This window comes from Anopheles funestus, chromosome 2RL, assembly GCF_943734845.2.
Source record: "Anopheles funestus chromosome 2RL, idAnoFuneDA-416_04, whole genome shotgun sequence".
In the NCBI taxonomy this organism is placed as follows: Eukaryota; Metazoa; Arthropoda; class Insecta; order Diptera; family Culicidae; genus Anopheles; species Anopheles funestus.
The window spans coordinates 26,448,934-26,521,022 of record NC_064598.1 but is presented as its reverse complement, the minus strand read 5'-3'; the positions used below and the strand labels follow the sequence as shown (position 1 = coordinate 26,521,022).

The following is a 72,089-nucleotide window of genomic DNA, read 5'->3' as shown; positions in this document are numbered from 1 at the left end:
CCAAAGGAACACTCTGTTGCCTTTCACACCAACATTGTTTTGTGTGGATGTGTGTGTGTATGTGTGTGTGTGCACAAATGCTTGCATCTTAATGAAATAACACTAAGCTGGTTGTAGCTTCGTTAATGCATCGGTGATCAGACGATGGGAAAATGCTTTTGCTCGTGCGGATGCGCCGTTGTTAATCCACTCACAATCCGAAACGCTGCATAAACTTACGTTCTGCTGGATACACACAATGGCGTCGATAAGATGCCGAACAATGGGCGGTTTTCCGTTGGCTGTGCACCAATACAGACGATATTTACCGGTTAAACCAATAAACAACATTCGGCATCACAAGGCTGAAACCGTTCACAAAGTTATCGTTATTGCAAAGCTCATTACCCCATGCATATAAAATGGACATCAAAGCCATTCCGCAAAGTCGACGAACTGTGTATGTCAGGAACTTGGTATGATTGAATGGAGACATGTGTTCTAATCTTGACGTGATAGCGTTTGTCTTTCACAGATAATATTTACCGAGGGAATGTTATTAAGATGTGGAAAAGTAATGAAAAAGCTTATTTATCACCTTTGATGTCCTTATGATAAGCGATATAATATCTTGAGTCTTTAAGCGACATACTTACTCAGTTTTATCAGCTGAAATATTATAACATTTCCATTAAGATGTCTTTTCTGCCGAAAAAAATATGATTCCACTCAGCTTAATGAAACAATTCTCCAAAAACTCATGCAATTGTTTTGTTGTTAGTTGCGTTGCATTGAAACTCTGTCCATTGTTAGTGCGAAAGTCCAATTTGGCACTGAAAATTAGAGCCCCTTTTCATACTCGAACACTTTTTTTGTTGCTTTGCGATTTTGTGTTTCAATTTTCTTCCAGGAAGGTCCATAATCAGCTTTCAACTCTAACTTCATTCAGTCCTTCCTCATCCGGCAACAATAATAATAGTGTCCGAAACCGTTTCATCAGCTGCGACCATCGATGGTCATCGTCAGTAGTAGTTTTTGGTGGTGCAAGAAACAAACCACGGTGATCATGTGGGCTGAGAAAATGAGGTTAGCCTGGTCAGTGATATTGTTCGGTTGGTGCAGAACCGGAACCGGGGCACAGTGTCCCGGAGGAACTAGGAGGAAAAAGGCTTTAATCGGATTAAAAATTTTCCCAATGCATATGAATGAGTGAATATGATCAAATTAGATTTGGGCTCCGGTCCAAAAACCCATGCCCCGTGTACACTTCATCCTGGTAGATAAAAGTAAATGTTCCAGTGCCACAAGTTTAGGCAACGAAACAGCTGCCCACCCTGTGGTGGGGGGCGGTAGGGGACAGATGGGTTGGAACTATATTTTCAGTTCTATTTATTTAAGCTGCACTACAGTTTTGTGCAGCTCTCCCAAAAAACAAAAGCTACGCATAATGAATTTAATTACGAAGCGAGATTACTTTTCCACAAAACTTTTACTTTGCCTACGGTACACGATTTTGCCTATCCCATGGAAGGGACGCTTCATTGATTGACCTTTCTGTGTGAGGTCAAATGTGTGCGATGGTGAACATGGTTTGACGTCAGTGGGAAAATATTATTGCATGCATATTTCAACTTTTCACCACTTACGCTGACACACATTCAATAGGCTTCATGGGACCTTAAATAAGGTTGCTCCCCTATGAAGGATCTTGTTGCGAGGCTCTACGGACAAACAAACGTGTAATCTACCCCACTAGATAATGGTTCACTGTTGCGCAAAAACGCAAACACGACAACAACGGTGTGAATATCTTTTCCTTCAGTATCGTGCGTTGCCTCCGAAAAGACAATCGACTGGTCCCTCAAAAGATACCTGTGTCGATCCTTCACTGCTGTAATCCGAAACACTCTCAATTTTCTTCATTCCCAAGGTTTGCTACTTGGCGCAAGGTGGCGTGGCGTCTTATTGTTAAAGTCCATCGTTGGATATGGTTGAACGATCATCATCGGTCCCACGCAACGATAGACACAATTGCCTTCCCAACACACAAACACACACACACACACACACACACACACACACACACACACACACACACACACACACTCAATAACAAGCCAGTGCCGATGGTGCGGTCCACTCGAAAAGGGACGACCGGTTTTTGGGTAATTAAATCTGCATAATGCCGACTATAATTTCGTACCCGAAAGGGATTTTACGACGAACGTTCTTCCCCCCTCCACTCCCACCCTTGTTGGGCGGCCACCCAATCCCAAGAGGTTCTATGGTGGCGGATCATATCCGGCAAGGTGTACACGGTGGTTGCGTTCGCTGGGCCAAATGGATCACGCGGCATAGATTACGGGCAAATGCCAGCTAGCGGTTGGGTGACCGAGCAGAAACTCATTACGGCAACGAATTATCTCATATTATGCAGCTTAATTATCGAAAGTTTAGCGATAAAATAATATTAAGTTGACAAATTGCTTGCGAAACGGCATGCGAAACAACCCCAGCGCTATGTCCATCGGCCGGCGTCCGCCATGATGTCTGTCGTCTGGGCAAGGGGAATCACCGATTATCTTTATTGTAAGGGTGAAAACTAGTGAGCTAATGCATCCGTATAAATTCAATCTTAATGGCGAACTTCACGGCATCCGCTGAGCAATTACCTGCGAAGGGACACGGCCAACTGTAATATAATGCCATTCGCTTTGTGGTGTGATTTTGTAAGATTTAAATTATGGTTCAAACATAAACATTTAACATAAATCTCTCGCCACACTGGATTAGGAAAACGGAAAACATTATCTTAAAATCATAATTTCGTTATATCATTTCATTCACAGTATAAGAGGTTTGTAATGAAGTATTATCTTTATACATAATGAAACAGTAAGATAACTTCATTCTCTCCATGTCAAAGATTGAATCAGGAGTTGCTGGAATTAATAAGCATTTAAGTAGCTATAGCTTTAAAGAAAGAAACAAATTGTGTGGGTTCTAAATTCTGTTAAAGAAAATTGTAATATCGTAGACAATAAAGTAGTGATGGAATTATGTGATCTGTTGGATGTTGTTCTGTTGGAAAGAAGCGTTCAAAACAGAAAATAAAAATCGACTTACAAAGATTTATATTCTACAATTCGTGCTATAGAAGATTAGCTACATCCGCTTTAAACTAGAAAATGGAAAGGAAAATAGAATGTAGCTAAATTGCAAGCTACTCATTGGGCAGTTGGAACAAAAGAACTAAGAATGAAGTGCAATAAAATGGCCGAAAATACGTCCAGGAGTAATTTTACCAGAACGAGCCAGATGTATGTGATATAAAAAAAAAATCACCTCATTTGACCAGACAACTGATGTGTATTAAAGTGTGAAAGTGTGGGTGAAGAATCAAAAAGTGATGGTTGAACTTTACCAAGACGTACAAAGTTGTAGTGGGAAGAGAACCTTCCGAAAATCAAAATGTGAACGACCTCAAATCTAAATCGATGTATCTTTTTTCTGTGACGATTTGTTGACGAAGATTTTAAGCCAGGAAAAACACGTCTTTTACGTTACGAGTATCACATGGTGTCCAATGGCACGAAAGGGAAATTTTTGCAATTAATCCATATTAATATTACAAGCAGATTGAGTGAGTTATGGAAACAATCGCGAGTAGAGCGATAGGGAGTAGCGTGCCGCCGGTACAACAGCTACTGCAGAAACTTTAAAGGTTAAAAGGAGTGAGAACGATGGATGGTAAAAGTTTTCAACTTACTTCAAGCAAACGAGCAGAGGAGTAAAACACACACATTCGGGTCGTGATGGTGATGAAAAATGGGATGCATCGGAAAATGAATGTTTGCAATGTAGTGATAAAGGCCAGGTTGGCGTGATGGTGTGGGATAAATACCATACGTCCACACTAGAAGGTCACGTAACAATGTACAGGCGTGATATATGTAGGTTTAAATGGCGTTATTATGTAACGAAAATGTCAAATACGCCAAATCAAAAGCTTTGATTTAAAGCCTACACAGGCATGATTTTTTCTAAGTTATTGAATTATTGCTAACAGTATACGTTCAAATTGTTCGAGCGGATTGTCGGAAATTAAAAGCAGATTCAAAAGACTATGGATTATCCCTTATATATTAGATAAAGATGAATCTTACATATGGAGAATACCAGGAAGATGCTGTCCGTAGGCTAGTCAACAGAGTTGATAAAAATAAGGCATAGACATAAAAATACTAACTTCGCCCTCGGATTCAAAACAATTCACCCGCTGAGTATCCAAATGTGATTGACATTAAACTAATGAGACTGATTAAACAATTCTACTTCATCATACCATTGAGCAAAATTAAAATGAACCGGTGTTTCGGTATTCAGACTTTTATTTAGTAGATATAAATTTAATTTTCCACCTCCATTAAACCCCCACTAATATTGTACGGTAGAATTATTATTGAGAACTTCTTGGAAACCCGTGTGCCCTACCTGGCAATAATTAAAATATGGCTTCCCACACCACTAAAGTACCGCCTACGGGTACTCAGTTGGGAATTGAAAAATTTCATCAACTTTCATTTTTGCCACCCCGAAAAGTGTACATCCAGTGTGCCAATAGAAATTTTAAACCGAAAAATCAAAACCATGACTGGAATAAAAATTACAAAAGTAAAAAAAAACACCCCCAAAAAACCCTCTCACGACAGATACATACTGTGCATCGACAGTGCTTTCATCGGTTTGAAATACGATTCGTTTTTAATGTTCTGGCTTTCCGGGATCGGGAAGGTTCTGATCAAAACTTTTCCTTTATCTTTCGATTAAATATTTTTATCCCTTACAGGCCCCGGCATAGTGAACGCGGTTGCCGGGGTATTTGGCGCAGGGTGGGCAACTTTTAAGAAGTGATGGCAGTCGGCTGCTTTCCACCGCAATCGGTTTGTGGTCGCGGGTGGAAATTGGCTGGCGTAAACTTCTCTTCATGTGCCAATTCGTTGCAAACACGATTTTGCACGGCAGAAACCGTTCGTTTTGGCCGCCGGTAGTTATTTCATTTTTTTTTGTATGCCATCCCTTCCGCAGGTCTTTTATTTTTGCGGTTTGATTCGGTGTGTGTTTGTGTGTGCGTGTTTTTTTTTTTTTGCTTAGTTTTTGCCTCCCTAATGCTTCTTTTCGTCCCGGTAACTTTTTGCTCTTTGAAGATACGAATGCGAAGTTTTGGAATGAAAATTCTAAGAACGCTTCCACCGTCGGGCGTAGGAGAATTATCCTTTTTGTCAGTGTGTGTGTGTGTGTGAGTGTTTTTTTGGTTTTCTCAAGGCAATGGTTTTTGGCGCAGAAAAACATTGATTCGTAGTTCCGTGACACCCGTTCTTCGATTCCGCCGGCCAAAACCCAACCACCGTATATCAGGCAGATAGGATGCTGAAAACCATAATCATCCAAACCAATACGTTACGTGATGAAAATTATGAAACGTCCCGTTCAACACTCAACCAGCTAGAGCAAAAACTGTCTGTATGTGTTAAAAGATAAGAAGAAGAAAAAAACTCGACATCGCACACATAAAATCAGCCTCTTGAAATGACTGAACAATTCCGGTCCGGCCAATTGCTGTTGGTCCGGCAATAAGCGGTGAAAATAATGATGTGTGAGTAGGGATAAAATACGTGTGATATTTTTATGTACGCTTTCCAAAAAAAAACCGAAACAGTGTGGTTGCGTTTCTTTATGGGCATGGGCACCCCGTTAAACGACGGTACCGGTATGTTTATTCTCGCCGGGGTCATCAGAGTCATAATCGAAAATTATCTTCGGTTCATTGTTTATTCTTCCTTCATAATGCTATTGAATAGTAACCATAATGCTCCCATAAGTATTTCATGTACAGAGGTGGTTAATGTGCTATACTTATCCCTGTTTTTATACATTTCAAAATGGCATACCTAAACAGATATTGTTATGAAACACAATAGGAAATAAAATTACGAAATAGTCGTTTGTTTCCCTGTGAATAATAGCTCACAAGATCATTTCGTATATGTAATCCGCTTGTTAGTTTAACCATAATCTTGGATCAGTTTAACCTAATTAGCTCAGCGTGACTCATTTCTAGTTCTAAGTATAGCCTTGAAAATGAAACTTGCATTCTTTACTTAATCACCCTCACTTCCTGATGACCACTTTACAGTTCAGATGAGCATTTCCCGCGAATCACTCACATTCCTACATCTTGACAGGTTGAGCTCAAATAATAATGATACCATTTCACTTTCTTCCAATAATTAGCCACTCAACGTACAAAACGATACGAATGAGGACGCTTTGAAAGCTAATAAGTGTACATTCCTCATGCACCAGTGGATGATGATTTCAATTTATTAGCTCATGTTGCGTCCTGTTGCCGGAATGGAAAATCGATACGCTCGCATTGATTGGGTGGAGGAATTTAATTACACTCATATTCTGCGCAATAATGAGATAAGAGGATTTCTGTACGGCTCATGTCCGGGGCTAATTCGAAGCTAATAGGATACAATATCCTTCGTTTAATTGATTTTAATTTGACTCAAGTAGAGAGTACGACAATTTGCAACACTCATGTATCATTAGGTAGAATTATTTGTCCATTCAACTAATGGCGGAACGGTTACTGTAAAGGAATGCATGAATTGCTTCAACGCGCATCATCTGCAAGGGAGATATAAGTAAATGAAGGGTGTTTTTGTGTTGTTGCACTATGTAGGTCTTGTCTTCGAGCGGAACTTGCTGATTATTTCAAACCTTTGGTTTTCGAATCCGTTTAATGCTTTTCCTATTTTTTTTGACAAATGTTGGGGTAAAAAAGTAATAGCTCTAATCGGTATGGAATATCTTTTTTTCTCCCCTTATCGTGCATGAGAAGAACAAAACTGTTCAACAGTCATTTCTTTCTGCTGGTCTTAGTAAGAAACGCATGCACACGATGATTAATCAAAATGCAAGTACATTGACTTTTTCCCACACACCGAATTTGTGAGATGAATAAATTTTCTGATTCAAGAATAATAAATGAAATAGTTTTCATAACAGTCTACCAACTTATGCTTTGTATCTCTTTTAGCGAAACTTGGTAAATTTACTAACAACTTTTAAACAAAGATCTTAATACTCTTTGTATAAAAAGGTACCAGGTACTGGGCGTCTCCATCGGTTAATATATTTGATGTTGCAGTACTAATCAATCAGTACTTTTTTTTACTTAAACATAATTTTTATTCATTATCACTAATTAGATCATATAACAATAAAAAAAAATGTTAACATTAATAAAATCTTGTGGTGTCTTAAAATAAATAAATATATATATATATATATATATATATATATATATATATATATATATATATATATATATATATATATATATATATATATATATATATATATATATATATATATATATATATATATATATATATATATCTTAATCTTTCTTTGACAACTCGCAACCCGCAGGGAAACCCATTAGGAGAAGCAAAAGATATCGCTACATAATTAGATATACTTTACATGTCATTAATAGCAGCTTACAGCAACACATGAAGGTTTGGAGTGTTTTTGGTAATAGGTTGAATGTGGGCAGTACAGTACATTACCAAGCATGATGACGTCCATCTTGAATATGTTATAAGGTAAACATGCAATAAAATATCAACTACCAATGGAAGAACATAAATACTATTAAGCGATAATGCTCACTACATGTAATTAACAGGAAAACGAGCAAGTCTGCTTATGGCAAACTATTTAAATCATACGATGTTAAAACCCTTTTACGCAATAAAATCATATCTTTCGTTTCATAGAAAAATTCAACCACCATTGAAAACAATAAATGAGCAATCGGAACCTTTTCTTTATCAAATGAAATACAACTTGACAGAATAAAAATATCCTCCCACCCTCCCAAAAAAGAGGTTGCAAAGACAAACGCCCATACATAGTGAACCTGAGAACATCAGCATGTGATACGAGCAAAACCATAACAGCGACCAGTTTTGTTTCTTCTGCTGCTGACGGATACGGGTTAACCGGTTTGTGTCAAGTTGGTTTGACTTTTTTTTGTTCAGCTCACTTGATCGAGCTTTTTGCCCCATCAACTCAACAACAGAAAACAGCATATCCTTCAGCACGGATATGAAATGCTTTTGACTGTGTATGACCATATGGGACTGGGTGGAAAATGTTCCCACCGGTAGAGCGTACATGTCGGTCGCATAACCTGTCAAGAAACGGAAACAAAGCAAATGTACAGCAGGAGCAAGTAGCGCTACCACGCATACGATTAACAAGGGTTTCGATACTAAAGAAAAAAGTGTGTAACCAATGAGAAAACTGGGAAGAATGTTTCATCTTACTAACGATGGTACATTCAAATACAAACATACTTTGAAGAAAAAGAGGGAAACAAAATGACTCCACCATCAGTTCCTTAAAGCTTGAAGCTGGAAAGTATTCTCATACAAGACCAAAACAAAAAATCCATTGCTCTCAACGTTCTGCCTATGGCAATGAATATGAAAACATAGCACAGTTATGCATACCACAATGGCATATCAGTTTTATTTACGCATATTGAGATGCTGAAAGACTCATCAATGTCTGTTGCTTGTGAGTTTTATGGTTTTGCAATAAAAAACTCCGAAACGAATTATTGCATAGGATTCTTCCATTAAATCCACAATAGAATTATTATTTTTAAGGATATTTATTCGTTTCCCTTGAAATAAATGTGTTTTCCAACATTATGAAACCTTCTCAAAATCATCGTCATGCTGCTCGGATCGGACATAATGAAACCCCATTCGTCAGAAGGTGGTAAATGGGTCCATTATCGATTCCATATCAAAAGGATATGTTTTGTTTTTAGTTAATACCCAATGCCCACGCCTTTAACAACACCTGCATTCGAGGTTCACTATTATTATACACACCGAACATATCGCTTGTCATTATCGGTTTGTTCTAGGGCTTCCCTTTTTTCTCGCGTTTGGCCCATTGTTTACGTAGAAAATGTAACCCCCGGAATCAGTTTGATTAATGCTCAATGTGTGGTTTATCACCCGAATGTTCTCAGTACAAATGAAGCATTAGCGCCAGTGCTTCGCCCACGTGTCGTTCAAATGTGAATGATTTGTCATACAGCACTTTAGTGGTTTTCGGTGCATTATTTAATAAGCAACACTCGAATGTTGATGATTTATCATTGCCAGTTACAGTAATGCAGTCGTATTTTTCTGAAAACATTTTTTGGAATGTTGTTTTTTTTCGGATTCGTGTATAATAAGCACAAAAGTATGGAAGTTAGCTTCCCGTTTGGTTTGAATTTGACAAGAGCGTCATTAACTAAAATTTTGATTCTGTTCTTCATTGGTTTCGATGCTTGATTTATTAAGCAGAAAAACATACTAAATGTAAAACAGAAGCTTTTTCCGTAAAAATATCACTTTTGTTGCTAGAAACGTTAACTCCTTTCGGTAGATATAAAATTCTTATGACACAAACATTTAACTACAATTTAACTTTGCGGTAGGATTTTAAAATACAAACAAACACTAAATACAACGCGGCTGTTATCAAGCATTAGAAAAAAAGCCAAATACACTCCACAGCTCACAACTCGGCGCGGATTTTTTCTCCTCCTTTTCTTCTTCAGATGCCTTCGGGTGTATATTCTTTTTTTTGCTCATTTCTTATCTTTACCAAGCGTTTGTTTGTACAACGCCAGCCAGAAACGAATTGTTTGCACGAAAGCCTCATCATTCCTTGCCTGCCCTTTCCGGGAATGATTTATGTCCTGTCATCTGCGTACCGGATTTAAAATCTTACGCTGATATAGGTATTTGTGTGTGTGAGTGTGTATCTGTTTTTTTTTTTTCTTTTTTTTTGTGTCCTCCCATGTACATCACATTTTCTGCCTGAATGCACGCCACAGTGACGGGGTTTTGCGGTCGAACTGCAATGGGTATACGTACGTCTGCCGCTGGCGGTAAGAAGCTGTCGGAAACAGTGATTCCATTTTTTTGTTGTTGGGATTTTTGATTCTCTTTTCTTTCGCTTATCCATTCCCAAAACTGAGAGCTTTTTCTTGTTAGGTTAAGCATTGCAGAGCAGTAAGCAAAGCTGTAATAACATTGATGTCTTTCCGAGGAAAATTCTTATGATAAAAGGGTTTGCTGACGTAGCCCGAAAGCAAAGCCCCGAAATGGGCGGACTAGATAGTTTACCTTTTATATTTGAATTAATTTTCAATTTCTCTTATTAACAGTATCTTTTGTAGTTTCAGGATATGATTTTAATAATCTCCATAAGCAACACTGTACCAACCAATGCTCCATTACGTAAACACGGTAAAAGCTACCATGGCTTCAATTATACCTAAATGGTCCGGTACGCTTGTTTCAGGACACCCGAGACAACCACTTTCCTGGTGGAACAAGGGAACCTTCACCTTCGCTGCAACAAGTCGAATGCAGCGAAGACATACACGGCCAACCTGTAAGCCCATCACCATCATGGTGCGACTTACCGTGCGTAAAATATTGCTCTTTTTCACTAAGCCGCATAAATCATGCTCTTCACCGTTTGCTGCACCGTCCCAAGCCGGGCGGTCCACTGGCTACCGGGTGGGACGACCCTCACACCCATTTTTAGCCCACGGGATCAGGTGTGCTGAAAGCGAGAAACCCTTCTCGCAAATGCGAGTGAAACGCAATGCAGCACACAGCTTCGCAGCGAGAAGCCGGAAATTTATTTATTCCGGTTAAAAATGGAAACCAGCACCGAAACTTGAAGCCCCGGGACTGGTGAATGGAAGACGTGGCGCATTTGCACTTCGCTGTCATGATCTCGATTGAGTAATGGGTTCTCTTTGTGTAGGTACCGTGTCTTGAAGATTAAGATAATGCCGACACGCTGGGCGAAGAATCTCACAAGCTATTCCCGCTACTCGGGATTAAGGATACATGCGAAAGTGTGGTAAAATTTACCCAAGTACGTCCACACACATAGTGCAGTATGCACTTTGAAAATAGCGATGGTTTTGCGTAGCGGAATGGGTAATAGCCTAAAACACATATAAGGATATTATTAATAAGTTTTTCTTTTTGCCTTTTTACAAGTTCTTTGTTCTGGTATATCACAACGAATTATTTTATGTTTCATGCAGTGTAAATTATAAATTTAAATTATTTTTTAAGCTAACATAATTTGACCAATAATGCTATCAGTTAAAAAAAATCGATAGGCTTAAGTTAATAATGCAATTAATATTAGAGACACTAATGGTCTAGAATCTGTAGCAAATCTTCCAAACTTATCTAACATTAGGAATTATGAAAAGAAATTGTTGGAAACCTATAAAGGCAGCGAGATAAGGTCACAACGACCTGTCAGAAGCTAGAAGACAAGAGGGAAAACATCAAAAAAGGATGTAAGAAAAAACATTTAAAAATCCGCAAAATGCAGACTACTCTTAAGACAAAAACGCGATTAAAGACTAATTTAAAAAAAATAATTAAAATATCAAATAATAAATATGTTGAATATGTGTCATTAATTATGTAAGTTGTCTAAGAATAACGTTTAGTAAATTGCAAAACTAAATTTTTGTTATTAGCTAAGGGACGGCCAAGCGGTATATCTAATTGCAAAACTTCAATAAACTGTTGAATTGTTGAAAAAATGTGATATAATACACGTAAGTAATAAAAAGAGAATCCAGACACTCTGACAAAGAGAACACTGCCAAAACAGAAAATCTTCCAAGAACAGAATTCATCGTACCAGTCACCATCGTTTGCTATCGAAAAAAATCATCGATGCACGCCGCTCATGTTTTCGAAGAGCTTGTTTTAATTATACTCTTTTTTCTTTTTTTTTACTCCCATTTTTCTGCACCAGTCTTCAAGCGCCTTCAAGCACAAACTGAGTGGCTCGGTTAAATGAAAGCATGTTTTCTCCTTCCTCACGAAATGTCTACTTTCTCTCGCAACGCACAAGAGATCCATCGCGCAGCTCACCATTTCCACGCTGTGTTATATAACGACCGAACGAGTTGAGCATCCCTTCGCAGCTGGTGCTTACCGGAAAAACCGGATGGCAAATGTGCATCGAAAATTCTAAAGGCAAGTTCTCGTGAGCGTAAGGATCTCATTTCACAACGCTGTTGCTCATGTTGTTCATCATGTTGTTTCGTGAGTGCTACCGTGAGTGCGAATAAACCATTTCCTTAGCATCGTACGCTCAACGACAATTCGTTCCAGGTTAACCCACGAACGGAATGATTGAAAGAAAATTGGGGGAAAAGCGTACTGTAATAAGACAGGAAACCTAACCAAACGTTTCCGTCATCTTTGATCGAAGAAACAAACACATCACAGACAATGCTGCCAGGGTAAGGCCCTCACGCGGATTTTACGAAGGATATTTTCCGAGGAAGTAAACAGTGACGAAGGGCACATTAAAAGGGTATCAGTGTATCGGCAACAAAGAGAATTGTTTAGTCGAACCAGCTGGAGGAAATACCAGACAGATTGTGTACCACCCTGGCTGGCCGGTGGTAGGAATCGAAAGTGATGTTCGAATAATTTATAAGCTTAAAGGTAGGAGAGAATTCATCAATTGATGAGCTTTTTCTTGGGTTCGATATCAGCGTACTATCACGATGAGAAACTAAAGCGACAGTTGCATCAATTCTAACGCCAAGCAGCAATTAAACAGCCATCATTATTAGTTGCATTAACAATGGAACACCATCAATCACTATTAAATATGTCTTTCGAAGGAAGTTGCAGGAAGTTGAGAATTTTTCAATAAAGTGGAGGCGTATGGATACGATTTTAAGTCAACTTTTTTACACACACCGTTAATGTTTTTCTTCTTACGTTAGGATTGGTTTTTAAACTATTTTTTTTTCTCCCAAAAATTAGTACGATTTGAAAGAAATAATTGTTTTCCAAAAGGCATTGTGCTTCACTGCAGCACAAACATTGGCAAAAGCCGGGCTTCGAAACAACCATTTCAAAAACGTTGAAGTGCTTAAAAACTTTTGCCACTTGACAGTCGGATCGAAATCTCGGGGCACACACACACACACACACAGCTCAGCACAAAGCCTTCGAACGCAATCACATGGTTCGCGAGATTCGCAGATGTTTGTGTTCGGAAGTGTAATTTGCTGTGCACGGTATTGAAAACGGTTTCCTCCAAATACTTTGGATGTGGACCAAATGCGGTGTGGCGGGAAAAAAAAGTATTCAACAACAACAAAAAAAGGTAAAAACGCCAACACAGCAGACGCGCGACTCGCGTAACAGAAAAAGTTGGCTAAGTAAATCCTTTTATTATTTAAATTTTCCAAATGCGACAGTTGTGCGCTGTGCCGGTGGTGGTGAACTACCTCCAGACAATTCACCCCCGATCATGGTGTATGGAGTGTGCTTACACGAATGAATGCTTCCGTGCCACTTCAGCTGGATTAGATGAAGATGTGTGCAAGTGGGCGTTATGAGGCACAGATAGTCGCGTCTCGGACGGGGATTATGAGGCGAAGTGCAGAAAAAAGGAGAATGGGAAAGAAAATGTGCTTCACTTTTCCGGCGCACTTTACGCGGGGAAATAGAAAAAACATTCGTATGTTTTTTTTTGCTTTGTGTGTGTGTGTCTTCCTTGTGTATTGCGACAAAACAACAACCAAAACAAAAAAGCAAGTCAACCGCATTACTAAAATCTACCCAGTAGCAGTTTACTATTAAAATTTCTTTATGTTCATTCAGGCGGCAACGAATGGGACGCATCGGTACCGGGAATGTAATAAGCTTTTCAAAAAGGAACCATCACGTCCATCGCCAAACAATTCGTATCGTGACGGTTTTTGAAACTGGTCGCGAGAATTCCTTGATTAGGTTGCCCCACTCGGCTAAAGTTCTTTTTTCAAGTGGGCATCTTCCATCATTCCACTTCCTGAATGGAAAAAGTGTCATGCGAAGTCACTCACAAAACGCCTCCGCGTAGTCAAGGAACTGGTGTTGCTCTGGTGCTATGTTTAGCAAGAAAGGTCTTTATTTTGTTTGTTTTTATTTAGGTTTTTTGTTTCTTTTCTTTTTATTTCATTCTTCCCTCTTTTTTTTTGTACGACATAATGACATGACTTCACTTCAGTAGCGCGTCGGTGCGTCGACCCGTAAGCGAGTACCCGTAAGAAGCTTAATCTTTTGGCCTTTCCCTCGTTTTGTGCGACGTTTCTTCTGATTAGTGACCGTAGTTGACAGAGAATTATTTCCGCGTGCACCGAACCCTCATGGCAGAGCTTGCCATGAATAATAAAAATGAATCCAGCACAAAGAGTTGTGAACAAGGGAAAGGGAAGGAGGGTTAGGGAGGAATGAATCCTGCGGATGGATAAAGGTAGTGGCCAAACGATAGTGGCAATACTTTCCACCTTCTAGAAGAGTTGCCGGGAAAGGAGGGAAACGTTGGTATTTCGTGCTGGAACGCTGAAAAAAAAGGAGAAAGAGTTTTGTACAAGGGAAAGGAGCAAAAAAACATAAATGCCCAAGAATAACACACAAACCGAGAACGAGAGAAAGAGAACGTACGTTTTGGCATGGGAGTGGGAAAAAAGAAAACGCAGACGTAATTAATCGAGGAGCTTTGGGAGTTTCGGAGGGAAGGAAAAGAGAGTACAAGATACGACGAAATTTGGGTGTAGCGTGCGCATAATTATTGCAGCTAGAAACCCCGAGCATGCCTGTTCCTGGTCTGGTGGCATAAGCATTGCAGAAGCGGGAGCAGTTTCAACCCAGCTCCCGGACCGAACAATCACTGAACGATGGTAGAAAATTTGTTTAAAAATGGCTCATTTTCTTTTAAAGCATCTGCACTTTCATCCTCCCCTGGAGTGTGTTGTTTTTCTTTTTTCCAACTGCCAGAAACGCATCATGGCAGAATGGTTGGAATGCACACTAATTCCTTATTTTTGCCAAGGGCAGCCGAGAGCAAAATGCTGTCGCGTCTGACAGCATGTGAGACGTCAGCATTGGCAAGTGGGTTAGTTAGGTCGTCAACGGGACCGTAATGCTCGTGCCAGCCGCCAAGTGGTTTGAAAGTATAGTTGATGTGTGTGTGTGTGTTTTTTTTATTGCTTTTTAAATTTGACTAACATCATGAGTGGTACAATTTATTCATGGCATTTATTCTGAGAGTGATGTTTTTTTTTTGGGATTGTGTTTGGCAATGCTTACGACTAATTTTTTTCATACACAATGATGGAAAAATTGTTTGAACGCATACAAAAACTGTACGGAGCAGTTGTTTTGATGCAACTAAAGTAGTTTTCACAAGAAACCTATTAATTCTGCTTTACTCGAAATGTTTAAATAAATTATGCTACCGCTGTAATTATGCATGATTAAATACGAAATACATTCACAGAACAAGAGAAACAACGTTATCAGGATATTAAGGTTTTGCAGAACCATTTCATCCTTTTCATCTTCTTATTTTTTGGCTTTTCTACCTCAGGAGGGTTCCTGTTTCTGGCTTTATTTGTTTAGATGGGATTTGATACCGGTCCTGCCATGCTAAGGCTTGAGCCACTACCACTAAGACACCTTATCACCTTAGTGTTCCTGGGTAAATTTTTGAAAACTATCTTTTGGAGTTCCTCTTTGAAGCTCATACTGTTCACACATGCTAAGAGAAGAATTATAGTATAATAAAGAGATGTTGAAAAGGTTCATGGTATGATGAATGTAGGTGACTTATAAGCCGACGATTTTGGAGCCTTCAAAATTTGTGGAGAAAAAACTTCAGCTTTCACTTCAACAGGACTTAGTGAGAGTCCATTTGAGGGCATCATCACTATGTGGTTTGGCTAAATTGATTGATCCGAGCATGGCGCTCCGTTCCGTGCAGCAGAATGAATGAAAACATGCGATAGAGTACAAGCAGAAGATGTACATCGTCAAAGTCACTATGTACAATGGTAGTATTTTGATGAAATTACTTGACCTATCCAGGACAGTTCGTTCCGAACGGAAAATTGTTAAAGAAAGGAACAAGCACTGAGAAGCTTACACTGTTAAAGAACGCTTACTAACCGAAGGTTAGCTAACCGGAAACATAGATTGCAGGAGATAGAATTTCTAACAGGAATTTCTAAATGGAATTGAACGGTTATAAAGATAATAAATAACAGACGAGAACGGTCACTGTATTGGGGATGAAAACGAAATACATGATCACATATTCAAGTTCTTCCGAAACACACAATCAGAATCGGGAAATGTTAGTACCGCTACACAAGAAGTGGAGCTTTAAACGTAACAAAAATTATATCTAATGATTCCATGGAGAATAGTCAATATCAAACATGTTGATGGACTGATCGCACTAACGCACTGACGCACATGTTAGCGCAATTAGCCGATCTTTCTCGTAAGTCTTCTACTACCACTCGGAAGACTTATACTACGTCTTCTGGAATATGACACTTTATTTTGACAGTTCTCGTCTAAGGCGATAACAGTTGCTTTGCATTTTTGTCCAGATAGAAGTTAAATCCCAATAATTGAATGATATCATATATATTTATTCAAAAGAGCTATAATACTCTCTATTCTATTAAAGTTTATTAAAAAGCTACCACGTGTGTAACTACTGTTGTCTCTATAAACAACAATTGGAACGAACATTTTATTCAATCAATAGTATCCCATTCGTTGGAAAACGCAACAAATCTCATCAGGTTTAATCGAATTTTCGTCAAACCATTGCTTATAATAGATTTTAAGCTCTGTTCCATATTTCCCGCCCTCATTATGAAGTTTGTTTGTTTTCGTCTTTTTTGTGTTTGTGTTCGTTTTCGACAATAATCCTGCCACCCCTGGTGGAGGAGAAGGGTTTTTGCAAAGTGAAAACGCTTAGCTTTCCACTTCCGGCGAACAAATGGTTTTGCTGATTTTTGCATAAATTACTAGTGCACAATTTAGTGGCTCTAAATATTGTGTGCGACGGTTTCGGTCGAAAATTACGAAAACGCTTGATCGGCGGTTCATTAGGTGCAGAGTTTATGAGCGACACCGCGTACCCGTGTAGATGGTACAGGAAGTTCCACGATCAATTGTGCACTGCTTTCGAGGGTGCATTAACAGTCTAAGCACGTTTCCGCATAAAATGGGGTTCACCGGTGCACCGGTTAATTAGCGGGCGTGAACATGGGGTCACTCGTTGTGATGCTGTAGTACGTACGACTGCATACTGCCACATGCACACCGAAATTCCACCAACGAATAAAGCTGTTTTGTAGGCAAAGTTGCAGTGTACGCTACATTAGTTTAATGCATTTTAATTACGCGTATGGGATAGGTTTTGTTTGTGTTGCGTTTTCCATTAACTTTGTTTAACAAAATGAAAGAAGATGAACCTAAATCGGGCAATAAGTGCAGAGGGGGGTTGGTTATTATGTTTTCATGTAAAGCGATTTTTAGTCGCATAATACAGCTTCCCATTAAAAAAAACGCGAAATGAGCGTTGGCGACGTTTATTGTGCAATATCGCTAGCACTTTGCTACTGTAATAAATGTGCAAACGTTTCATCTACTGGATGAAACCTTGCGCAAATGACGAGTGTATTTCATCCACGAGCAAGGTGTGATTATTCAATTTCAAATGACTCAAATTGTGCAAGCTCCGAAACGATGAAAAAGCAACCGAAGCGTGAATGATGGAAACGAGCTGCTGTTAAAAGGAAACGCGCCACGTTCATCAATGTCGGTGCCCGTGACTAGCGGGTCCAATCTGAGCGTTATTGCGATATTGAAACGAAATTGCTAGAACGGTAACGGAGCAAAAGAAAGGAATACGCAAAACGAGCAACAAATTCGAAATGCAACTAACAAACCCACAGCTCCCACAGCTCCCGGAGAGCTCGCGCAGACACACACACACAATGCAAGTTGTTGCCGTGAGCCGCATCGATTGTTGCAGCTTGTTGCAAACCAGCGAAGAATGTTTTGCAGGTGAGCTGTTTGGAACTGTGCGATTGAACCTTTTGCCACCGGTACACACGGGACAGACATATTGCGGTCTGTGCAACAAACGGTGAGAAATGCAATGTTGGCGATCGTTTTTTTTTCTGGTGGCCTAACCGGAATGGTTGCGGTTGTAGAGGAATGAATTGATTAATCGAGAATGCCGTTCGAACCGTTAGGACGATCACAACAACACTGGTGGACAAAAATGTATCCACTAGAAGGGTTTTGGGAAATTGTGCGTATTTTTTTTGTGATTGCATCCCTTTTTAATACATCTTTCTAAACAAAACAAAAATGTGTATGTGACAAAACAATAAATAACAAGTTCCATCTGAACTCAACGCTTCAACGATTATTACTTTTAACTATCGAAATACACCATCGGCACTAGAAGCGAGGTTGTTTGGCACGCCCTCCGGGTTCGGAAAAACGGATCGAGTTGTCACTTTTTCCCACGTCCGTACACGCCTGTTGGAACGGCACAAGCAAAGACATCCAGTGCATAATTTTGCATCGATTCGAAGGGTAAATAATATATTGCCTAATAGCAGTGCAACGCTGTACCGTACAGCATCGTCGTGCGACACGACATCGTCGCCGTCATCGGTATTGGCTAGCGAAGAGCGTACATTTTGCAACGTGCAAGTGAATGGAACCCGGTCTGCCAAACCCCCCAACCGCTGTGCGTTTGAATTTCCATTATCGATGTGAAAATTGAACTCCGACGCTTTCCACTAATTGAAAGCAAAACATATCGTTTCTCCGATGTGTTGAACCGTTGAAACATTTCTAACGATATCGCGAATGCGATTGTTTCGAGTTTCGATTCGATGCGAGCAAGAATTGTTGCGAAGGTTGAAATTTTTTGGTTTTTTTTTCTTTCTTTGAAGACAGCTATCAAACTATGCACAATTTTCACATAAATTATTTGTACATCACATGGCGAATTTATACCTTTTCTTTGAAACGTTTAATGCTTTCATAGTCTTTACCTTCCTTGAAGGAACACAAGCTTCGATATTATATTCATTTTTCTTTTGTAGAATTTTCTTTTTTTACAACCATCAAAATCAGTAAGTTGAAATCATTTCTGTTGATACTTTTTTTCAATTATCATATTTGCGAAGATTTTAGAGTAAAACTTGATAAAGCTTTGTGCAGATTCAATTTCGAACTTTGCAAAAGTTCAGGAAAATGAGATGAATTCCAGTTACTTGTTTATATTTTCAAGTTCAACGAGCAAAATCGAAGCCGTTTATGCTTTCTGGTTTATGGTTTCTGGTTAAAACATTCTCATATTCGAAGACTTTAAGGACATCCAACGGGCTAACCGTTCTGACAAAGGTAAATTGAAACAAAAAGTAATGAACAGAGTCGATTTTAACTGACAAAAAAAAAGTTCCTGAAAGCTGAAAATGGAAATTTTTCTCAATTTATTCTAGTTCAACTTGCACAGAATCTTGAAATGGCCTCGACGCTTTCACTTGAACTCAAAAACCGTTCAGATATTACGAGTATGAATGGTAGAATGTTTGGTACAAGCCAGACATGATGGATCTCGGACGGTTGCGCATTAGAACCAAACGGAAAACGAAAGAGGTTTTTTTTAAGGCGAATCGTTTCAATTCCTCACTTTTATGTGCGATGTCAGTTGAAAAGTGATTTTCATATTTCTTAGAACTAAACGCTATTTTTAATGTGCAGCTCGTCTTCCGCGACTACATTTAGAATTTTGCTTAGCTTCGCTTATTATCCTTGAAGTTGCTAAGCTTCAAGCTGCTTCGTAGTTGCTGCTATCATCTCCTTCTTTATCGCACCAACAAAAGACGATGTCCTGATTCTAAAGCATAAAAGAAAATATAGAGATTAATGTGTACGCATTGTGATTAGGCACTTTCATGTTCGTTTCAATGCATCTTTATCAGCTCGGCGTTCCTGTTGTTTTCCTTTTTTATACTGCTATTTATTTTTTTTAAGACGTTTTCTGCTTCTTTACATTTTTTTTTCATCATTTACTTTTATTTTCGAATCGGCGTCGGTCAGCTTTTCTTCATCACTGTCAGCTTTTCTTCATTCTTGGACATTAACCTTCTTGGTTTTGAAATGCAAACAAATCAGATGTACAATTTTCTTAATCTACTTTAAAGAGATGTTTTAAAAGCTAAAAATTTTAATTCACCAAAAAATTTACCCCATAACAGAATTATATTAATTTTATGTCTTGCCTCCTGTCTGTTCCATTTTCCACTTGTCTGTTTGTTTAAGCTAAACGAAAAAAAGAGGTTCCCACCAGAACTAATATGTTCTGCGAAAGATGTTCTGGTGCTTTGGTTCATTTACCAACCAACCACCCTACAGTCGGTGAACAAATTCCACAAATCAATTTCAGACTAATTCACGAAGCTGTAACTTAATCAAACGTTCTCTACGCCACACAAATAAGCTAACGCATCTCACATACCTTTCCACCATCCCGAATGCCACATTTATTCCAATTCCATGCACACGGCTATCAAAACGATGCTCAAGGTGTGTAGGTGGGTAAGTGTGTGCCACAAACGCGAAAGTAATGGGACCCCACATTCCGTCTTCAAACCGTCCCATCATTGTATGCTCGGATTCATCTTTTAGATGAATACTCCCGTCCACGCACTCCTGCACCCTGTAATCTTGTGTCGGTACGGTGCGGTTTTCCCCGTTGCCAAAGGGAAAAACCTCTCCGCTTTTCGTGAGCAACAAGCCCACCCTCCCCCCTCTTCCCCTTCCCCGGTCCTTTACAGTCAGTTCCGCTAGCCTTTTCAGCGTGTTTAATCTAATCATTGCTAGCTCGCGGTACTACGCGAGAGTACATTGCGCCACGAGAGTGTTGAATTGAGGGGGTTAGTGTTAGAGGATGGGAAAAGCGGAAGAGATTCGGAATTTGCCAGCAAGTGTTGACGCAGTTAATTTTCATGTGTCAACACCGGCAACATGCGGCGTGGCGCGAGTGACAAGAAATGAATTAATTATTGTAATCTCCATTGTCAACAGGGTTTTCCTTGGGAGGCGGTACGGACGAAAAGGGAAAAGTTGTACATTTTTGGCCCACTGTTGTGTAAAAGTTTTTTAAGAACGTGTGGGCGTGTGTGTGTGAATTACAAGAAGTAGATAAAAAAACGCGCACGAAATATTCGCATAATGATTCAAACGTTCAAGAGGAAACCGTGATTGTTACGTTTATTGTATTGGAATTCTTCTTGGAAAATGGTGAAAAACGTTCTTTTGCTGCTCGCAACTCCCACTGGTGCGATTAAGCTCTATTGAAAAGTAAAATAAAATGATAAGCACTCACTGCGAAAAGGAGAGACGCATTGTGTCGCGATCGTTTTATTTGTCGAAATAGCTGAAAAGCCGTTAAATCGGTACGCTTTAAAAAGGAGGGACAATGCCACACCAACGGTGGCACACGGTTTGGCAGCACAAAAAAAAGGATAATTATTCTGCGACATTCTGCTGCACGCGAGTCGTTTGTTTGGTAGCGTAATTTTACGTTTTTTTTTTTCATCTTTAGCCGTGCTTCATTCGTGCTCAAATGTTAATGGCGAACGAATGTTAAATGTGAAACGTTTTTTTTTCTTCTTCTTCTTTTGGCTACGACGAGTAGCACTCACGCACCTCCCAAAGGAACATTTCGCGTGGTACGCCTTCGAAAAAGGATCCACTTTTCGGACGGTGTATATGAACATGTCGACAGGCCGGACAGGTGATGCGCTACCTAGGCACTATGTGAAAGACGAGTGTGTCGTGTTTTTGTACGGTTTTATTGTAGATATAAATTCCACAGATTTATTGTGCGATCATGCTGCTTTATCGCACTACGGGGGGATGCGATTGCTACAATCTATAAATCTAGGCAACCTTTCTCGATCGGAAGATTCCGCGGGTTCGTTGTGGAAAGCGGGTTTTTTGGTGTGATGTTACTAACACTGTTTGGCATGGAATTAAGGTTTAGGTTTTGTCCTTTTTTACAAAGAATACTAAAAAACTCTTTTTTTACACAACTACTCTACTGTAAACAAATTACAAATGTTCTAAATGGATGTTCATTAAACTTGTTTTTTATTTAACATGTTAATGGCAGATATCATACGAACGTGTAGATGAATGCGCCATTCTGATTAACACCTTATAAATTCTGCATAATGAATGTTTAATGCATTGAGCCGGTAGCAATTCTTGGAGCGTTTAACACAAGTGTGAAAGAGTAAAAATGAAATATATTTACATTATTAGCGGTGTTGAACCGTTAACGAGCCGAAGGTGTGATATGCATGATTAAATGCTATATAAAATATAAATTAAAATAATGTTTAAAAAAATGTGTAACGAATATGAACAACCTAACAATACAAAATATAAGAAAACAATTTCATGATATACTAACTGTCCACAACTGTAAGTAACTGTGTATAATGCAAAGATTTATCACCAACCACCAGATATTTTAGTAGAGAAAATAGATAAATCACTTTTAACACCGTTTACAGCTAAAAGGTTCAAAATATGTTAGTTAAATGTAAATCATCCTAGCGGATCTAAATAAAAAAGTTTTGATAAGAATTAAATAAATAATTTTATTTGGAAACTAACGATAACGACATTGGATTAACAAATGTAATTTTCTAAAATGGCTTTCAAACACGCACACAACGAGTTATATCACGCGGTCCGGCACCGTCCATGATTAATGAAACTTTCCCAAATCGTTCGTTTGCTTCTCAGCAGCCAAACAATAACCATGCCCGTGTGGGAGTACCGTTTGTACCATTTCCTTCCATTGACTAACGGCAACACCACAACACTCGATACTATTCCACGACGATGGTGGTCTTCGGTTGTGGTTGGTGCTGATAACAACCTGTGCAAAATTTAAATTCAATTTCACCATCACTCGCCGGTACAAATCAACGATGGGAAGAGAACCGTCTGCACGCTACGCAACCGATTGCATCTTGTTCGGTGCATCCATTCGCGGTACAAATCGATGCAATCGTCGAACTGCATCGCCACAGCAGGAACCTTCACACTTGCGAATTCCATTACTTCGCACAAACATGCTCTCCGTGACATCGGGGACCGTGGGGAGATTGTTGCTCACGACATCTCGTTTGAACCTTGGCTGAAGTGCGGAACGAAGTTTAAAGACATACGTCTCACTTTGTAGAGCATTTCATTAACGTTTATTAAACTATCCAGTTGTTTCGTATCATGAAAATTCTCCACAATTCGAGATATTCTTCGCATCATAACAACCGCAGTATCATTACATCGGTTTGGGAACTTCCCTTCGGATAGACACCAGGGTCTGCAACATCAACGATCTGACGAACTCGCTCAAACAAAACGTCCTAAACACTTCTTCCCGGATCGACAAAGATATTACACATTACAAAGAATGGTATGAAATCTGATCCAAATTAACTGTCTACAGCTCAGGTGGAGGAATGTGACCCACTGGAGGACTCTTTGCTTTCGCAGTAATAGGTTCGGAATTCGGCTTCAGAAGCCAATATCTGGCCTCTCTTCATTACCAGCTAATCGACCTCCTCTGACTTGATTAAAAGCTCTATGGATACAAAGCCAAGGAACCGGGGCGGCTCGCCCTGTTCCTTGCGTCGACGGCTGGCCGAATGTCGCTTTCTCCGGTCGGTAATTCAATTTCAGCCTCTCGATAAGGAGCGCGGGAGAGAAGAGAACTCTTCACTGGCGGACCGGAAAGGATGGGAAATTAAATTAGCCATTCGCTAGATATGTCGGCATGCGTGTTTGGGTAGCTGTTTTATGTTTTCTCTCCGCATTGAAATCGATTATCGCCCGTTTTGCTTCGGAACGTTTGACACCCGCGCGCTCGAACCGAGGATGGCCGAGAAGTTTCCTTTGAAGCAGATCAAATGTGGGAAATCATGAAGAATCATTCCACTTTCACCATGAATTGCCATGAAGGAGATGAGTTGGTGAGCTGGGCGAATAGATAGTGCTGAGAGTCCCGCAGCGCAACTTTATTGGACAAACGGAGGTTCATTCATTCGTTTTGATCGTATGAACAAAGCTCCCGACAAAAGTTGTAATAGATGTTTTTATGTTCGAACCCTGAGATTTTGAGTCTATTTTACAAAACATTTTCGAGTAGGAAAATAAAGACGAATAATAAGAAAATCTTTTATGTTTGGTTTGGAAGGCATACTTTAAGATAAATCACACCAAACCCTCTATTAAATTTTATACTTTTGCTGTTGAAATTAATACGAGCCTCAGAAATTTTGGTTTCAATAATCAATCTCAGTAAATCTAAAGATATATAATAAAGATATATAATTTTTGAACAGCATACAAGCTTTGTCATAGAAAAGTACACCAAATAAAAAAAATATAATCCATAGAATAGATAATAATACATTTCAACTCATTTTTCAGTTCAGTTTTATTCTAAAAATGTTTCAAAAAGGGTTTTTTTGTTGTACGATATCATACAGTTCATTACATTTTTCCCATGAATTGGAAGCATACTGTGCAAGCAATTGGATGTCTCTTCGTCGTCTGTCCAATGCATTCATACTACAGGGCACTCGGCACTATCTATTCGTCTTGTTCACCGGTTCACCGTTATTATGTGAGTCTTCTTCATCGCAATTCATGGTGAAAGTCGAATGATTCTTCATGATTTCCCACATTTGATCTGCTTCAAAGGAAACCTCTCGGCCATCCAGGTTCGAGCGCGCGGGTGTCAAACGTTCTGAAGCAAAACGGGCGATAATCGATTTCAATGCGGAGAGAAAACATAAAACAGCTACCCAAACACACATGCCGACATAACTAGCGAATGGCTAATTTAATTTCCCATCCTTTCCGGTCCGCCAGTGAAGAGTTCTTTTCTATCCCGCGCTCCTTATCGAGAGGCTGAAATTGAATTACCGACCGGAGAAAGCGACATTCGGCCAGCCGTCGACGCAAGGAACAGAGCGAACCGCCCCGGTTCCTTGGCTTTGTATCCATAGAGCTTTTAATCAAGTCAGAGGTGGTCGATTAGCTGGTAATGAAGAGAGGCCAGATATTGGCTTCTGAAGCCGAATTCCGAACCTATTACTGCGAAAGCAAAGAGTCCTCCAGTGGGTCACATTCCTCCACCTGAGCTGTAGACAGTTAATTTGGATCAGATTTCATACCATTATTTGTAATGTGTAATATCTTTGTCGATCCGGGAAGAAGTGTTTAGGACGTTTTGTTTGAGCGAGTTCGTCAGATCGTTGATGTTGCAGACCCTGGTGTCTATCCGAAGGGAAGTTCCCAAACCGATGTAATGATACTGTGGTTGTTATGATGCGAAGAATATCTCGAATTGTGGAGAATTTTCATGATACGAAACAACTGGATAGTTTAATAAACGTTAATGAAATGCTCTACAAAGTGAGACGTATGTCTTTAAACTTCGTTCCGCACTTCAGCCAAGGTTCAAACGAGATGTCGTGAGCAACAATCTCCCCACGGTCCCCGATGTCACGGAGAGCATGTTTGTGCGAAGTAATGGAATTCGCAAGTGTGAAGGTTCCTGCTGTGGCGATGCAGTTCGACGATTGCATCGATTTGTACCGCGAATGGATGCACCGAACAAGATGCAATCGGTTGCGTAGCGTGCAGACGGTTCTCTTCCCATCGTTGATTTGTACCGGCGAGTGATGGTGAAATTGAATTTAAATTTTGCACAGGTTGTTATCAGCACCAACCACAACCGAAGACCACCATCGTCGTGAAATAGTATCGAGTGTTGTGGTGTTGCCGTTAGTCAATGGAAGGAAATGGTACAAACGATACTCCCACACGGGCATGGTTATTGTCTGGCTGCTGAGAAGCAAACGAACGATTTGGGAAAGTTTCATTAATCATGGACGGTGCCGGACCGCGTGTTACAACTCGTTGTGTACGTGTTTGACAGGAACTGATTCTAGCAGGATTCGATTTCCAGAGCAACACATTTCGAGAGTCTGAATTTAGATGGGATTTTGTAATGTTTTGTGGTTCGAAAGATGCGCCTTTTGGTTATGCTGTAACTTGTTTGCAGTAGCATATTAGTTTTGTTTCAAACTCACCAACATGTGAGTGGTTTTGGATAACAAAAAAAAACAAACTTCACGGTAACGTTTTTGAGATTAAATTCTGTTTTTTTTTTTAATTATCTTGAACTTTTCATGAATAATAATTGAGTTTTGATTAAAAATATTTTGCTATTTTTTATATACAGAGCTATATACAGAGTTAAACAGTACCTCTCTTGTTGTTATCTAACATTTGTGGGATCTTATCTAATAAAACTTCAAATAATTTGCACACTCTTCTCCTCACAAACACTACCAATCCAATCGGTATCTAACGTAAAGCTTTCCGTACAAGACAGCTTTATCTACCCAAAATGTAACGTAAATGTATCATAACTTTAAAGCAAAACGGTAAAATTTTATACGATGCGGTTAATACACATACCCCCTTGATTCAGAACCATCCACTTAAACTCTAACCACATACAACCAGTTCGTTATGCTTTCACACAAACCTCGCGCGCAAATCGTCGAAGGAGTGCTTCGCTCGGATATCCTAGAATGTTACATTTTACGCACTTTTACGAGCGCTCATCTCAAGCTCAACAATCCTTCGCAAATAGTACAGATGCTGGCGCACACACGAGTGGTTGCCAAATTGATTCTCGTTAGCTCTGTATGATCGTTTTTCTTTTTGTTGTTGCTCTCGTCTTACAGCGCGTCTCAAAACAGCCATGAACAGCAGATAAAGGCGCCCAGAAGCAATGTAAGAAAACAAAAAAGGTCAGCAGTTTTGCTATCGCACAACAGTAAAAAACTGGTTACGGTTGTAACGATGGATACGATGCAAATCGTGGACACACAACGTATAAACGAGGTACACCCTAAATCTGTTACCCGATATCTGTGGCAGCAACAATCCTGTTACTACACCCTATTGAACGCTGCGTATGGATACTTTATCGCTAAGCATTTTGTCTAATAGCATATTACGCAGTTGATGAAAAACAGAGGACACACTTTATCCGATTCTGGTATATCTGATATCAATAACATATTTATATCAAACCATTTATATTATTTACGTACTTTGTCATTTTTGAAGTATCATTTTTAATATAAAAAAGACTCCACGGAAACATCCTGCATAATGCAATCTCTTTATCAATCTTGGTAATTTAGATACGTTATTAACAAATTGTTCAAATGTATAATTAAAGCTATTTTGCTACCCTGTAGTTACAACAATAAAAAATCATTCCACACATTTGCACCACCGAAACGGTAAGCAGTTAGCTTAGTAATGTGGCGTTTGCCCGAAATCAACTAGCCAAAGTACAAACAAATGATAAATATCATGAAACCACAAATCTAGCGAACGGTGTGCACGCAACAAGACATGCTGCCCAACAAGACAAGAATCCATTCGGTTGTATCTGGTGGGTATTTAGGTTTCCTGGTCACGATCGGATAATGTTCTCCGGTCAGCCTACGCACATGCGGTCCTCAATTATATTTGTTTCGAACTTCGCTTAGTAACAGGCACCACGACCTAGTTAACTGGACGGTGAAACCAGGGAGGGGGAAAACGATCTAAGGACAGGTCATGTTTCATCATAACGCAAGCTACGTGTGGTCGACAAACGACATGAAGGTCAAATATTCGCGATGGGAGGTCTTGTATCCACAACAGAACTTGTGTGTCCAGAGCGCATCATTTTGTTGCTACCAGAAAATGGTTTAAGACTGAAATAAGCAGGAATTGGGGGATACGTTACTTTTTTTCATTCACTTACTTTGAGGAAGCTTTTGGAAAATTTAAGTTTTGAAAATTTGTTAGGGCTTCATTACATTTCATTTTATTTCATGCAATTTATTGTTGGCCTCAAGGGATTAACAATAAGTATGTAACTTAAAACTAAAAAGGGAAAAAATCTAAGACTAAAGTAAACTGAAACAAAACTAACAATTGTGAAATAGGAAGGATTCTGTATACAGAAAAAGAAGATAGGTAGCGTAAGAAAAGAGAAAGGAAAAAGAGAACTATAAAGAAGTGAACAGTTAGAAGGAAACAGAGCGAAGGAGAGAAGAGCAAAAAGAAAAAGATAAATTGAAGTCAAAATAATTTAAAATTGGAAAATTGTTACAGAAATTGTTTAAAGCCGTGTAAGTGCATCCAGAAAAAAATTCACAGCTTTGACATATTTTTCTATTCTGCTTTTCTTATAATTTAAGCTGAGTGCTTCCCATGCATGATATTCAATGTTTGATGCATAAATTTCGCCTCATTTCCCTTTAACACACAGCCTCATGCCCGTACGGTACAATGTTTGCTTTGCAAAACTATTATATCGGGGCTGAGCTTCCGCTGTTGCATATCGCATCGAATCCATGCAATGGGGCAGTTCGGGTTAAAAAATCGAGCAAACTTAGCAAAACCTCGTTTTCCGGAAATCGCGCCATATTTCATCAATTTTGTGCCATAAAAATCATTCCACTTGATTACGGTTATGCCGGGTACGGGTACTACCTTCTTACCTAAAACGGTCCGCGTACAGAACACGTAGGAAGTATGTAGGTACAGACGATGGTCATGATGATTTTAAGCCATCGTTCCCTAGGGGATAGGTAATCGGAGAAAGGCCATAAGAACCATCACAGTGATGTGAAAGACGGTGGTGCTAAACTAGAAGCTTCTCACAACGAGAATAGCTGTCTCAGCGTAAAAATAAAATTCCCCATTCGTTCGGCCCTCGAAACCGACAAACCTCACCAGGACACCAGGAAGCATGACGCAGTTTCGCTGGGCAGTGCATAACCTGCTCCCCAAAGCCGAAGCATCGGCTTTTACTCCCGACGGTGAGTGTAGAGAAAATAAAAGATAACGCTTATTAGAATTTGGAACACATTAACATGTTTTGCTCGTGTTTAAAATTTGAACCTTGAGCAAAGCGCACTAGCCCTCCGTTGAAGAATGAAACGCTTCCGAAGAACACTTTGATGTGCTTCAGCCTTAAGTGGTTGGCATTGGAAATGAAGGGTTTCGTGGCCGTGGGATGCAGGAACAAAAAAGTAATATTAAAGTGCTTCAACTCACTGCCGGAACCGTAGAACCTGGGGGTACCGACCATCCTTACCTGCCACCGGATACAAACTCCTGGCGGCGAATGCAGTTTCGGTCGTAATTTTTCTAATTTGCATAAAACGCTGTGGCAAGGGGAACCGAGGAGTTGTGTGCTGTGAAAGAAGCGAACCAGAAATTGCATTCCTCGGACAGGACTCGCTCCCGAACAAAACCGACACAGTGTTCCCCCGGGGGGGAGAATGTGGTGTTCTGTTTCTGCTTTTGTGGAAGGTTTCCTCTTAACGGATAGGTGCCGCTTAAGAGGATGCGATGGATGAAGTGAAAGCTTAAAAGTGCCTTCTCCGCTTCGTACTGCAAACGATGACGTTTGATGTATTGCGCGGTACGGGTTTTTTGGGATGGTGCAAAATTCGGTCCAGCTGTGCAGCCGGATGGCTTTGATGTTTGCGTTTGTTTGTTGCACGGAATTAGCACCCGCGTATGCCCACTGGTTGAACAATAGACGCTGCTGGATGTTGGAGTGTGATGAAAGTCATACAAATGCAAAAAGTTTTGTGAGTGTTGTTGGTTATTAAAATCGAGAAAAAAGTTCTTTTATTTTATCGTGCCTTATCGGAATCAAAAACGATAAAAACTATTTCAAATTTAAAAGGAATTATAATAACATCAAATTCTAAATTAGACTATTTTCTTATTCAAACATTTTGTCTAATGTTTCATATTAATAACGCTTGAGATCGCAAACGTTTAATAAGAATAAATTAATCTAATTTTAACGCACAAAAATCAGCAGTGTTAAGTCCTACCAAACAAAATCACTTTATCTCATCTGCTTTAATAACCACGTTCAAAATACGAAAAGCTTTATCTCTTCTTGGCTTTACAGATCACGCCAGCCATTGCTGGCTTACTAAACCCTTTTTTACCGCGTAGTCGGATAATCAGTCCTTGCTACGGGGAGACGGTCCGGATGGGATTTGAACCTGGTCCTGCTGTGTAGACGGGGCCGTTTATCAAATGCACCACCGGACCCCGCCCCATAAAGCTTTATCAATAAATTTGAATAAAATGGTTAATAAATTTGAATAAAGTAGACAAAAGACGCTCCAGCTCGTTCTAAAGCTCTGTATAATAAAAACCACTGATTACTGATGAAATTATTAATAAGATAAAGGCAACTATACATTTCTAGTGCATACAATTTCATTCAATTCTAATTTGATTTGGGATTGCTTTAGAGTTATTCAGTGTTTGAGAGAATGTTGATTCTCAAAACTTTATTTATCACATTTATTTGGATTCATATCTGTGTTCTTTAGTTTACTCAGTGGTTTTGTCCTTCTCAGTACTGTCTAAATCCTTTTATCTAGTCACCACCACTATTTTGCTCATGTTGACTCTAGTCCTTTATTTTAATATTGCACAATATATTGCCTTCTTCCATGAAATGGAATTAAATACATTGTTCAAATATAGGGTTTGATTACCTGAAATAGAAGGTATAATATTCGCTCTTATTATCATTTTAAATGATACGCGAAATTAAATTTATAGCTAAGAACACAAGAACCACTTCACATTCTAAATGGTAATAGTTTATAATTCGAAATCCATCCTCATAAATTCGAAATGATTTTAATCATTTGATTGGTTATGAGCATTCGTCAAGCATTTCCCACTGCCAACGATGTCAACTATACCAAAAAGATGAATTTTTGTTCATTCTACCTTCCGTAACTTCTGATGCACAGGAGCACAAAAATATGGACGACAAAAAATACTCAAGCTTTGCTCAACTTACCATTTTTACAGATACCTCTGTGCCTGAGAGATAGGCTCCCGACAGCCGACAACTGTGACAACGTCACAAGCGGGATCATATCCGGGGACTACACTTTTGCTCGCTGAGTTCTGTGTTTTTGTATACTATCAACAACAACAACAACAAAAAAACACGCCCTTACCATCATCCGGTGCCGCCGGTCATCATCGTTCGGCTAGGTTTTTGGTGCCAGCTTTTCGACGCCATAATTGTGAAGGAGCTGTAAAGCGAAAGAGCTCGATAACGCCTTCCAAGCTTTGGTAAGGAAATACACCAACCACCAACAGCAAAAAAAACCCAAATGATCGAACGAATGCGACATCGAAAAGGGAACAGTGAAAAAAAAGGAATGACGAATAGTTTTTGTCCGCAAATTTCCTTCGTCTTACAGTGACAGTTAGCTGTGGTAGCGAAAAAAAGGACGAGAGAGAGAGAGACGGAGAAAAAAAAACTTTTAACGTTCGAATGCTTCACAGACGATTCTTCGTGCAGCTTTGCTTATCAGGGGTGCAAAACGTTATTACAGACACTTTCTGCCGTTGGGCGGAATGATATTTTCTTTATTCGCTTCAACGGTAACGCGAACGTGCCTTCCGTTGTGGTTTAAGACTCAATTCCACTAACGAGCACAACTGTTGTGCTATTTTGGCCCACATGGCACTGGAAGAGAGTGTTGCTGTTGCATTTTTGGGAGCTTGCATGAGCAACAACAGTCAGAAGAAAGGAAAGAAACTCGAAAAAAAAGGAGAGGAAAAAAACCCTTAACTAAACGTAAAAACATGCAAACCACATTGCATTGTAGAGTCGGAAGTCGAGGCAACGGAGGACATGCTGAACAATCATTCAACATTGGATGTGGGATCTTTTTTTCAAGCCGGCAGAATTGGAAATAAGTAGCATGATGGCAGCCGTATATATTGAAAAAGAGTCGTGGATGCTTGTAAGAAAATGATTTATATACCACTTGACAGTGGTACGATCGTAACGTTGAACGTTTTTGTGCGGCTTAAACCAAATGGTACAAACTATTTCAATTGTAACGAAGAACTGTTCTCCCATTCCGAATATTCTGATATTCAATCTTACAAGTAGCACTACAGCGATGAATGACGACCTGTCGCGGGTGGTTTGAACAAAGGACAATGCAGAAACAATTTCCATCAGCAGGGTTGATTTCAATTATCCAATTATGCCGACATTTTCATATTGATTGACAATCTGAACCCATATAAAAATCGTTCGAAACTGGTTTGTTAAAAAATTCTGCGCTTTTAATGCTACGAATTCCATGCAAGTAATTAAAAGATCTCTTTGTAGGATTTTCGAATAAAATATATACATACATTTAAAAGACCATTTCACTGTTCATCACAATAAAGAACCTTTGATAAAACTGTAATATTAATATAGTTAATGTAAAAAATTTGCTTATTTAAATTGTCTAAATTTCATCAATTTACAAAGAAGGAATACTCAACAGATAATCGTTGCTTGTTGTTTGCAACGAAATCAAAGTCTCATTAGTCTTTGGGACATTTAATATTCCAGAAGTTCAATAGTAAAAAGTTGGAATAGATCAATTCGAACATAGTCAAAGCACTTACAGTTGATAAATAAGGCACTTTGTCAAAGCAAAGCATTTCTCTCTTAGTTAATTATATTTATCGGTTTGACGATAATTGTTGTACCGTTGAGCTTTAGTTTTAGCTTTGAAGTTTTTTGGAATAGTTTGTCGCTTCGAGGTTTTCTCAGAACTGTTATGAAGCCGGAACCCTAATTTAGCATTCTTGAGAAAGATAGCGATCTACGAAAAAACGGTTATATAAATCCAACTCATATTTTCTTCATGCCAATATAATTGGCAGAATGAAGCTAGACTATGTTCTTCATAATGGATCTTGATGAGACCTTAAACCTCTTGGTCTAACGCTGAAATTACTCTACTCTTACTCTTCATTATCATTTTGTGTCGGTACTGTATCGGTACTATCGAAAAGTCACAATTAGGCTTTTGTTGAACGCTCTACTCCTTCACAACCAGACCAGCGTTACGTAGCAGTTTAATGGTTCCCAAATTAATTTGAACTGGAAATACATACAAAACGAAGAAGTCAAGGCACTTATACTTGTTAAATTAAGTACTGCAAACTGAGAAAATGAACTAAACGTTGACAAACGAATACCAACAGTTAGTTTAGAGTGAGTCGACTCATTACGATTGTGACAAGCGAGAACAATTCACATCTTATCCTTTACAAAACATTATCAAGTAATAAACTGTTTTCAGTTCGCTTTTATTGAGGTGTTAATAGGACTTACTTTTACTTACCAAACGACAATGTTACGAGCATCGAATGACCACTACAACACCCGTTTTGTTAAGCTTTTTACTATTGAAAACAAGTTTTAGTGGAAACATTAATAATGTAACCAAACTTCTCACCTTACGATTATACTACTAAAATAGGTATTTATGAAACATTTTGCACCATTCTGGCTTCTTGCTCCAGTAAGAGTGTGTCGCTTTTTCCCCAATCGAATTTTACTTCTCACAGCTAAAACACCGTTTTCCGACAACGAAACGTTCAATATTGGAACCAACCCAGGTGATCGCCACCAGTCAATGGACTGTACCGGCGAAGCGTTCATGAATATGCAACGTTCGGTGAATGTATCGGTCTCACCATGGGCCTGACAAATGCTACCGAGCCCAATACGATGCGAACGTCACCGCCAGGAGTGTATGCGACCGGATGTGCTTCACGTCGATATCCTGTAATTTATTCAGTAGATAAACGATCGAACACAGTTTACTGGGCCGTCGGTATAATGCACTGCACGGAACTAAACTATGTTTACCAATGGTGAGTATGCATTGCTACGACGGTCGTGTCATCCCTAGTGGATATGGTGTACACATGCGTGCGTGTGTTTTTATGTACGACAGAACAAAAAAAAAAGAATAAATCAATTACAAAACTCGCAAACCCGGCAAACGGTGGATCCGAGTAATTTCAATTGTGTATCGATTTTATTCCAACCTGCTACTAAAACCTTTCCATAATTAATTGATGATGCAACACTATCTATGCTGGGCACAAAGACCCGTTTTCGGCCACTGTAATGTCGGCTTGCCACTTGGACAAACGTTACAAAATTATTAAAACCGTACGACACCACAAACGATGCAAAATGTGTGTAAAAGAAAATATGCAACGATGCCGATTCGCTAGAGTGCACTATACTAGAGTGCAATATAATTGTAAATGGTGAATAATGAATGCTTTTTATTAAACAAACATCAACGGCACTTGATCATATTGCGTGGCAGAAAATTTATTCCCTTTAGTATCGTTCGCTTTAGCACACAACTTTTGCTCTGCATTGAGTTTGCATTAGAACTTTTGTTTTTTTAGTTACAGCTATGTGCAATGCATTTATGCTCGAAATTAATCTCAAGCCTAACGTTTATGTGCTTGTTACAATTTTGCTCGTTTCCTCGCAGCATAGCAACGACAAACTATGCATTGAATTCGATTCCCGTTACGCCTAAGTGCAACGCATCGCCGCACATCACTGCTAATGAAGTGCATGAAGTGAGGTTTTGTGCAACGAGATGACTGGAATTTTAATGCGCTCACCAAAATTGATACAATTGATTGGATTTGCCGCATATGCTGCGATGCAGTGTGACTCACAGCGATATAATTTTGTACATATCTAAGGGAATCTATAATACCTAATCGCTTTGATGTTTCCAGTAGATACCGTTGTGTTGAAATGGTGTATTTTTGGTGAACTTACATTCTATGTTTGCAGCAGATGTTTACTACATAAGCTTAAATGCTAACCTCCCTCGTGACGCGTAATGTGTGGTGAACGAGGTAACAGACTAATTAAATAAATAAATTTAATCCAATGATTCGATGGAATAATTTTCACTAAGAATGAAGATATTTTTTCCGTGTTTTAGTGAGAATTTCCATCAACAATTAAACCCCATAAATTTGGAATGAAATTGATAGAAAACTCGTATACATTTTGTTTTAACAGTTATGGAGTTCGCAACTTCATAACGGCCCTTTTGGAATCGTTTGAGTTTGTATAAATTTCATCCTTATTATCACGGCTGTTTCTACGGAAATAAAAAAAAAATATTTTTTTATAAATAAATAAATTTATTATTTTTTCTAAAACTGAGTAAACAATGACTGGTTAATATGTACGAAATTGTTGCTCTATGATGAAGGGCAGGAACAGAGCTCTATATTAAAAAAAAATCCTGCAAATTAATGAATACAGGACACACAGGCAATCAACTCATGGAATAGAATGCATGAAATTTCAATCCTGTTTGGAGTATGGAGTTACGTGCTATACTTACTAAAATATTTTCCAAAATATTTTCGGATAGGAAATTTAGAGTTAAAAAAAACAATGATTCCAAAATTTCGTTGGACAGTCACAGTCATTTATTTCAGTTTTTTTCCTTTCCCTTCAATTTATTAGCACTATTCATCCATTTCGATTTTATCTCTTCATCTGTATCTCGCTAGCAAATAGTAATAGAATGTTTATGTACACAGGCATTCAACCGGCAACGTTCGCACAGCATTTTTGTGCGACTTCATTCTTCATTCACTTCCGCAATTTTTCTGATACATGCACAGTTAATTATTCTAACAGCTACGCAAAGCGCTAGCAAAACTGATTTTGCTTCTTCAACCGTCCTTCACTAGCGCACTTTTCAACCACCTTTCTTACACCCGAGATCGTTTTTTAAACGAGCAGCTGAACCACACATTTTGACGTGTGGTAGAAAAAAAAACAAGTTTTAAGTGAAAAAAATAAGAAATGTGATTAATTATATTCTGCACCAGGAGTGTTTTATCGATGAACTGAAAAATAGTCAGTAATGAACTAAAAATTGTTCAACGAAAAAATCACTTCTTTCCCTAGCCATATTGATAAAAAATAGCAAACAAAAAAACAAACAAAAAATAACTAAAATTACAACACATCCCAGTATTTGGCAAGGAACTAACTGCTGCACTTCAACTGCTCTGTCACACACGTAACAATCCTCGGGATAGTCGAGATTTCGATGTTTTTTTTTTTTATTTTTACTTCTACTACATCTGCCGTTTCTAAAGCGACTTATATGTTAAATTATCCTAGTCAGGTACATTCCATCCATAACAGCCAGGTGTCCGATACGTTGGCATACCAACACACGAGCTTGCCCAGCCCCGGCTGCCTGTCTGTTTTTGAGCTACAGCGAAACAGACAGACAAGTTCAGTGAACAGTCGTCGTCGATGGGTGCAGTTCGAGTACCGATCGATGCCTACCATTAATCAGTCATCTCAGCAGCGACGCCTAGCGATGGAATCGATCGATCATCGCTTGCTGCTGTCCATTGATGTACTCCTCCGAGGGAATCGAAGTTTGCACGATGCCGTTCGAATCGCAGGACGTTTTCCAACCATTCGATTGTACCGGTTTGTGGTCGTTCCGTTCCGACGGTCTTTGGCCACCGGCATCGTAAGACGCGTGGAAACATTTCCTGTTGAAATGGGGTGAAATGTAACGAACGAAAACGATGTAGATTTAGTTACGGACTGGGTGATCGGTTACGTTCACCATTGCAATATGGCAACAGTAACCATAGGTGAATGATTAACTTTTGCAGTACGTTGCACATGAAAATCCGGAAAAGCAAAATACATGTGAAAGTGATACAAAGTGATGTATGTGTGTAGTAGCATCAATCAAATATTGATCTCGAATATTCTTGCAGACTTTTATGCTTGCTGAGCAGTAGAATATTTTATTGTTAATAACGAATGAAGCAGTTTTATGCAGCAGCAATTTATTCTGGAAATATCCCTTCCATTAAAACTGGGTTTAATAATAATTCTGATTTACGCTATATAATTAATTTAAAATTTTAAACCTAATTAACTGTAATTGTGTTTATCTCTTTTTGTGTAACACAATGTCTTATAAAATCTCCCCAGTAAGAGTTCACATCAGATCAAATTTGTATTCTAAATCTATTTTATTATCAAAACAGTTCTTTAAATTATGTTTTGGCATTTGGATTTTCACACCTTTGTTTCACACTGACATGTTTAGCAGACAACAAAATGAAAAACTTGAACAAAACATGTGTCCTTTTTTTGGTTTGGCTCTTACCTCCACAACACTATCGCAATAATGATTAGCAGCAACCCAAAACAACCGATCACGATACCGGCCAAAATGACGAGCTCCTGATCAACGTACGGATTGTGTCTTAGCGGAGGTGGTTGATACTGTTCACAATTCGCCCGTAGTGTAATCTGCACAATAGGATAGAACCAGAAACCCAAACCCCATCCCAAAAGCATCGTTAAACAACCATCAGCTTTACGTCGGCAAACAAAAGCGTTGCCACCACCTACCTTTATCGGTTCACAATAGGTGCCGAGGACCACCTTTTTCGGATTCACCGTACTTACGGTCGCCGCACGGACCTTCACCTCGTACGCACTGTTTGTCGTTAGGTTGTGAATAACCATCTGGCCAAACGGTAAAGAAAGAGGATTTATTACTAAAGAGCCGGTGGCAAAGAAAGCAAAACGCACAAACACCTACCGACGTTTCGACGATGGACGCGTTGGCCGAGATGCGTCTCTCGTGCGTATCTTCGTACTCCAGATTGCGGTAGTTAACGATGTAGAAATCGATCGACGAGTGGTAGATGCGTGGTATTCGCCAGCTAAAGAACAGCGAATCAAGCGAATGGCAGGTCAGGTTCACCACCTTCGGTGGACTCGGCCCTCCCACGTCCGTCCGCAGCGATACCTCCGACGGTTCACCATCGTACTTGAGCGTGAACGCTGTCACAATGATCCGATAATCCGTGTAGGGCTCTGTTTAGTGGGGAAGGGGCGAGAAACAAACAAAAACACAAACGGTTAAGCAAAACCTGTCTCCAAAAGCAAAACCGGAGCGTCGTTTTTCGTCTCATTACTAACTCAGGTTTGTCAGCGTGTAGTAAAAGACGGAGTTTTGGGCCGCGTCGTTCTTCAGGATTGGCAGATGGAGCAGCGTTTGGTTCTGGTAGACGTAATAAACCCGATAGCCGTGGATGACACCATTCCGCTTTTCCGGCTCTAGCCAGCTGATACGGATCGTTGTTGACGTTATTTCCAGCACGCTTAGGTTCCTCGGTTTGGTCGGCACTACTCCCCCAGCAAAGCAAACGACAAAGAACGATAGAAATGGGATTGAAACGCTTGCAAACTTTAATGTGGAAAATGGTAAGAACAGAAAGAAAAAAAGACCAATTAAGAACTTCATCCACTTCGCTCAATGGAGCGCTTAATGGGAAGTTTCTTTTCTATGCTTTAGTCTTTTACGAATTTGTTTGCCAGAATAAGTACAAACTTGCAAACTTTTTGTCACTTTAAAACGATCTCCGTTCGAAAAGGACAAACATGCACTCCGTTCGATACGGGTGAGATTTAAATAAACATTAAAGTTGAACGCTTAATGCTTTTGCAGCAGCAGCATTTCAAATGGTTGCCACACACAAAGCAAATAAAGATGAAAGAACATTGTAAAGGTTTAAGGATTTAGTTATTTGCACCGGTACTCTTGGGCGATTGAAGTTCTATAATTCAATGACCAAAGTTTTGCTGTTTTCGCTTCAAAGGGAGCTTTTGCTTCAAAGGAAGCTTATATTTTATTACAACCGATGAGGCATCTTACTTTTAGAAAGGTTCGATGGAGTGCGAATAGAACTCTCTGTTTCTGTACAATCTTTTCAACTGAATTAGAAATTAGGTTTTTTTTATTTCCATTAGGACGGGTCTGTATTATGACTTTGTTAGAATATAGTAAGTACGGCAAAAATTATATTAATCTTTCGAAACAAGTTTGTTAATCCTATAAGCCATCCGAATTGCATACTTTTAGACGTTGTACATCAGAATTTTTTAAAAGGAAATTTACAACAAATTCCTGTAATTTTCATATTACAAACTGTGTTCCCAAATAAAATATCCAGATCAAATTGAAACTACCTCTTTATTTCTGATTAATTTTGTTTTACCATTACAACCTCAGGAAATCTCGCCTAGTCCTTTTTGGGTTTCGTTCATGGGATTAGGCATTGGTTTTGCCCTATCACACAACCACTCTCAATGTAAACCAAAATTTTCTTTCCAGTTTTCGCACAGTCTCTTAAAAACCTTACAAATTTTCATTTCAGCAAAGAGCTGCTGTTTCATTCTCCCATCTCATTCTAATAATGCGCCCCTTCGTCTACATACCACCTTCGTCGGTCATCACTAGCACGGTCGTCGGTGGACCTAATCCTTCGGGATTAAACACCTGTATCGACACCAGATACTGTGTATACGTTTCCAGATTGTGTATCTCGTGGCTCTGCAATGGCGTACGGAAGTGAAGAAGGGCATGTAATGAAGCAAAAAACAAATGTTTGATTTGAGGAAAATTGAAAACGATCATGATGGACGGCACCAAGAACAGGAAATAAAAAACACATTTGAAAGAAACTTTGCCCCGGTCCGCAACACATCCTCCTGCTTCAGCCTCTCTAGAGCTAGAGCTTTAAATGTGTTTTACGCTCGCGTCAAGGTTAGCAACACGGCAAACAAAATATCATTACCAACTAAGCAACAATAACGAAAGAAGAAAAAAAAATAACACAAAACATGAGTACAAACGAAAATGAGGGATGGCGGGATGTGGAGTTTTTGTAGCTAGCGGGAAGCAACTTTTCTTCTGATCGTTTCACCGTGCGGTATGTTTGCCATGTTTCATCGTCTTTATCGTGGTCGTACACTGATAGCAACAAATGGAGGGTGAAGTTTGACGCACGACGCCGTACGGAAGCAATCCTTGGCGACGCGTACGCGTCCCATGATAACGGTAGAAAACGGTAGAAAATGGTGTGGCGAGTTTATGAATAATGTGAAATTATGTAGATTTATCGTACTCGCTCGCACTCCGGCATCATCCATCGCGTTCATTTATTTATTTCCGTCGGTATTGCCCCATGAGCGCACATCTTGCCAAAATGCCATGCATGTACGGTGGCGATGGCTGAACCGTGGTGAATAAACATGAACGAAACCGGGCATATTATTATGATTGTTGATTTTTTTTGCTTCTTCTTCTACGCTTCTTACGAGTGAAACTGTAAATCAAGATGAACAGATATTTTATGAAAAATTAAAATTCTTAAGTGAGCCAAAACTGCATAATAATAGGGCGCGGTGCTGTTCGGTTCCCGGACAGCAAAAAGCGGGTAAGCGAAACATGTACATGGCTTGTTTTATACTTGTATAAGATATGCATTAATCAAGGTAAAACATCATCAACCACAAGCGGTTGCCATCCAGTGCAATAGGTAGCTGATATTTTATTATCAAAAACGCGAGATATCAGAAACGAGGGAAAAAGTCGGTTTTTATAGACATTTCATTTTGTTGGCAGAATTTCAACTTTTGTCCTTTAGATATCAATGGTAAGAGGGAAATGTAGCACCAGAAAAAAGTGAAAAAAATTATTCATTAATTTTTTTTAGATAACTTTTTCCTTCATCGCCATAAATATGGTTCTATTTGAAAAAATCTTTACTTTGGCGTCATAAATTTTCCTTGTCGCTTTTGTTTTTCGCTATAACCGTAAATGACGAGTGAATGTATAATTTCATTAAACTCGAAATGAAAACAATTTCACTTTACCAACCGTCAAACTTGATTTTTTCCCCTTTCTACAATCACTTACACCACCAGGTACATACTGCGAAACACAATCGATTCCATAGTGATAATGTTAGATGGTTCGGAAAATGACAGCTCTGTCTTTTTTGTTCCACTTTTCTACGGTCTCCTCAAACTTATTTCATTCCACACAATGTAGCATCTTTGAGAAATGGGAAAATACTTCCCACCATCGACATTACCGAGAATTTTCCGGAAACAGCGAGCAAAAGCATGACAGGTATGCTAGCACATCAGACGCGAAAGAAAGCGAAACGAGACAAACAGAAAAAGAAAAATGAAGTAAAATGGAGAAAAAAGGAAATAAAGACACAAGAAATTATGCCTCGGCTCACGTTAGCAAAATCAATCATGATACTGTTCGGCTTCGGCACGTGGGTAGTTTGTAGCGATGGAACCGAAACCAAATCACTTACCTCGACGGTACTGTCGCGAATGTAAATCTCCTTCACGTCCTCTGCGTGACGATCCCGGGTACGGTACGTTATACGGTAACCAAGAAACTCGCCCAAAATCGTGTCCGGTGGTGGCGGCTTCCACGAGATGTACACCGAGGTGGCGGATGTGTTGTGCGCTATCGTCGTTACGGGCTTACCGGTTGGTGCTGGTGGTGTTGACGATGGTGGTTGATTTATTTCATTCATGGTGTTTTTTTTTTTGTCAAGTTGATTTCCAATCGATGGCGAGTATACGGGTGCGGGATGGAACGATAAGTAAACGATAAACGTCATATAGTATCGCAAATGCAATGCATCGTTAGTCTGCATGAGGTAATGTGACCGACTTGAGTGTAATGTAGATAATGATGATTTATTTTACTATGAAAATTAATATTGCTAAGTATGCATAATGGTTTGAGCTTCTGTGCCGAATAATACCAATGAATTGGCATCGATAAACGCTCCATCAAGAGTTTGTGGCTCGGTAGTGTACTATATGTGATAAACGGCGCCGGTTTCACTCGACAGGACTGGGTATCGAATCCCATCCGGACCGTCGCCCCGTGGCAAGGAATGTCTATCCGAGTACGTGATAAAAGTAAGTCTTGATACGGCTTGATCGTTCTTATTAAGCAAAAAATGCACCAAAAATATATGTTTTGCGTGCTAATGGAGACGCCTGGTACTTATTAAATAAAGCGAATAAAATGGAAAACTATCGTTTTAAAAAATATTAACACATGTTAGTAACATTAAATAAAAATAAATGTCGTTCAAAATAAAGTTATGTCCGCTACAATTTCTTCATTTGTGAAAATACATGCACCAAATAAAAAAAAATTATTTTGCGTACTCATGGAGACGATGGTACTTGATATCGGTACTTGAAATTCAAAGTAAAAAAAGCATGGAAACCTGTCGTTTAATAAAATATCAACGGATGTAAGCCCTAACAAATAAAAAATATGTTTTTTATGTGTTCAGTTTTAATCAAACAATAGCGTACCAAAACAAAATAAAATTATATTTTTTACTTATGTAATATTAGGCTTGAAGTATGTAAGTACTATGTCAAAAATAGATTTCGTTTTTATGCTGCCTTTTTAGGAATACCTTTAACAGCATGCTCATTAAAAATAAAGTTTTGTCGACTACAGTTTCTTTATTTGTAAAAATGAATGAACCAAAAAAATAATTGTTTCGCGAATCCATGGAGACGCCTGGTACTTGATATACAAAGCAAAAAATGCAAGGAAAACTTCAACTATCTCGACTTTTTTAATATAATAGTAAAGAAATTTTCTAGTTTTCAAACATTTGGTATATCCTTAAAATTATACATTGAATAACGATTCTTAATTTCCTTTTATTAATCGAATTCAATTGATCGTGATTGCCCAGCCCTTGGAAGAAAGAATTTGAACTGAATTGTTTCTTTAACGTTTCTTAAAGAAACTTAAGGAAGAGATTTCTTTCTTCAACTCACAATCACACCGTATGCTGTGTAATTTAATTTTCAGATAGCACGGCAATAAAAGGTTTCAGCGGTACATCACAATTGGAAGGGTTACAGGGTACGAAACACCATTTGGTGCATACTTAAACTGAGCAATGCTTTTGTACACCTCCAAAAATACATTCTCACAGTGCATAATCATTAGCATCAAAACAAAAAAGGAAGACGACTTTCCGCAGCACTGGTAGCACGATGATAATTACTGCCTGCCAAAACGTCTTCCCAAATCTTCCCAAAAGGTACGCGAACTTTCCGTGTGAAATGTTATGTGTTTACGCTACTAACTACAAAACCCGGGGCAAAACCTTTTATCGCCGTTCGTACAAATCAACGAACGTCAAAACAAATACAAGAGGTTAAACGGTACGCAAATCCCCGTTCAAACATTCTTGCCGAACCTCACCGCCGGTCGGCGAAAAACCCTTTTTGCGAAGCGAAGAAATACACCGTACACCGTGTGCGGCCCCGTAACAGCGACGAAAGAGCGAATCGTTTTAATTTATGCAAATTTATGCCATAATTGTAATTAAATGGCGCCACACGCAAGCACCAGGCGGTGACGGTGGGAAACAGATCGCACCCGAAAACACCTTCCAGGTGTGGGATCGACCCATTTGCCAATCACACTTACCGTTTCCGGAATTGTTATTAACTTTCTTTTGGTGGCGACGGTTGTAGCAACACGTAAAACACGCGCTCGTAAAAGATTGTTTTAAAAAGCAGTTGGCTCAGCTGCTACCAACGTCAAGCGCAAGCGAAAGTCTTCGTTCGGTTTTTTCGATGTTTTCCTCCTAACGCTGTGTTCCTGTCCTTTGGACAGATAGACAGGTTGCACGAATATCCCCCCCAAGGCACTGCTGGAAGTTGGAGGTAACACGCGTGCAGCAAAACAAAAATTCTTTGCATTTCTTTACGTCCCCAAAGAATGTTTCTCGTTTGGCGAATTAGTGCCGACTGAAGCACATCAAATGCTAATTTCATGCAACTGAAAGTAGCGAAGAAATGATCGTCAAATAACAAGAGTTTTGTGGCAAACCGTTTCCCTGTGGTTGTTTTCCAATACTGCTCTACGAGCGCTCGCCGCATAATTCGTGCAAAAAGGGGGAACGCAAATGGCGCTCAAAAGTTTCTCATTAAAAACAGACATGATATGAACATCGTTCAAACATGGTTTCTGCGAACGGAGTTTTAACCACGCTGTTCGAAGAAGAATAACAGCAGTTCTGCGTTGTTTTACAGATAAGCGCATTTTCGATGTTTATATGGAAAGAATTTGGTTCAGTTTAAAATAAAAGTCTTAAAAACATTTGAAAATTATTATTCAAATGTTTACTTTAACCATCGTTGAATAACACGAAGTTATTTTTGAAGTTTTTGTAGCGCACTATGTAACCGGAAACGTTGCATACATTCAGTTTCATCTATACACAAAAACCTTTTTTTTATTCGACAGTATAGATGAGATTTTATTGATATTTCTAGACTAAGACTAGTTTTACATATTATTTAATATCATATCAATCAGAAATACAAATAAATTTATGATTAAAATTGCTGATTCTATAAGAGTTTACAGTTCAGTCGTAAATGGGATTTGCCATAGGGATCATCTGTTTGCACGGTAGAAAATTCCCTGTAATGTGATTGACATAACATACTTTTAGAGTATTTATTTAGATTAAATGCATTTCTTCCCAACACATTGATTTTTGGTGTAAGACCGCAGTTAAGCTTGAAATATTTTTTTTTATTCATAAAGAACGGCCTGGCCGTATTGCTTATTTCTAACTTATAAATAGAATATAACACCTTTCACTTTAGCTGGGAGGCTTTTCTTCCTCCGAGCCGTGAAAGAAAGCTTGAAATATTCATTCAGTTAAAAAATTTCAGTTAACTCAAGAAGCACTAAAGTTTAACCATGTTATTCGAAGTTGTTTCTAAAGTAACGCTTAAAACGCTTGAAAGTTTTTCCTCTTCTTTGACATAGTGACCATCAAAGTTATGTCAAGCATTTCTGGCTTAATAACATTATACCTTCATAACTTCTACCACTTAGTTTTATACGTAATTCCTGCTATGGGGGAACAGTCCGGATGTGATTTGATACCGGGTCGTGTTCTGTAAGGACCAACTCCGGTTATCCACTGGATCGCTCACGGTAAACAGTACAAATATGCCAAAAATATTCAACACTTTTCTAGTGTCTTCCTTGTGAAAGCTTGAATTTTTGTTACTATTTATTGTACACGTATGTAAGCGACGAAAGAAAAGTCGAGCAAGAGTAACCGGAGGAGACAATTCTCCTGCCGTAGTTCGTGTTAAAAGACATCTGCCGCTCTTCCCTATCCGTTGTTATCAATTTTAGATTAAATTCTTTTTCTTCCAGGAATTCATTTTTCCTATTCTTTTTTAAGTTAACGCGCTTCTAGCAATACTAGCTTCAGAACTAGACAGGCAGAGTTGTCGAAACGGAGCAACATCTTTTGCATTTTTAAATCTGTTGAGGAAAAGAATTCACTCAAGCTCCAACAAAAAATGATATTATTGTCACAAGCGTAAACATTCAAGACAGAATAAAAAAATCGAATTTAAAATTCACTAATTCGAAAGTTATTTAAAAAAAGATACTAAGGAGATTGTGCATTAAGTACCAAAATTGTGGAATCAATTTAAAAAATGGTCAAGTCAAATTAATGAAATGCGATTTTCCTCTGAAAGTTCTGAGTATTTTGCAAACTTCTGCGTATGTTGCATACAGGAAAAAATTAAACAATTAAAAAAATCAATTATTTGTTTATGTGTTGACCGTACTGACTGTAAATTTCCTCTAACAGGAATAATTGTGTGAATATAGGAAAACATAAATTCTTTCAAAAATTAATGTCAAAAGTAAGCAAATACACTTACCTTCCCGTAACGTTACGAAGTAGTACGACTCCTTTGAAGGTGCACTGTGGCCCAGCTCGTTAACAGCGATGATACGAAAGCTGTACACGGTAAATGGGAGCAGATCCGTCACCTGATACGATGCCAAATTGGACTTGGTGTAAATCGGTGATACCTGATTCCAGTCGCCATTTTCACCGACCCTACCGAGAAATGACGTGTTTCAAACAAAAAAAAAACAGACTCCGTTAGTGTGTGTATGCGTGGTTAATATATTCGTAACGTTTTCCAAACCTCAACCCAAAACTTGATTTTATTGTTTTCAAAAATTACACTATCACTTTTAAAATCAAGATTTCATTCTGGCACGTGCTTCGATGGGGGTTGCCAAATGAAAACAAACCATTCCGAACATTTCATTTGCAAAGTAAAACCGACGATACGCACCCTTCGTTTTCGGGCTCTGGACAGTAACAGTATCCACCACCACCAGTGGCCAGTGCTGTGTCAATATTTACCTTGTTTCGATGATGAAATTCGTAACCGGTGCGTTCCGTGCGTCCTGCGAATGGGCCCAGGATAAATCGACGGAACGTGACGTGAAGCTTACCACCAGCGGTCTACCTGGTGGATCTGGCACATCTGGGCGAAATTGAGAGAGAAGGAGAAAGAGCGCGTGAAATTAAAAAAAAAGCAAAACCAATTTAGAAATCAGTGATGTGGGGAAATGTGAGATGAAAATGAACCAACCTTGCACTAGCAGATCGGCAATCGCTTCCGGACTGTGACGGTCGTTAAACAAACAGGTATATTCCGCCGTATCGGCCGAGCTGGTCGGACTGATGTGTAAGCTGAAGTTGTCCGGCAGTAGTGTGATCTATAGTGAACAGTTACATAGTAGTAATAGTCATCTCCAAATCGAAAATAGTTTGCTTGTGAATTTTGTTTTAATTAAATTGAAAACATACATATGTACTTTGGGGAAAATGGTATTTTGAAATTAGATTTGTACGCTTTTTTAATGATATATTGTAACAAATGTTTAGCTTTCATCTAGCGTTCTACTCATTTAATTAGTGTACCACAAACATTGTACCATTTTTGCTAATTAAACATCTCGTTTTGGACTGCTGATGAATAGCTCTTTGTAGCGCTGCTTTTTTGTACATACACAATAGTAAACACAAATCACATATTATTTGCAGACTTTTGAGATTAGATTTCCATCCACCTGTTTACTGTGGTTTAATTTCGTAAAACCCATACTTCCCGTGGTCTCTTTCATTTTATTGAACTGTTTAAACAAGTTCGCAACAATAACAAAAAAACTTCCAACAGCACTATAAAACTACCAACCAGACAACGAACTTACCCTTGGATTGTTTACTAGGGGCAACCCATTAACGTACTCTGCCACGGTTTGTGTGGTTTTCCAAATGAGCGTATCGATTAGTGAGTGCTCGTTCACTCCAGGACAGCTGATGGTAACGTTCCGTCCGGCAACAGCCACGTATTTAACGACCGGGATGTTTTCAATGTCTATAATCGATAAGGATAAAAGAGTGATTATTAAATTGTCTGTAGAAAAAAAACCACGAAAACGAAAACTCTCGCAATAAGAAAGGAAAAATAATTGACCGACATACATAATGCCCTTTACGATTGGAATAAAGAGAAAAAAAATCAACTCTAAACCACACAATGATTGTAACATTTCCCTCTATTGTGTGTACAATTGTACACCGTAAATACCATTCCCAAAATATTCTATTTCTAACCGTGTGGCTAGAAAATTAAAAATTATGAATATGCTAATAATAATTCAAATGTCTCATAAATTAAAACCCATGGCATAGAATGGAAGCAAACGACACAAAAAAAACACCCGAACAGACACACACTAGCGTGTTGGAAAATTAATTAAAAATTATACGATTCGATGGCAAAATAAAATAAGCGTACGAAAGCAACACACACACGGGCCGGACGCGGTCCGGTTACCATCATACGAACAACAGGCAAGCCCATAACTTTTTATTGCCCCATGCCCTTGGTATTAGCGTATGGAACCGTTCAGCTAGGATCACCGGGTTCACCGGTTGTTTGTGTACGTGTGCTGCGCGAAGAGGGTAGTGAAATTTTGCTCCATTATGCGACCGACAAAATAGCACCATTTGCCCGACATAAATCAACGTCAACCCGTACACAGACGCTCGTAATGGTACCGGACAAGTACGAACAGCGAAATGTCCGTGCATGTGCCATACCGAGCCGTAGTGTCGTACCGGCCGGTTGCTACACTATTGCCGGAAATCACGATTCAGCGTCGAGCGCGCTCGCTGGCCGAAACATGGATAGCTACGAATTTCTCTACAACCTGCCATTTTTTTTTTAACGGAACCATCCCGAGGGAAACACGCGCGACGGCCGATTCACTGAGAAAAGCGAATGGGAACGGTAGCTGGCCATATAAATCAAACAAAAAAAAATCAAACACATACAGCGAACGATCGAAAAAGCAAAAGGCAAGCAACAACGAAGGAAAAAAAAACATGTGAATTTACGTTTGCTGGCAAATGCAAAAGGCAAATGTGAAAATTTGGATCATCCCAGACATGGGGCTAAGGACATGAAAGTAAAAGGTAAAACGAGTAAAAAGATAAAACGACATTTCAACTTCAAAGGTGAGCGCAGATTTTTCCGCCTGGCGGCACCATTTGTTGCTTGTATGCAGTTTGGTGTTTTCAAGGACGCACCGATAGAACAAAAGCTTTCCTACACAAGGCAATAAGCATTTTAAAGCTATACCACTACTAGGTAGTGGGATGTGAGGTGCCTTTTATACATTATTGTATGATGCGATTTGTACATTAAACATACAATTTACGATTTTTTTATGTAATGTTATCACTGTGAAACACTGTGATTGAAAGTGAAACAGAATTCCAGTGGAGTCAAAATACGTGGAAATTATAAACCTTTTTTCCCAAATTCCTTGAACGAGATTAGTTCATATTGTTTAGAAAAATAATATAGAGTGTGCCTTTAAACCAGTTTTTCATTGTTTGTGCAATAGAATAACATTTAGAACTGGCTATAGGAAAGTAAAGATAAATCGTAAGGGGTGTCTCACCCCTCATCAAAACCTTCATTCCACGTTACTATGAGAAACATATTTACAGTATGATGTAATAAATTGATATCAAAAAGGCTATCTGTTGATGAACTTTTCTTATAAAAAAAACCTACACCCACAGCAGAACAGGAGCATAAATAATACTCATTCTCTCGTAGCTCTATTTTTCAGTATTTTTCAGTGTGTGTTTTGTTAATTATTAATAACATTATTATTATTGTTAATTGATGTTTTTACGAATTATTGTTGTCAGCATTGTTTTTACTTACTCTTATTTTTATTCTTTCTCAGTATCACCACTTTTGTTTTTATTTCATTAATTTTAATGTTTGTTTATGCTATACTTTATGTAGGTTGTTCTTTAACGTTGTATCGTTAAATCGGCTACTATTTTTAAGGAATCATGGACATAATGTCATAGTTTAGTGTTCGCGGAAAACAAAAGTGTTGTTTGCTAACGCTGATGACAGATTGCCACACAACGTAGGAGAAAGCAAGTTGCAAATTCGTGTACCAGAAAAATAGTACAAATTTCTCGCAATAAAGCGTTCTTCAAAGCTTACTGACACACCTTCTTCTTATTCACGCACAAATTTTCTTTCTAAAAGTGTCACGCTTTTCGTTATTTTGTTCAACACTGCGTAGAGCTGTGTCTGTATGCTTTACATCTACAAACGCGCAAAACGAACTCGTTCTTAAGTAAACTCGCACTAAATCATCTTTTGACAAGTGCCCAAGAGGTTTCCTTTACGAAAAGTACGTAGGTTTGTACGGCGCCTTTGAAAAGTCAACCTTTATGGGTTCATCCTGCTTGATTTTCTTCTACCTAATGCTTCTTTCACTTTAATTTTTCGTTTCCGCAATCCAACAGTACTTTCTGAGCTTCAGAAAAAAAGGTTACAAGAAAGATAAAAAATTATGTTTCATTCCGAAAAATCAAAATCGAATAAATTTACCCTGGGGTCTTTATTTTGTGATATCTTCATTAAACGTCATAAACAAATGTATTCAGATCATATTTTTGATTAAAAAAATAAAAGTAGAACATATTCATGGTGTTAGCTACATATGAGAACAATGTATTATTCAAAACATTTCGACAAATGCGTGGTAAAAATATAATGTGTTGTCCTGAGTGTCATTTTTCCTTAGAGTTTAAATCAATATAATTCCTACAGATTCAATCATATTTAAATTTGAGTACTACGAAACATTAACCATTCACAAACGTGAATTAAGAAAGGTTAATATAAGCTTTATTGATTCAAACCATAATTCAAATCGAGTGAAGTTATTATCATTCACAGAATTCGCAGGCCACACATACATAATATGATACAGGGCGAGCTTTGGATCGCACACGCTGTATTCAATTCAATTCCAATGTTACATAAAGCTTTAAAAAAAGTATACACTCGTCATGATACCGATCCTTTCCACGAAGGTTACCGGCAGAGTTACACGTTATATTCTTTTACCCGGAAACAATAGTGCCCCCCTACCATTAGCCCTGTATCAATCTCTCCGATTTGACGTTTCATTTGGAGCGAAAGGTGCATGAAGCGTAGATAAATTCAGCTTAACAAATGTGTATAAGAACGACATTTCGCAACGCTTTCCGCATCCGCAGTGTTCAGGATCTTTTCACTTCTTATCGTCACCCTTCCGAAAGCACTGGTTCGGGGTTTCAATGTCATTCGGCTGCTAGGCGAACGAACAGACCGCACCGAATTTGAATTGCTAATAGTTTTGCGAGAAAAGTTCCCCACACCCCTAAAAAAGGACCATTCTTTCTCACGCGGGTGCGAAAATAAAACCGTAAAAGAAAAAAAGCTGCAGTTTCATGCTGACAGTGGCGAAAAAACAATGAGCATGTTCCGGCTTTGGACAGCACCCTTTTGTTAAGGAGGTCCACTCACTGGTTTTTGTATTTTTTTTTGTTCCCTTTTCCTTTTGTTCTATTGTATGTGTCGATAGATTTTGGCCCCTTTTTTATTGTGGGATTTCTTCAAAATTTGATGATGTGCGAGAAACAACCGAAACGAATCCAAATCAACTAGAGGGCGGGTTCGAAAAACTCAATCCGATAAAACTTTCACCGATACATGGGCCCAACGAATCTGAATCTTCGGATACCGGATGGCACACTTTCCGCAGTAGCAGACGCACGACAAGAAAGGATTCGATGATCCTATGACCGAATAAACAAAACAACAAACAAAACTCTCTCTCTCTCTCTCTCTCTTTCTCACTGTCATATTCTATCACGCCCTTACATAATACAGCTCAAAGTAGGGAAAAGAAAACGCCATCTTATCCTTTTGTACTAAAGGAAGATAAAAAGCTTGACTCACAATAAAAAAAACAAACACACACACACGCAATATCCAGCTGGGCAGCCAGCTTTGGCTATCGTCGGTGATTGTTTGTGGTTGAATCAGCTCTTTTCACATGCCAAGCAAATCGTGCCACCGGAAAGAAGCAATTTATTTCTCTTAGCTCATAATCTCTTCAATAAAATGGGCGAAAGTGGAACACACCGCTTTGTTTTATCGTCTTCGTGTCGTTGCCGACTGCTGCGGCAAAGGTTAAGGAAGGTATCAGCATCCACCATGCCCAGCAATCATAGCCAATCGATGCTGGGCATCCAATTTCTCATTCCTGCTGGTGCCTTTACGAAGATAAATGCTTCCTGTGATAGCGTTTTTTGAAAACGAAACGTCTGACCTAAAATAAAATAATACAACAAAAAGATTCGTTTCGTGCTAAACCGGGGGACAATAACTATTTGGGGCACACCGTGGGTGTCAACGGAGATTGAAAAGGAACAACAGGGATGATCCTGTTTTTAGAAAAGGAAAATAAATTTGCTTTAATATCATGTATTTTATGGACACGTTTTTTGTACGATAACCGCGAACGTTTATCATATTTAATTTGTACAATAGAATTAACGTAATTCAATAATCCAAAGGTTCTACGTCACGTGTTTTTTGAGCAACGAAAATATTATGCGATTCATTGGTTAGGTTTCTGCAGAAATATATTACCTTCTATCATTCGATTTTTAAAAAAATAATAGAAATCCTTATGTAAAAATTGAAATATTTAAAACTTAATAAACTGTACTCCACGAAAAAGAAGAAGATGTTGAGAACAAAATAGAAGAACAAGTATTTTGGATGGTTTGAAATATAACAAGATTTTCCCTTCACCTCCACTCTACGATCTTTATTTTGGCTACATATATGTATCAGTTCATTAAATATTTCAAATTATTCTCTCTCCTTTCCTCTCTCTCTCTGTTAATTTCAAAGGAAAAATTACATACAGGAATCATTCAATTTTTGAGTTAAATTAGCAGACCTCTTTCATGTCGTTAAAAGAAACAGCCCAGAAATTCCTTCGCCTATCTTTTTATGCAATTCCATTTTTATGAATCTTGACATTGATCCTTGTTTTTGATTCTACAACATTTCTCATTTTTGATTATTTTAAAGAAAAAATAGGCGAACGGGAGAGATCCTCCGGATGGAGTTTAACAAAAATCTAAATGATGGTAACCCCATTAAGCTACCAAAACTCGACCTACACAAGGAGTGTTATACACATAAGCGTACGGGCTTTTGAAGGCGTCTAAAATGTCACTTATCTTGGGTATAAAATCGACACCGAGAACAACATGGATATTGAGATACGCACTAGGGTACTGTCTAACAACCGGTATTTCTACAGGTTGAGGAAACATCTCCACTTAAAACATCTGTCCCGATCCTAGTACTGGAATAGGAATCTGAAACATGGAATTTGTCGAAAACTTGGACTTTTTTGAAAAGAAGGATGTGTATGTGGACTAACAAATTCGACCTACTATACCTTGGCAGGCTTTTCTGTCATTAAAATGATACCAAACGCCACAAACTGTAAAGTCTTTATAAGCCATTTATATGGACAGAAGAGGAATAAAAGGCTCAAATATAGTTGAGGTGATGGCATTGAAATATCACCAGAAAGGCCTGGATGAGCAGATTCACGACCATCAGTGGTTCAAAGGAATAAATAAGCATTTATTAAGGATACGGTTCGTTCGACCGTGCATTACCTTACTTATTATTATATACCATGGTAAGGAATCCAACAAAGTTTTATGAAGCAATAGTATGCAAGAATCATAATAAAATCATACACAAAATAAAATACTTTAAATGCGAAGGACCTAAAAGTTCCTTGGAATCAGCTAGGGATATTTCAATAACGTCGTACTACTTACGTTTTCGCAAAATCATTTGAAACGAGCAAATATTTGTTCCACAAGGACGCCTGTACCAACAGCTGAGTTTTATGTCACAAAACCCAGAGCATACAATCGATTCGCAGTACAATAGTCTAGCAGCATTTGAAAATTTTATTCATATTTCACATTCCTTCACGATGCCGTCCTTTACCGTCCCTTCGTCATGCAACAATAACCATGTCGACCAGCGACAACCCTCACCACCCCCCAATCCATGTATTATAACGAGTCAATCTACCTTGGGACAGAAAGGTATTTCAAAGATCGGTGGCATTCTCTTCCTAATGATGAGAATATCCGTTCCGTATAATCCATCTGATGTTCGGTGTACAAAACGGTGCACAACATTACGCCGGGGCCGGGCAAAAGAAAGAGTATTACGATAACGATCCATCGTTTCCGTTTCACACGTCGCCTACATTCACTTCCAGGTTTCCCATTTTCATTCTTCTTGCCTCCCTCTTCCCCAAAAGCCGTTATATTCCATCCAGCGTGGGGCGTATTCAATCGGACCACGACGTTTCTCCTTCGAGCGCTTTTATGTGCGACCTGGTCGTAAATCGATAATACTTCACATTTTCTTCCGGCTGGCACTGTGCCAAAAGCACAAAAGAGGACGCTTTCGTCCGTGCAGTACAGTGGACGAAACGGTATCGGGTTGGTGGTTGCAGAACTTTTTCATTCGCAAAGACATGCATGTAGACGACCGGTGCTACTTCCTTTCCAGCGCTAGTGAATGGTAGCGCGCCGAGTAGGATTACATTATTTTCCTTTTTGGAACGCAGAACAGACGCTTTAACATGGCCTTGGAACGCACGGAATACATGGAACGCCCCGTGTGCCCCGGATTTGAACCGGTTCGTGGAACGAACTTAAGCCGCTTGCTACACACAATGTGCCATTATTTTGCTCGAACACATCCAAATAAACGTTCAGCCGGTGATGATGGATCTTGGTTGACGGATGAAAAATTTCCAAAGTGATTAAATGTTTACCGTTTGATGCAGGGAACGTTTTCATTTTTCTTCAACAGAAAAGCAGATACAATTGCCACGATTAAGAAAGAATGGTCGAAGAAAAAGAAAGCAAATCGGCAGTGATTTTTTTTTTGCGATGAGCTTTTTTTATTTTTAGGGTTAATATGCGTGGAACTGTTGGGTCCTCCATCATATTAATCCTTTGAAAGGTTTTCTTGTGCTGGCAATGTTAATATTCCCGAAAGTATTTTAAATAAGCATCAAAGAGCAATGCACGGCAAAGGTGAAGAGTAAATCCTTTACGATGTTTGTTAATATTTTAAGAAAAAAATCAAAATGCTCACAAAATAATCTACAAAAGAAGGACCGACTGGAATGGCAAACATTATGAAGGTGATACGTATAAACATGTAAAAATTGAGGTAAAGTTCTTTTTTTATTCTTATTCTTCCTTTATTCACCTTTTATAACGTTATCTTTCATCTTCCGGAACTCGTTCAACCAACTCGTTTCACAAATATAGAGAACTACAAACACAGTACAGCAGTGTTCACTATTATGGCAAGAAGGACTCGTTGACCAAGTCTTCCGGATTAATAAAGAACCATAGCGAATCAATTCGGTTGTCATAACGTATCTGCTTAGCAGAAGGATTAAAAACAAGCTGTCACATTCGCTTGTATCACACTAACGACTAGGTCTCAGGAATTGACCTTTTAACGTTCCTATTCAACATCATCTGCAAAGATACCCTGTGAGGTTGATAGCGAAGTCTTACACGCTTACTTCATTCTGTGTTTGTTTGATGTAGGAATCGGTACTAATGTTGAAAAAAGCATCTACTGATGAAAAGATCATCATTTTTGGCTGTAGCAAAGCTCTAATGCACATCGTTTGATGAAAGAGTACATACTCAATACCCCAAAGATTGAACCTTCAGTTTGGATCTTTTTGAAATTGTAATTTCATGGAAGTATGTGTTATTTTCAGAAAATTGGAACAAAATTTAATTACAATTCTTTAATTAAATAAAGTTTGAAACAATCTTTTCTAAAACGGTTGTGTATTTTTTTAAAATATTTTAAACATTGCCTATTCTGGGTAGGATCTGCTTTAAAAACGCTTTATTTGTAGCAGATCAAAATCAATAGTTTAGGCATTTTTACGCTAGAATACTTTAGTCCAGACGGGATAAAGTTGTACCTGTTCCATGTAATGAGGGCTTACAAGAGCGAAGCCCATGTCGTAAAGAAAGGAACCATATTTCCCCTAATTTCTTAGATTGAGCAGATGGGGAATGCCTAGAATGGGGCAATTTCAGGCCAAGTGAAGTGACTGGGGATAATTATGTAGATACTTGCACCGGAGAATACGATGCACACAATTCTAACATTTAATGAGATTTTAACCAGATAATATTCAAGTGTTTAACACCATTCCTGGGAGCGCAGGAAGAGCTTGCAATCAATATCACCAAAGCGTTAAAATAAGATGATACCGCCTAACTTTCTTATAATACAGAAAACTGTCGAAACATTAAAAAAAACTCTACTGTTAAATCTTCTGACTTTGTATAACAAATGTAGAGAATGGGAAATGTATAAAATTTTTCCAACGCAACAAGATATCAGTAGCTACCACACTCTTTTAAAAGTGTTTAATTATACTAAGCTTTAGTTCCCAACTCAGTCCGCATATATCAATGATTACACTACAATCACTAAGCAAGAGCAAATCATTCTTTCACTGCGTCATTCGTATGCGTCAAACTTTGCCCGTTGGTTATCCTCATCAATTTCATTAACCACTAGCAAATTACTTCTTTGAATGAACGATCTCTTTGCGCACACTTTCGATCAACTTTCTACCACACAAATCCCCAAAACACCAGCAACATGTGCACCACCGGGCGCACAAATCGAAACCAGCTGTCAAAATAATTTTCATCTCTTTACCCACTATAAAAACCAGCGAGCAAAACAGACCGATGCAAACTTCCGTCCGGCGGAGCAGGGCAGGGGCAGAGACTGCCATCGGTGTCATCCACAGTTTCACCCCATTTCCCGGCTGCTGCTGGTTAAACTTTTCTTATCGCGTACCGCACCGCAGGCCACCGGCTGTCATGTACTCTGCCAAGTGCTGAGTAACAAAAGGGATTTCGTCTCGCTTTACTAGCGCCTTTTGCGAAACTTTCATGACCGGTGTCGGCCTACGAACGAAACCGAGCTCGTCCATGCTTTGCGTAAAGCTGATTTCCACATGGATTAGGTTTCGCTTTGACTAACATTTCCAAAACCTACAGCATGCCCATATCCGCCTGGGAGCTCTTTCATCGATTTAACTCAGATAGTGTGGCTTTAACGTTAGCTGTTGGCTTTGAAAAGGGTCTCGCACTATTGCGGGTTTTTGGAGTATTGGGCGAGAATAGATGGTTTTTGCAAAATACTTCCGATTGTAAGCAAAAAGGAATAGAAATCGAAGATTTTGTTTGTTCATGTAACTGCGTGTGGCAAGTACACTTGGAATTGTCTAAGTTTTTATGATGTTTTATCTTTTAAGACTACAATTAATGCAAGGCAAAAAAGTGTTATTTTTATAAGTTTTGATCGAACGAAACATAGTGGAGTCGTTCTTTCACATGACCGTTCAAATTCCAAATTACAAACCGGAAAGAGAACAATAAAAAAAATTTTTTAGGCAAGTCCCTCAAACACATTAAATAAAAGCTATATTTTTTAATGGTTTTTGTCCTACGTATTATAAATAAATTTTTAAAATAAATTAATATAAGAGATGGAGACGCATGGTTGTTTATGGAGACGCATGGTTCACATGGAGACGCCTGGTTGTTATGAAAAAAAGTTATTTTGTCATTTCTAAACTACATTCCAGCTTTTCATTCAAACTATCAATAATAAAACCCCAGCATTAGTTTTTGCATAATTCACCATTTAAAATACTTTGCAAAGCTAGTAATTAAAACTGTTAAAAACACAGAACTGAAGATTACGTTGAATTTACAAACAGATAAAAACATTTCACTACAGATAAATATCTTTCAAAGAAGTTTGTAATCATTCAAGCCATTATGTCTTGAACACAACTGGTTCACAAAGTGTGCTGTAACACAAAACGCTTCATGTAGGATAAATCAAATGTGTCTCTATAATTCATTAACGTACAACTCGGAGATGCAATAAAGATTACACAGATAAAAGCAGGAGTAATACATAAAAAGGAATAGCTAACGGAAAATCCTAATGCGACAACCACCCACGTGAAGCATTAAATTCGCTCCCGTTTCATCCACACTCACCGAATATTCGCGTTGCACTGCCGTAGAATGAAGCAAAAATTAATCCAAAGACAATAAATCCCAGGTTGGTATTAACGAGATTAGTCATCGTGCAGTCTCCGTATACGGGCTCGTTAGCACACTGCTGGGGTAGGAGGAAAGGATTCGTTCACAGCTACGGAGTGCCACAGGGTGCCACGTGAACGTGCACGTTTGTTTCCGGTTCCGTTTCGCTACGCAAAGGTTTCACGCGCTCACATTTAATCCTCCCCGAATGGGACCAACGATTTCACTATACGATCACACACCCACACACCGACACGTTAAGCTACGGCCCTCTCTTTTTGTTGGGGGATGGATATTACACACATACACTTTTCCACCCACTACTCATGCACACACCCACACATACATCACGTTTGCACGATCGCAAATGTAGCACACCAAGCGTCGCTTGTTAGGTCCGCTGTATTGGTGCCACACGGTAGTCGCGCATCGATGCGGCAATGTTTCGCATGCTCCACCAGCAGAGATTTCGGTTTCAATTTCGGTTTGAATTTATTTCACTTCCATGTTGTTTATTTGTTTGCTCTTCCGAACTGTCGCGGTTACCGAGCGTTGTTTTCACTGTTGTTGTTGCTGCTGCTGTTGCTGCCAAACAACACCATCACCACATTGCTGCCATAAATGGATAGAAGTGTTGATTTAGTACGAGCGCCAGAAAAAAAGGGTGGGGGGAAGTGCAACCCTTCACCAACGTTGTTATTGTGGACCACCAGCACACCGCTTTTGCCGTTTCAGATGCGTTTGACAGGCGAAAACAATGCTGTCAGTGTGATGTTGTCGGCTCGGTTTCTTAACCGAGCGCCACCTGGTACGCGCATGTTTTGGGGAAAGCTTTACCACCACGCTACGGACGATCGATTAACCAGATGGCCTACTGGCATACCTGTCTGCTTACTACAGCGCTGACTGACAGCTATAGGTTTGATTTATTATGATGAGTAGTGTTGATTCGATCAACACACATATGTAGCGATTTGACACACAATCTATTTGATGAACAAACATGCGGTAACACGTGTCAGGGAGATTAGCTACCAGTCTAACAATGGCTAACTATTTTTTTTAATAAGATCAAGTAAAGTGTCGCGCAAGAAGATAGATTAAAAAAGGATAAAAATGTGTAAACGTAAAATCATTAAAATTCTATATTTAAAAATCTTTGCCAAACTGTTAACGTGTAAATAATTATCGTACTAAGTAAAACTAGACTTATGCTGATCAGACTTTAAAAAAGGAAAATGGAAATGTCTTATTAACTTAGATTTTGTTCATGTTTTTCCATTCTCCATTTTCTAGTGCAAATAAATTATTGCTTTGACGTGTTTTTTTGTCTTAATGAATTTTAATACGCCAAAACTTATGCAATCTTCATGACAATACTCGCTTGCTCCTGCTTATGCAAATATTTCATTGAAGGTTGTTTGCTGTTGGCTAACGAAAGTATGGAACTTGATAGTAAAAGAAAGACAATGAGCTATTTTGAACATAAGATTTGTCTTTTTTAAAGAGAAAAAACTACAATCATGATACCCAGTCTGCTTTTCAAACGCTTCCACTCAACGTGATATTCGAATACGTTCCCGACACTATGTACACACTCGAATACATCCATTCCGGATATTTGTTTTTGCACTTCATCACGGCAGTATACTCCTGTACCCTTTGCCTATTTTCCTTTCATGTTTTAACGCCACAGCACTCACTTAAATGATTTTCGATTCCGATAGGCAATGCAGTGGTGAATTAAATTTGTTTGCCCAGCAGGTACATTTGCCACCAGCAATTCTATCGTCCTTCATCCCCTCCGCTTCGATCATGAGTATACATTTCCAGCAGTTGCAGCAGTTGCGAGCTTTTTAAGTGCCACTAATCGTCACACGAATACATTGGCCTGTGCGCCGATGTTGTTTGATTGGCAAAAAGGTGGTGAAAGTTCGCTTTTACTATGAGCACGAACGAAACTTGCAACTTCATAAGAGTGTAACGAAGCACAATGAATCATTTACATCATCATCATCATCATCACCATGGACCCGTGTGTGCATGGCGTGTTTGTGTTGGTTTGGGGTTTAATTTTTAATCCACCGTAATTGCTTTATTTTCACTCGGAACGGTTTGTGGCTTCGAAAAGACGGCTCACAGGCGACATGATGATTTGGTTGGTTTCGTGTTTCCTGCCCATTCCGCAAACTCCGCTATCCGTCCTTTTGTTTACCGTCCCGTTCATTCGCCATGTGCTACCATGTGGGTTTTGCTTGTAGATGGGAAAGAACACCCAACAAAAAAAACCTACAAAAAAAACCCTCACACACAAACACACACATAAACACGGTAGTCGTGCAGACGAAGAAACATCACCACCCTTCCAGGGGGTGGCAAACGAATTCAACTCCTTCGAGAAGGTGGCTCTTTGTTTTCACTTCCCATCCAACCAACACACACTCACACATATGTATATATAGAAACACACACGTACGTGGTGAGTGCCAAACGGCTAACGAAACACAGCCCGTAGGGCACTTACATGTGTATGTGTGCACAAACACATGCACACACACACACACACACAAGGATCACTGGATTCAATTTTGCAACCTTCACAACCCACCGCCCACCGCCAACAAACACGTCGACCGCGCGTACGACAAACTTCCGGTTGCTCGTGTTCACGTTGTCTGTCGTTGCGTTGCTCGAACTACAAGTGTCCTGACCTGATCAGGTGCGCGCTTGTACAACGTTAATGCGAAACTGAACGTAAATTTCCTGGCGAACGTTTCCTCGAGCACGAATCGTCCTTTCGCGTCCTAAATTCTCTCGCCTACTCATCGTACAATTTTGCCAAATAGGAGAGCGTGACACAGTGAGAGAGAGAGAGAGATCGAAAGTAAGGAACAACTAGCACCAGCTACGGTGCTGTGGGTACGAGAGCGAAGACTGTCGTCCGGAAAATGTGTCGCTTCGTCTGGTGGCGCGCGGAAACGGTGGTTGGAAATAAATAAAGCATGTATAAAAATAGAGCGAACTGATCGAGGCGAACACATACATCGACAATGTGAGGAAGCAAAGCCGGAAAGGAGCAAACAAGCGAGATGCTACATGGTGAACGAGCGAGAGAGAGAGCAGGCATCATGCATAGGGGTAGCTTTCTCTTATTGATTACGTAACTCTCGCGGTTGACAGAACCGATTCGTTTAGAGCTTATAAATCCTCTTTCATTGACACCCCCTTGATGTATGGCTTTCCACGCGAAGGGAAAAAACGTGCCAGGAGTGTGGGTAGGCAGAGAGTGATAAGTGAGCTTTTTATCAGCATCATTCTAGCAGCGCTATCGGTCTGCACTCATCATAACGAGCTGCTTCGCCGTCAATGTGATCAACTATGATTGAGCCGTGCCATGGCGGAAGGATGAGATGCAACGCGATGTAATAAAAGCCACTGATAGCCAATTATATTCTTACGCCGTGAAAGGTACGAAACATTGCGGTACGCAAGAACAACAACGAGTACAATTAATAAGCTGAAATGTGTACAGCGTTTACATCCATTTAATGAAATAGAGCAATCAGCTAAGTGAAGAAGTCCATCAGTTTATGGGAAATCAAAAGGTGCTTATTGGATATTTTCGTAAATCTTATTTTTTAATAAAAAATGTGATGAATAAGATAGATTTTTTTACCGTTCACGGTTCGTTTTTATACTAGTCATTATTTGCTGTTTTTTGGATATTATGATATAGAAAATATTTAATTAAATTCATTCATGGATATTCAATTGTTATACTAAAATAACCCCCTATCATACTCCATTTCAACGAAGCAACTCTCTCGTTCCAACATTCCATAACTGGTAACGGTTATCCATGCTATTGATAACCGGAATTTTGTCTAGCAGACCGAATTCGCGGTACTAATTAGATGAAATACTATGGATCATAGTGACATACCAGAATTACCAAGACTAAAAAATGTAAAATTAAAATGAAATGTTAAATTCAAAATAACAATATATTTTGCAATATTAAAACCTACTGTCTTAGATTCATGCCATACATTCACATAAGTTGGATGAAACTAATATTCAAGAAGTATTTTTAAAAATATTAGCTAATAATGTATTTGTTATTTTATTTTATAAAGCCATATTAGAAATGTTTCAATTATGCAACCCAACGAAGAATATGGTTTTTGATAAATATCCTCAACTCTTTAAGGTGCTTCTCACTCCAACGCCCGGAAAAAAAAATTGAAAATAAAAACAGATACAAAATGATACGAAAAAATTGAAGAATCTTGTTCGCTTAGCTATGCCTTTAACAACTTCAAAGGATTAGTTTGATTCACAGCACCCAAGAGAAAAGCTCGAATGCTAAATGGTGCTTGTGTGATGCATCGTGTCATACCGTTGTTTGCAAAACAAGGATTTGTACTTCCAAAGACACTGTTCCGTATGATTCTGTGTCCTTCGTTTTTTGTTTAATTTTTTACCACACATTGTTGATGTTTCTTCCGGGCCCTGATCAAAATGCAGTTCTCTACCATTTATGTACCATTTGCTGTATCCGAACAAGTTCCACCGTAGAGCTTCATGCTTCAAGGTGCTAGTGTGCCCACCAAACAGAACCCTTCACAAAATTGAACACTTGAACGTATGGAATATAAAAAAGGTGAAAAGCACAGTGGTTAAGTGGGAACTACGTGGGCATAAAGAAACCCTTCAAGATTCTGCCTTTTGTCTTAGAAAAGACCCCGTCCTCATGCTTGCAACTATTGTTTCAGTTGGATTTCAGCGCTGCGTCTAGCACTGGTGGACGATGGTGCCAGCATGCTTATAAAGCTGCACCGTATGACCCGATGTGGTTTTCAAAAACACTCTATTAAAATCTAGATCACTTCAGGTGAGAGCGAGAAAGTTTTCTTCGTTTGAAGTTGTTAAGGGTTAATGGGGGGATTGGGGAGGGAATTGTGAGCGCCGGTACAAAATACACCCTTGAGGAAAATCATTTTCCCGACAAAAAGCTCCACTGGAACACGAAAGTCTTATGCAACGCAGAGTTTTACACGTTCGGCTAAAGCTGCAAATTTAGTCCTAGCAACTGTCCCTAGCCCGCACCAACATGCTGCGTAAGCAAGTGCAGTATCGGTAGTTAAAATATGTAACATTTTTACTTCCACAAGCACAACATGTCACACTTTCTACATGTGGGGGGGAGGATAAAATATACTCCTCATCCCGGTCATGTAGTTTATACGGACGTCCGTATACGCCCCCTTCTCCGACACTCACAGGAGATGCTATTTTGGCCAGTGTATTACCGCAGAAGCTTTTAGTAGTTACCACCCAATCCATTCATGGGAAACGCTTCAACCACAGCACAAATCCATTCATTTCATCCCCCGGTTGTTGGTGTACATTGTACCAACACAGACACACACAGACACCCATACACCTCTCGATCACGGTCCACCATGTTTTTGGGGTGATGTTTGGGGTAATAAAAATTAAGATAACTTCTGCCTTCCATTAGGGACCACTTTTGCCTGACCGCTCATGCCGCAGAAGCCAAAGTTCGAACTCGATTGTTTCGACTTGTAAAACACACTTGGCTTAAATGGTTGGTTGCTTTTTTTTCGTGTGAAAATGATCACGATACACATCGTACCGGTGGCATTTTGCACTTGAGGGAATATTGCAGTGTGTGGGATGTTTTTTTTCTTTTTTTTAAAGCCAAAAATTGCACGTACAGCTTTATGTATGGACTGTACAGATGAGTAGAATTTATAAACGATTCAGTTGAAAATGGTTAGTATTTAAATGAGTTTGATAGTGTTTATAATTAAGAAATGTTGCATTATGATTAATCTACCCCAAAGTAAAATGAAATATTATAATTGCTTGTAGGTCTAAGGTCTAACATAAAAGGGAAGATACAGAGCTCTAAACATCTAATTCCTTTTCCATTGAAAAACGAATCATCCAACCACGAGGTAATCGATCAGACCATGATCACCATGAAGATTTAATGAATAGTTTGCGTTTTTCATTTCTAGAGCATCCTGAGTACTCCTGCACAAAGACCTCAATGATTCAAAGAAAAAATTCATAAGAAGAATCCCTTTTTGAATATGATAACAACATAAATAAGAATACGTTTTTCGCTTCATTTTAAATATTTATTTATTTATTTATAATTAATTATTACGGCTTCGGCCGTATTGTCAGCCTCTGAAGCTGAAGAAGTACATTTTTCACAAGGCATTTCCTCTTTGTATTTTACCTTATCCCGGGCATACTCGGTTGTGATAGAGCGTTTTGTGGATATTGCTGTTGTTGATGGTATTGTTGTTGTGGGTTGATTTGTCCGAAGTCCTATTGCTTTTTGTGCGTATTGTTGTTGAATCCATGTGGGTAGTTGTCATATTGGTTCTATTGTTTGATGGTGGTGCTGGTGAAAATGGTGAGTGTTGGTGTTGGTGAAAATGGCACCAATAGCGGTCTTGTCACTCGTTGCGGGGGGCTGCACATGACTGTAACAAACAAACAACAATTAGAAATTTGTGGACAGCACAAAACACTCGGTCTGCCTCCCTTTTGCGGCTCTGGTGTTATCCTCGAAGACGACTGTTTCCTCAACGGCTTGGCTAAGGCACTACAAAAAAAAAACATGTAAGGACGAATACAACACAACGGATAACAATAGGAGTATGAGAAAGGGGAAGGAGGGAAAGTGGGGATAGGATTCAAAGGAGAACTTCATTTTAAATAATTGAATAATTTTTGCTTTTATTTAATAATTAGAAGCGCACGACCACCGCACAAAATCAGTTTAGTCGCTTCATGTATGGCTTATTAGCGTAAAAGAAATGCTATCAAATTATAAGCAATAAATTATAGACAAATGAAAGAAATTATAACATCCAAAATGGTGACCGTGAGTGGAAAATACTAGTGATTACTGGTAAATTGTATAACATTACTGAAATGTAACAGTTTTAAATAGTTTATTATTTAATCCAAATCGCTTTCTTTTAGAGAATTTGTAACATTACCAGCAAAAATTACATTCAACCACACTGTTCTGTAAAGCGACAAATCGCATCCGCTACCTTGATAGTGTAAAACTCACTTAACGCTTAGCGTTTCTTCGAGAAAAGCTGATTTGTTCATTCTCAGATCTTCCATTCGTTCTAATGCTTAGTCTAGTATTTCTTTTTCTGTTTTTTTCCGGACAAAGAATGGCACCATCGCTCGGAAACATTGCAACCATTATCCATCGTCGTAAAGAAATCATAAGGGTGAAGTCCGGGGGGCCGAACCTCACGGACGCATCAGCTCTAACAACAGCTCTTAAAGCTACCTCGCCATTTGACCGTACGATGGCCATCGCCAGCTGAGCTTATCCCTCCTTAGGGGGAAGGTTTTTGTGCCCCTTTCGCTTCCACGCTTCCACGGAATGACCTGTGATGCCAATAAATATTTCACCTCACCTCGATGGCCTTCCCCTAAAGCAATCAGAAAGCTTGTCGAGCGTAAAATTCTCAAAGTCGCTCCCTGTCCGCTGATAAGCCGGCTAGTGTTTATTACCTTACCCAGGTCACCTCCCACCCCTCCCCCCCCCCCCCCCCCCCACATGCTACCTACCGGTTACCGGTTCTTCTTCCGGTGCTTCCAAGAAAATGTGGCTTCCACTTTTAGCACATTCGAGCACCTTCCGCATCTTCTTGAGATTGTGTTTGTCTCTTTTGTTTCGTTTTTTTCTTCTTTTTGTTTTGTATTTTGTTTTATTTTCCTTCAACATTCATTCTCCATCCTTCGTTGTCGTATTATTTGCAGCCAGTTATCCTTGGCATCTTACTCGTAAAAACTTCTTCCCAACGCCAACCCCTTTCCAACGCACCCGACCCTTCTTCACATTCCGCAAAGCCTCTAACGTCAAACACACTCAGACCCGAAAACATACCATTCCTGTACATTCCAGCCACACCAGCCACGAAATTGAGTTAAGCATTAATTCTACTAATCAACTCACCCGTCCCTTTACATCCGGAGGTTACCGACACAACCGTCCAGATCGTGCGGCCATGGTTCATCCTCGCTTTGCCCATTTACCATCGCGGCCGGTCAGCTGGTTGATGGAAAGGAAAACGTCGGGAAATACGACCGCTCGTAAATCGACAATGCGTCACGTCATTTCCACCTTTTCGGTGTGGGCTATGGCCTTGCGCCGGAAACAACAAACATACCATGAGCGCACTCGCACACACACACACCCTCGAATGTCGTTACCGTGTTAAACGAAACGTGGTACCATTAATACCTTGCATCGGGAACGGGGAAGGCCATTCGGGGTATCCTTCTACGAGGTGAACGAGGCCAAAAACTAGAACCGGCCATAGCAGAAGGTGGTGGCTGAGTAATGGGAAAAAATCTGAAATCAGATCGTATTACAGGCGCCGTACACATTCCAGACGCGCCATATCTGTCGATGCTAGGCAGCGACACGCTCGCTCAAAACGGGACCAAAAACCAACCGTTTTGGTCAGTTGTCTTCTTGCGTGATGAAGAAGTATCATTATCGGAATTGCTTTGCAGTAGCTAGCAAAAAAACCAAAAAAAACTATATGTATAAAAGCCAGATTGCACCCAGCTGAAATAGTGTTTGCTGACTATTTATTTTTATACACGAATCGTGTGTGTGTGTGTGTGTTACATTACTTTCTTTTAGTCTAGCCCACGTATAGTTTGCTTCCATGGTAAATGTATCTGTTAACCTGTTTTATTATTCGTCTTTATTGAGCTCGTTGATTGTGTCGCATTTGTTTAACTTAATGGCGTTCATAATTAATCACCTGCTTTCACAGCTGCATATCGTACGATCTACAAATACTGTGTTTAAAGCTTATCAATGAAGCAATTCTGTAATTGAAATGAAAAAGTAGGTACTTTGTATACACCAATTATTGACATCAATATGGGCAGTGGCAATACGAGTACAGCTGTAGAGCGTTGAACGATTGAAGCGATTTTGTCTAGCTGATCAAGATTAACTTTACACAGAATAAGTAAACTTTTTTTTTCAGCATCAGTTTTTCGATCAAATTAGTGTTTGAATGAGCATCATTTTCTCGTACTGTGATTTTTTGATCAATCGTTTAGATTTATTGGATCGAACAAAGATAAGTTTCAATCGCAATTGCACTAATTATTAAAAACACAATTGTTCTCCTTATCTGCTTAGAATCAGATGCGGTTTAGTGTGCAGGCCATTTTGTGGCTTAGTATCGTATGAATAATTCGATGGAAACCGTTCAAAGTGGCTTCTTTCATTCAATAGTTCAAGTTTTTCTTAGGGAATCACAAGAAAATGAAACGAATATCACAAGTCGTTTAATTTAATGAAGTACCAGGCGTCTCCATTATTTGGTGTCTCCATCCATTATGAAGTACCAGGCGTCCATCCAAAAACGGTTTTAATGACAAACATGACCAAGTAGTTTGATATAACTAGCCAAGAAAATACTAGAGATCCACTTCATAAAGATCATTAAATCTATTAAATCTATAAAAGGATAAATCATTTTCATCGAGACTTTCTCATGGCTGAAATCACAAAAAAATTTCTCAAGAATATATTAACAATACTCGAGGTGTCGAAATCCAATTTGTATTCATAAGCTTGTCGAAGATAGATTTTTCGACTGGAAGAACTTTATTCTAAAATATAGAAATAATAATTTCAATGAATATCGTACATTATACAATACGTGCTACAAAATATTCCTTGATGAAAATGTATTCATAGTGAATTAATTTAAAATTTGTTCATCTCTTGTAAAATTTTTTAAACACATAGCTACCGGTCACATTCATACCCACCAGCGCTTCAACTCTATTGCATAACAATATCTCAAACATACAGCAAAACAACACTATTGTCAAGCTCACTGTTTAGCAACTCAATTATACTGGAAGAGGGTGTAACTATTGTTCCACTAATCACTGGACAACCCTTATCGTAACAATTTTGCGAAACAAAGCATTCTACACCGTCACCATTCCAGCGTGGTGACGGTACCCCGGGAAGGGCCACCAAACGGACAGCCCAGTAGTGACCATAAAAAAGAATCCCCAACTCATGCAGATGGTTGTCGTGCGAACGGCAAGGAATGCTGGAGGATACATACCGGGAATCTAATTACAAGGGTGGCGCAGCAGCTTATGGGCTGCCATCCGTCCATCCTGGCAAGTCATGTTCGTAGTCAACCAGGCCAAGTCGGTCGGTTGCACATTTGAATAAACGAAACGGAATGAATTCCCGCCCGTTTCGGGTACGAAAACGACCTCCAGCAAAGCTAACGAGAACGAGAAGGGTCGTCCCCGGTCGCTATCTGAACCGAACCGGACCAGCACTCGTTGGACATTCTCCCTTTCGCTACGTCCTGCAACATCATTCGTTACCCCATGGGTGTCCGTTTAAGATCTCTTCACACATGAATAAATTGCCCATCCTCGTCCGTTCCTTTATGGTGAGCGAACACACATACCCACTTCCGATGGGATGGGTTGGGAAGGGAAAAATGCTACGAATGAACCCGAAGGGGATGCAAAGGAATTGAACGGTACCAACAGGCACCACCGCACCACAAAACTGGGAAAGGATGACACTTGGCTTCGGGAAAAAAAGATAGATCGTTTCGGTTTGTGGAGCCCATCCTTCTCGCAGTGATGTGGGAGTGTTTTTTGTTCCTTCTTTTTCTTCGAAACCATTCCAATCCGGGCCCTGTGGACCGATACAGAACGGCTAGCGCATCGGTGAGTCCCGTCACGTACGTGGTGGCGTACGAGCAAACGAATTGATTGACATTCTATTACCGAGTTACTTCATTGCTTGACCACGGAAGAAATGCTATCCACCGAACTGATTGACGAGGATGCTCTTAAGTAGCGACAAACCTCTAAAGTGCTCACGCGCTCTCTCTTTCTCTCTCTCTCTCCAGCGCCATTCGGTTCCTCTACGTTCGAGCCGTGAGGGCGTTTTGAGTTGAAGTTGAACCACTTGCATCCCGCAAACTCGATACAGGGTGCTCGTGCATTCTCGCCCGGAGTGCCGATCCGGAAGTTTGTTAAAAAGATAACAACTTCAAAACTGTTTGCTCATGCCATCCGGTATCGGGTGGAGCAGGTTCCGGATTTTTCTCTTGTTTTTCTTTTTGCTTTTCCTTGTTGGTTGTGCTTCACAATGCTTTGCGCCCAGCATCGTTACAATGGCTTGTCATCACGATGTAGCAAGTCGTTTTGAATCTTTAAATTACGTAGGCATGAATGCCACCCGCATGAAAGTTGGATGGAGAATGTATATTTTTTTTATGTTCTAGAATGAATATGTGTGATGAAACAGAACAAACGATTTGCCAGCCGTCAGCAGTTGTTACCGGTTTGTTTAATAGACGCTTACAATTTTTGGGATCTAAATGATAAAATTTATAAAACTTACATTACTTAAACATATATTAGATAGTCTGAAGTGTAAAATGTATTTTTCAAAATAATAAATGTTTTTAGGAGTAATATCAAAAAAGTTAATCTCATCAGAAATTTTCAAAATGCCAAAGAAATCACTTTCATCATCAAAGGCAACAGTTTTCTCATAAAAAGGTTCGTCGTCTGTATTATCAGTACTATCTGCGAACTAAAAACTCCTCCAAAAAGTGTATCATAAACACGGAGAAATCTGTCAATTAAAAATATTAGCCATTAGCATTTGAAAATTTTCCAAACAGACTTGAAACAGAAATACATTTAAATAACGTTAAAATTAATATAAATTATATAAAAAAATTGTATTACATTCAACAAAAAATATTGCAGTATAAGCCGTTTTGCTTACTTCACAATAATTTAAACACACACACGTACGCCTACAAAATGGTGTCAACCTTTCCTTATTCAATTAAGCTCTACACTCAGCAATTTCCTTCCACAAGAAGAGATGCGTTTTTCAGTGCCTCAAATAAAAAAGGCATGGCCTACAAATCCTGCCCCGTTTGTTTGGATGGAAAGTTTTAATCAACCCACACGCATACTACAACTTTCACAAACTTCTTTACGACATTGGTCCGTTTCCCTGCGCACCTCCTTATTTCTCCCTTCGTCCTTTTGTTAGGGCGATAGTGATCGCATACCCGCATGCATCAGAGTACAGCAAAACGAACGGTTGGACAGTTTGCTTTGGTAGAAAAACTTTTTCTCTCCTACCGAATCGGAAACACTACCGGCAATTCTGCCGGTGGGTATGCACAGATGATGGCTTTAAAATATCGCCTTTGCCGGTTAGTGTTTGGTTACGTCTTCGCTTTGCCACCGTTGTCGTACGTTTCGAAGCGAGGAATTCGAAAATTTAAAAGCCAAATAGAGCACTAAACATACAAGCAGCTTCTTAAGGTTTCCTTTCTGTGCGCCGCGTTTTGGTATTCGGTTGGGATTTGGTAGCAAATGCAACTGCACTCACGGGACTCATGAAATGGAAATTTAATCAGCTTATACCTTAACATGGTTGCTTTCATTTTCGGGCTTTCCATGCATGAGATGGAACAGCAACAGCAAGAAACACAGCTTTATGTTTTAGAGTTTTCAGCTGCACATTTCCAGCAACACGTTGTGGATATGCTTCATTACAAAAAAAAGAATCACAATTTTAAAAGCTTTTAACGTAAATTTGCTAATTTTGAAGGTTTGATAATTTAAAAAAATCCATTAAATATTTTTTGTCGCGTTAAACCGAAAAGACGACAAAATCGGTTTGTCTACTTGAAGTGTATAATTCATAACTTAAAAAAACTTTTCTTTAGTAAAATTGTTTCGAGACAGTTAGACCTGTTTCTTCCAGCACAATAGTCCTAATTCTTCTTCTTCTTGGCTTAACGACCTTACACAGGTCACGCCGGCCATTTCTGGCTTACTAGACTTATTTTTACCACGTAGCCGGGTAGTCAGTCCTTGCTACGGGGGAACGATCCGGATGGGATTTGAACCCGGTCCGGCCGTGTGGACTGGCGCCGTTTATCACATGCACCACCGGACCGCCCCAATAGTCCTAATTATACATTCCTAATCACAGGATCAAGGAACCCATCCCTGCCGGAGCTTGCCGTAAAAATAAAATAATCAAGAACCGACGATACTGGCTTAAGCATCATATATCAATGGCAAAACATCTGCATCTGGTTCTTACGAAACAGCAGAAAGCACACACAGGTACGGGTCATATTTCTTCCAGCAAATGGCGCCGTACGAATTGAGCCACTGAAACTGATCTTCCGGGTGATTCACTTCTGCTGCTTACCGTAAGAGAAATGCTCTTAGCCAAACCAAGGATTTGTGTCTTAACCTACCGGAAGGGACGCCAAGAGAGCAGGATACAACTAATTCCAGTGGCTTCATCGAGTGGTGGATTTTTTTTCCTGGGGGTGGGTACGAACTGCTGGTCGATTAATTATTTAACCGAACCGGAAGGAAAGTAAGAAAGGCGAGAAAAAAATAATACAATAGCGTAAGTGTTTGATGGTGGCAAATGGTTGTTTATTTATTTATTTTTTTTTTTTTTTTGACTAAGCTTAACCTTTCTTCGACCACAAATCTTGTTACTTAAGGTTTGTTTTTTGTTTGTTGGTCTGTGTGTGTTATTTTCAACACGTTAGCTTTCATTTCGTTTCGTGAAGTATTAGTGAATAGTGGCATTGATAGAAGGTTCATTTGGTGATGAGAATGGTTTGCCATCTTCACGTTCCTATGGCTGTACTTTGTAATTAGCTGCTAAGCCAGTTTCAGTTTGAGCACGAATGAGTAGCTATGAGGAGGGTTTAGAAAACGAAAAGAAAATCTTATTGCCATTTGTACCTTAATCTGACCTTTATTTCTATTTTATCATTATCTAACTATATACGCTAATTAGTAACACGTAATATTGTTGAATAATTTCTTCAACGAATTAAGTTAAACCTTCGCAAAACAAAATAAGTAGAAAAAAAAGTAGAAAAAAATTCTTTCAAAATCTGCTTCTTTGCTAATTAAACAAACAAAACTAATTGTTTACCCATTGCAGCGAATTGGCAACAATTAAAACACCAACGATAATAAAAACAAAACTCCCTTTAGACGGTGGAGCTTTCCCTGTCCCATTTTACCAACGAGCAAGTTGGAAAATTGGTAGCAGATGTTAAAGAGTGTGTTGAATATTTATCATCTTCAGCACATTTCAGACACCCCGCAATCGTTGGTTCCCTGTTTAAGGCGGGCACCCTTTCAATCGCCATTTTACCTATTTATTCTTCCCGTCAGCGTACCAATTGACGCCAAACCAAACGTAAGGCAAAAGACACCCATTCCCTTTCAATTTTCTCCCAAAAATCTCATCTACTCCTTTTAGCCCAATCCTCCTCTCCCCACAGCAATCTCCATCACAAACCAAAACTGGACGGTTTAAATCATAAAACAAAGCAAACCCGAGTGGCACCTGCGCCAAAATAAATCAACACAAAACTTTTTAGCTGCTAAGGTGGAACGCTTAGTGGTTCCCACACAAAACACGCACAAACACACACACACGCTAGGAACTGCACATAGGAACTTTGGTTGACACGGACCATA

The 72,089-nt window shown here is 39.2% G+C and overlaps 1 protein-coding gene across 9 annotated transcripts; it reads right to left on the bottom strand.

Annotated features, from left to right (window-relative positions):
- Positions 1-35,487: 35,487 nt before the first annotated feature.
- LOC125765305 (protein sidekick-2-like) lies at positions 35,488-60,920 on the bottom strand. Of its 9 annotated transcripts, none has more exons than XM_049430296.1 (13): positions 60,158-60,920; positions 57,402-58,058; positions 47,051-47,217; positions 46,429-46,555; positions 46,197-46,320; positions 45,700-45,881; positions 41,253-41,440; positions 39,358-39,472; positions 38,059-38,265; positions 37,676-37,953; positions 37,483-37,599; positions 37,235-37,380; positions 35,488-36,602 (listed from the first exon to the last, which is right to left on the bottom strand). In XM_049430296.1, the coding sequence occupies exons 2-13, from the start codon at positions 57,487-57,489 to the stop codon at positions 36,416-36,418; spliced, it is 1,926 nt and encodes a 641-aa protein (XP_049286253.1). In that variant the 5' UTR covers positions 57,490-58,058; positions 60,158-60,920; the 3' UTR covers positions 35,488-36,415. The 9 variants fall into 9 exon arrangements, with proteins under 9 accessions (XP_049286253.1, XP_049286251.1, XP_049286250.1 ...); XM_049430294.1 differs by having other exon boundaries at positions 60,090-60,170; XM_049430293.1 differs by having other exon boundaries at positions 60,055-60,169.
- Positions 60,921-72,089: the final 11,169 nt, after the last annotated feature.

Coding starts and splice junctions, on each gene's coding strand:
- LOC125765305 (XM_049430296.1), bottom strand. CDS start 57,489: ATGACTAATCTCGTTAATACCAACCTGGGATTTATTGTCTTTGGATTA. Junction 46,556..47,050: donor CCCTAGTAAACAATCCAAGG/GTAAGTTCGTTG, acceptor TGTTCACTATAG/ATCACACTACTGCCGGACAA. Junction 46,321..46,428: donor TGCCGATCTGCTAGTGCAAG/GTTGGTTCATTT, acceptor AATTTCGCCCAG/ATGTGCCAGATCCACCAGGT.